Consider the following 68357-nt stretch of genomic DNA (forward strand, 5'->3'; position numbering starts at 1 on the left):
GGCTGTCTGTCTTCAGCTTGGGCAAACACCAGGTGGCAGCTTGGCTGATGACGGTGGGACAAGACCGGAGAGTAGGAGTATGTCTTGGATCAGCTTAGGTCAAGTCTGATGAGATGAAGTTTGGCAGGAAGTCAAGGAAGATCCTCTCAGTGAGAGGAGTCAGAGTGCTGTAGAAGCTACTGTGACCTCGGTCCATGTTAGTAGGGAAGTAACCATCTAGACTGAGGCAAGTGCTGGGTTGGCTCTACTTACTGAAGTTGTAAACTCGAAGGGAACCCCACAGCAGCAGCACCTTTGATAAAGTGACAGTCGCCCAGTTGTGCCTGACCTTTGCAACCCCATGGACTGTAGCCCGCTAGGCATTTCTGTCCATGGGATTCTCCAGGCAAGAATACTGGAGTGGGTTGCCAGGCCCTCCTCCAGGGAATCTTCCCAACCTAGGGACTGAACCCAGGTCTCCTGCCTTACAGGCAGATTCTTTACTGTCCGAGCCACCAGTGAAGCCCACCTTTGGAGTAACAATAATGAGAAAAAAAGGACTGGGACTGAGTCCCTTGCAGAAGAGCTGCTTCACATAGAGCCAGAGGTCAGAGTCAAGACCAGTGGGTGGAGACCACAGGGAGCCAGATTTTGGCTCAGGATGAGGCTCTAGAGCCACGGCTGCTACTAGAGGTAGGCGGTCCCTGTTCCTAAAGCTTTCTGAGCAGCACCTGAGTGACTGCTTGATGGGATCTTGTGTTTTAATAATTTTGTTTTTTTTTTTTTTTCCCTTGGCTACACGGTGCAGCTCCTGGAATCTTAGTTCCCTGACCATGGATTGAAACCAGGTGCCCAGCAGTGGAAGTGTACAGTCCTAACCACTGGACTGCCAGGGAATTCCTCTGACGGGATCTTTAGAAATGTAGGCAATAGTTAGAGGGACTGGCCCATTTGAGCTTCTGACAGCCCGTCAAGTCCAGTCAGATCCCTCCCAGCGGGGGCCAAAGCACTGCCAGTGCCCACTCGAGAGCCTCACACCCCATGGCGGCCTCGGCGCTCCTGCTCCTCCCTGCTAGCACTTGAGCTGCTGGAGGTGAGGGACGCCAAGATGACACGCAGTGCCTGCCTGAGACAGCAGACAGAAGACTGAGCAGCCTTGGAACTGCATCCTCAGCATGGCCTGGCCAAGCTGGGCCCCTCTCACCCTGGCCTCCCATTCCTGGTCCCTGCTTCCAGGGTGTTTTTCCAGGTTTGTAACCACAGGAAGAAGGGCTAAGGATGGGGATGCCATAGCCTTCCTCCACTATTGTGAGCTGGGCAGAGACTAATGTCCACAGTCTGGTTCAGCCTCCCCTCCCCGGGGCAGGTCAGAGGAAGTAATGACCAGGCAAGGGTGGGACTAGAAAGGGAGAAGAGTGTTACCATGGGAACCAGGTGGGGGTCCCTCAAAAGGCCTTCCACACCCCTCCCCTTCCCCCAAGAGCTCAGTTTTAGAGGGCACAGGGAGGGACGCCCCTCAGGATTCAGCTTCAGCATGAAAAAGACCAAAGACCTGAGGGAGGAGGGTACAGATGCCACCAGAGTGCCTGGCCCTAGTTCTGGGCCACAGGAAAGGCTTAGAGTTGGATGGTTAATAAGCTTTATTAGCCTCTCTGCTTGAAGGAAAATGGAATGTTCTGGAAAGTTCCAAGCAGGCTGGGCTCTCCTGCCAGATCACGTCTGGTACTGTCTAGGTTCTAGGGTACCAGGGAATGTTCTTGGCTATAATCTTCTGTGAGAGAGAATAAACTTGAGGGGCTACATCAAGGGGCCCACGAGAAAAGTTCTATTACAGACCACTGTGCATTTACAAACCAAACCCCCCAAATCGCCCCAGTAACAAAACTCCCATCCCTTTTCGATAAACAGAATGTGTTCCTGCCCCTCAGAAGTCTGTTATTTGCACTGCTTGCTTGGAAATCACTAGCTTCTGTGTCCCTTCTTAAGCCTCCTGCTTTGTCTTCCAAATAGGAAACACTACATGTAACTTCGTGTCTGTGCGTGAATCAAGGCTCACTGAGCTAAGAAGGCCTGAACCACAGTGAGCTCAGATCTCTTCCCCTGAATTGTGTGGTCACTGCAAAGCCATGTCTAAGAAACTGCCCTTGACCTCCAAGGCTAGAGAGAATCCAGTGCTTTCAGAGAGACCAAGCTGGACTAGCCGAGGGTTTATCCCAATTTATACAAGGATTTAACAAGTGCAGGAACAGCATTATTGTACCAAGGGACCTCTGGCTTTGGGACCTTGCCCCTGCCATAGGCCTCTCAAGAGATTCTTCCTGTTCCACAGAAAGTCAGATTTACACTCTGCCTCCCAGTCAAAGTGTGAGCTCTTACAACACAGGAGGTTATCTAGGGACCTGCGACCTCAAACGCCTGGCAGGGCCAGGAAGGCCACAGTGTCAAGCAGCGCCATTTCCACCAAGTACACCTGCCCCTATTCTCCTGGAAATGCGAGACCCCTTATGTCTGTCTGTTCTCCCTCCTTACAGACATGGGCTACAGAGATTCTTTACTAAGAGCGAAATGGTTTCAAGTGTGCGCATTATGGCTTCTGACACACCCCCTTTGCTGGTCAGAGTGCAGCAGCCTGGGGAGGAAGGGCTTTATCTCCAAGTCAGACCTGATAGCTGTTCCCACGTGGTCATGCAGGCATGGGAGGAAGCTTAATGGTGGCATTTTCTCATTTTCGGAGTGAAGTCAGAAATCTAGATTTTTATGCCAAGTCTCCCAAGTTCTTAATGTTGGCTGAAGTTACGACACCATGCTAGCCACAGCCTCACACTACGTGCAGGCTGGCTGTGGCCTGTGCACCACGAATCTGGGTCAGTTCTTGGTTCTCCGGAAACAGGCCTGGGAGGGCTGACCTCCCTCAATACTAGCGCCCGGGCCCCAGGCTGAGACAGCTTTAAGAGTCACTGGTGAGATGGCTGGATCCATTGATACCATAATCTTACGACCGATGGGGAAGCGGCGCCTCTGGGGGATGAGAGCACTGAGCACCCCCCCGCATACACAAGTTCATAAGGTCCAGACTCGGGTCTTGCTATCATCCTAAAACTAACAGACGGACCCTCAGCTGCTTTGCACAAACCCCATGGCTGCCAGGGCTCCGAGGCTGGCTGAGAGCCAGGCCACTGAAGGCAGGTGAGGCGGGCCTTCTACAGTCCTGCTCAGAGGCAGGTGATAACGTGACCACATCCATCACAGGGCCGAGGAACCAAAGGGGCAAAGGTCATGAGAGAATGCTGAACTCAGGGGACTGACGTAACCCTGCCACTTACCAGCTTCTCTTCTCTCAGCCTCTCTTCATGGGATCTGACGACCTCCCAGGAAGCCCAAAGGCCCGAGACAAGACCCCTCCTCCTCACCATTTTCCCAAAAGTAGGTGTGGTGGCCACTCACTTGGGCTCCACCCTTGGTGTCTCAGCTTCGGGCTGTGGCTATAAGGGATGGAGATATATACATGGTCAGTGATGACCAACAGACAACTCGCTGGCCTAAGGTAGGCTATTCTTCTTCATCTTGGCTCATGCTGGCACCATTACAGAGGGCAAGGTGCGCCCAGAGAAAGAAATGCCAGAACTTCAGACGGAAGCAAGAAACCTTACTCCTTTAGCACTGGGATGTGTAAAGGATCTTTTCACCCAGCAATTTAAAAAAAAAAGGACAACAGAGGGGAAAAGTTTGCCTCAGGGGGAATAAAGTCCTGATTAAGCTCAAAGGCAGTATCACAATTGCCTAGACATGCACACCTTTGATTTCGGTCTTCTCGTTCAGGTCTCTCCATTTAGGATTTGTGCATGCTTCTCACTGGGCCTGGTACTGAACTACACCCCCGGCCCACCCTAATGAGCACAGCCTGGAGCAAGCTGGACCCCTCTTGTCCCAGTCTCTCTTCCTCTTCCAAACTTCTACTTTTTAGTTTGTGACCAAAAGAAGAAAAGGGACTAAAGCTGACCATGTCTCAGGAACACGGGAGCAGCCCCCGAAAGGCAGTGGCTAATGTCCATGGCCTGGTTCAGCCTCTCCTCCTGAGGGCAGATAAGCTGGGAATGGACAGATGCAGGCAGTGGTAAGAAGAGAAATGATGTAACAGGAACCAGCGCAGGAGGGTCCTTCAGAAAGCCTCCCACACACCTCCTTGCCCATGATGAGCCCAGACTGTTTCAGGGATGGTAGGGAGTGCTGTCTCTGAGTTCAGCTCTGGCCTAAAAAAATCCCAACAGCAAGACGGCACTAGAGAGAATAAAGCGGGTAGGGGGTGGTTGGGGAGGGGGCTAGTTCTAGGCCTAAGAAGAGGCTTAGAGTTGGATGGTTAATAAATTTTATTGACTGCCCTGTTTGGAGTTGCATGGAATGTTCCAGAGGTTTCACAGAGTCTGGACCCATCACCCCAAACCTTCTGGACTCTTGTATCCACCTCCATGTTCTGGGGCCCCTAGGGAGTATTTTTGGCTGTGATCTTCACCGAGAGAAAACAAACTTGAGAGGTATATGTCAGAGTCAATGAGAAAGGCCTGAGATACCACAGACCATTAATGCTTTTACAAATAAAACCCCAAAGAACCCCAACCCCATTTGATGGAAATCTGGATGAAATCTTGCCTCACAGACTGTTCAGTCCCAGCTCTTTGGTTGAGAATTACCAGTCTCTGTACCTTCCACTAAGCTTCACTTGTTTGTGCTTTGAAAAGAACAGACTTTCCCCACCCTGTTTTCCAAATATGAAACATAATAACATTAAATGTTCTTTTTAAAAGAACACATGCCCCTCCCTTCAAACCAAGGCTTGCTGAGCCCAGCAGGTCTGAACCAGAGTGAACTTAAAGCCTTACCACTGATTTACATGGGTCACTGCAAAGCCACGCTGAAGAACTTGCCCCCAACCTCCAAGGCTAGAGAAAAGACCAAGTTGAACCACCTATGGGTTTATCCCCAACTTACACAAGAATTGCACACGCAAGACTGAGTGCAGGAATTGGTGTTAATATAGCAAAGCACCTCTGGCCTTGTTTAGAAGCTAGACTTAGGTCCTGACTCTTGTAGGTCTTCTGCACAGGTTTTCCTATCCCATGGCTTTCTGCTCAACAGTGCATACACACTTGAGTTCCTACTCTCTCACAGCTAATCCACACCCCGTGTGCAGAGATTCAGAGTTAAGAGGGCTGGATTACAACAGCTCTAGCAAGTGATCACCCATTTGTTTAGCACCAGTTAGGAGAAGGCGATGGCAGCCCACTCCAGTACTCTTGCCTGGAAAATCCCATGGACAGAGGGAGCCTGGTAGGCTGCAGTCCATGGGGTCGCTAGGAGTCAGACACGACTGAGCGACTTCACTTTCACTTTTCACTTTCATGCATTGGAGAAGGAAATGGCAACCCACTCCAGTGTTCTTGCCTGGAGAATCCCAGGGACGGGGGAGCCTGGTGGGCTGCCGTCTATGGGGTCGCAGAGTCAGACACGACTGAAGCGACTTAGCAGCAGCAGTAGCAGCAGGAACAGAAGAGGGGGGAAAACGGGGGGTGGGGGGGGACTTCTCTGGAGATCCAGGGGTTGAGATGGGAGCATAGGTTCGATCCCTGGTTGGGGAACTAAGATCACACATGCCTGAGCTGTGCAGCCATAAAAAGAAAAAAAGGCCTCAGTCAGCTCTGAATAAGGAAGTGCATTTCTACATGTCCCTTCTCTCCCTCAATAATCTTGTTTACTCAAACTCCCCCAGTTCCCACAGCCTCAAGTAGCCATGTTTCAAGGACTTGGCTTGTGGGGCCTCTGATAAGCACTACCAGCAGAATGGGAGGCGGGGCCACTCTCACCTCTGCTTTTGTGGCTCTATTTCTAGGAAGGAAGGAGCTGCACAGTTAGTAATGAGGCTGGCTGGTCAAGGAATGACCAGGTGCCAGGCACAGTGTCCCAAGGATAAATCTGGCTCTACCGACATCAATATTTTAATCACTGAGCCTACTAGAACATGGTTCATCAAGTATGACAGATCTCGAAAGAGCAAACAATTTGCTCCCCTGCCATCATGCCCACAGATGAATTTCTGCAAGGTCATACATTCAATAAATATGGGCACAGGAAGGCTCACGACCTTGCTTTCTTTTCCACTCCCAGAGGCCACCAACAGAAGGCCAAGTGGGATCTGACTACCCAAGAATGGCCAAGTTCCCACCGATCACATCTTTACCCTACATCAGGTCTCACCTGTGGCTGGGGGAACTCACAAAAAGGCAAGTTTTGTAAGACCCCAGATTTTTTTGTTTGGGCAGCCACAACTGGTCACATTGCACGTTTCAAGGTTACACAGGAGCCCCACGTTATACGCGTGGGGCAGGAGCAGGCAAGTCTTGCTCGGAGCTTTACAAGAAAGCCAGAACAAATGTTCCAGAAGTTGACATCTGGAAGCAGGCACCCCAGGGCCTCCAGAAAACCCCTCACTCTCAGGCTTTCAGGACTCTTCATTAGGGGCCTGTTTTCTGGAGCATCGAAAAGCCTCCTTTTCTGGAGCGGGGTGGGGGTAGGGACGTGCAGGTCACTGGCTAAGCTGGACAGGTGGGCAACAGAAGGAGGAGAGCAGTTCCTTTGGGCCCCAGCAGAGGTAGACAAATGGAGGCAAGGGGTTCAAGATGACACGCAAGGCCATTTTCTTGGGGGTGGGGTGGGGTGGGGCGGCGGGGTGTTGGCTGGGGGCTGCTCCCCTGCCCTCCACTCTCCGATTAAATACGAGAGCTCACGATGAGGAAGACGGCGAGCAGAACGAGGACGAAAGCCAAGTCTCGGGTCTCGTCCCAGCGTAAGCCCTTCTTGGCCCGGTCCTCCTGCATCTTGCGGAAGGCCTCCCGGCGCGCCCTGAGGCGCCGTTCGCGTTCCAGCTGCTCACCGTAGTGCGCCTGGTAGAAGGCGTCAAAGTCGAACATGGTGCGCTTGGCTCCCGGCGAGGCCGGACCGCGGCCGTGGGCCCGAGGGCCGGGCGGAGGGGTACGGGGCTTCTCGGGGTCGGCGGCGGGAGTCTTGGAAGGCCTGATGCCCGGACCGCGCAGGTCCTCGTCGCTCAGTAGGCCGCGGTCATACTTGCGACGTAAGGTGGTGCTGCCCAGCACCACGTAAGCCTGGGAGATGCGCGTGAAGCGCTCGGCAGCCTCAGCGCTCCCCGAGTTGCGGTCCGGGTGGTAGAGGAAGCTCTGCCGGTAGTAAGCCGCCTTGATTTGCGCCTGCGTGGCCGTGGAGGGGACGCCGAGCAGATCATAGAGCGCCGTGCGCGAGTACGGGCCGTCGCTCCGGGTATAAGTCCTCGCTTCTGGGCCCAGGCCCGATCTCGGGTTTGGGGGAACCCCCCGGGGCTGCCACAATCTCCACAGTAACAGTTGCGACCACCTCAGATCGCGCCGGGCTGCCATCTTGAGTGAATCTGGCGGGCAGTGCAAGATGAACTGGCCAATGGGAGACGTGCGTTTTTCGCAGCCGGTCGGCCCTGTAGCCAATCGAGTAAAAGAGAAGGCGGGAAGAGGGGGTGGAGCATGCGTGTTACGGGGCGGGCGCCCGGCCGATGACATAAAAGCCGGGCTCTGGAGCCGCTTGCACGAGTTCTGCTGTTGAGGCGTGGTGATGGCTTCTCGCGGGCGGAGACCTGAGCTCCAAGGGCCCCCGGAGCTGGTGAGGGCTGTGACCACCCCCGCCCCTCTCTTTTCTCTTAGGGCGTCCGCGTCTTGATATCTTACCCGACTCCCCCCAATTTTTTTCTCGTTCTTACAGTATTACGACAAGAATGAAGCCCGGAAATACGTGCGCAAGTAAGGGAAGCCTGGATGTTGCCGGGTGTCGGGGGTCGGGAACCGGCAAGTTGCCCTGAATGCAGAGGTGCTTGGAAAGCACGCAGAATTTGGGGGTGGCGGAAGGAAGAGACTTGAACTGATCCGTTGTTGACACCATCAAAGTCAACTCTTGAGTAAACCTCCTAATTCTCTGGTAATCTGAGACCTCCGGTCTCGGTAATCTTAGTATCAGAATGGGAGTGATCATACCTGCTTTGTTTAAGGTGACAGCTTATTTTAAGCGTGTGAAGAATTAGGTAGGACGGAGTGGTTATTTGTAAACCATCAGTGCTGTTTGTAGGTGGGGGAGAGAAATAATATCCGTAGAATGTTTATTGTATGTCCCAGTTTACAGTGTCTCAGTAAATCTCGGGGCTGCTGTTGGTAGAGTATCTGAATTTAAGAGAGGGTAGTTTTATGTGTAATTAATGAAGCCAGTTAACAGGTGAGGGCCAGGGCAAGTACTTCCAAACCTAGTCTTTTCCAATACAATATTCTAAAAAAGTTCTGCAGATACTAATTATCTGTTTTGTCTTTTTTGTTCCAATTAGAGTACTAGGGTCAGCAAAAATTTATGGCCAGTCGTCATTATTTTGCAAAGAGAAAGTTTTTTCCAATTGCAGAGCCCTGTGTTCGGCATTTTGGAAACTTGTTATGTGTGACTTTCTCTGTATCTTGGGAAAGCCAGATACAGTCTAGACTTTAATATGGTAACCAGTAGCCATCAGCCATCTCTTGAAACATATTTAATCTAAAGAAAATGAAATATTTATTAATTGTTTTTTTATGTTACATGTTAAAATGATGTTTTGAGCATACTGGATTAAATAAAGTATAATATTGAGTATATTGGGTTAGGTTAAGGATTACTGCAGTTAACTTTATGTATTTAGTTTCTTTTTAAATGGGGCCTCAAGAATGTCCTGAGTGGCTTGTTATGTTTCTCATGGAGAGCACTGTTATAATTTTTATTGTGCATTGTTGACCCTTCTACATGGGAGTAGCTACAGTGGATAATTCTTCTAGAAAATACGTTTTTAAGTAAGAGGATGTCAGAGCTTGGTAGAGTTGAAAATACCAAATGGTGGGTTATGGGGTAAATGATTTGTTCCCTTCATAATAGCCCTGCCGCTGGTACAGTTTAATCTGTGTCTCAGCAGAATAACACATATTACATGGTCTTTGGGGGTCACTTTTAAATAGTCATAGTCCAGTTTATTGGCTGGGAAAGAGTACCTCAGGATGATTGTTTCCTTTGACTTTTCTTGGTCTGGGTAAGGTTTTAGCCCAGAACCTCTTTACCACATTCTTGTGTTTTTTTAGCTCACGGATGATTGATGTCCAAATCAAGATGACTGGACGGGCATTGGAGCTTCTTTGTGTGCCCGAGGATAAGCCCTGTTACGTGTTGGATATTGGGTGAGATCCTGGGGCCCAGTTCAGACAGTCCAGGTGAGGGGATGTCCTTGCTTCTCACACTGCTGAGTCTCTGATTGTCTTCCAGCTGTGGTACTGGCCTGAGCGGTGATTACCTCTCAGATGAGGGGCACTACTGGGTGGGCATTGACATCAGCCCCGCCATGCTGGGTAAGTATGCCCTGTTTAGCACTGGGGTGGACACCGTTCCATGGGTTTGGAGTGGTGATGCAGAGTGTCCTGATTCCTCACCCACTCTTTTCCAATGTAGATGAGGCCTTGGACCGTGAAACGCAAGGAGATGTGATTCTGGGGGACATGGGTCAGGGCATCCCCTTCAAACCGGGCACCTTTGATGCTTGTATCAGGTAAGGGTCTTCATTTCCTGCTTTTAGTCCTGCAGGTCAGTGCTTCCCAAAGCAGAGTTGTTCAGAATACATAAATATACGTATTCCCCAGGATTTTCAGGTCTGTTAGATCAGAGCAAGGCCCCCCAGATGCATCTTTTTTGTGTTACAGAACTACTTCTGTGCTTAACTTGGCCTGCCAGGTTTAGGTACCCTGGTGTACAGATTTCTCTGCTTTGTGTGTGTGACAAGGTGAGGGCTTCTAAACCCTCTGGGAGCCATCTTGTGGGTCTCACCAGCCATCTTGTGGGCCCCAGCAGCCATCTTGTTGACTTCTTTTCAAGGAGTTTTATAGTGGAGAGTGGTCCTCAGGCTTCAGTCTTTTCAGTGGCTTAGGAGTCTTTTCTGAGGAGTCAGGGTCAGGCTTTGAAGGTGTTGTACGTAGTACTTCGATAACATATTTTAGAACATCGGGCCCACAAGATGGTGCTGGGACCCACGAGATAGCTCCCAGAGGCTCAGAAGCCCCCACCCTGCTACACACACAAAGCAGAGAAATCTGTATACCCTGGTGCCTGAACCTGGCAGGACAAGTTAGTCATAGGAGTAGTTGTGTAACACAAAAGAGAGGCATTTGGGGGCCTTGTTCTCATTACTGTTAGAAACATGAAGTTGCTCTTGTCTTCTGTGGTAAGCTCTGTGGAGTATTTGGTTTAGTGTTTTGTTGCTGGGGTGGAAGTAGGGGCTAGGAGAGGATGTCAAAGCTGAATCATTATCTGGGAGAGCGAAGACCTCCTATGATAATAGATTGAGCTGTAGGGATACACAGTAAGAATCTGGATGAGGAGTACAAATCTGCATTTAAATGTTTTTTTTAAGGTAAGTGATTAACATATATGTGGAAACAAGATTGGAGGAGAAAAAACGTTTCAAAGATAGTGACTGTGTTTTAGTAATGATCAGATGAGATGTTCTAAGCTGCAGAGAGTCAAAGAGCATGCAGCAATATGATCTTGGGTGTTTCAGTAGTAAGCAGTCATTTTTAGTTTGTTTTTAAAAGGAGAAGGTGGTTTGGCCAGCATTTTTGTCTCAGCATTTGTTATGTGTAAGAAATTGTATGACGTGCTATGGGGTTTATGGAAATAAAAGTCTCTGTCTTTAAGACTCTCCATAGTTTTTTCGGTGCTATAAGATGTGGACCGGGGGATTTCCCTGGTAGTCCAGTGGTTTAGACTCTGCACTTGCATTGCAGGGGTTGCAGGTTAGGTCCATGGTCGGGAAGCTAAGATCCCACATGATGTGCGGTGTGGCCAAAAAATGAAAGATGTATAACAGGTTATTAAACGTGACCCCCAGGGTGAGGTGTACGCTAGGAAGTCTGGGGACTCACCACAGTTATGAAGAGAAATAAGAGCACAGAGAAACTTTGAGCAGGAGGGGCCGGGGCTGGGCCTTGAAGGCTGGAAGGGCTTTGGAGAGCCAAGGGAGAGGGTTTCAGAGTGAAGAAGTAGTGTGAACACAGGCATAGAAGTGGGTGGGGAAAAGGCATCTCATTGATGTAGCGATGAATGAGAAATTCCCTGGAAGCTGAGATCATGTGGGTTTGGTTCCTAGAAAGCTTTTTACTCTATCCTAAGAAGTTGGGTCTTTATTCAGTAGCTGTTGATGGGGCACTGGTGAGTGATGAGACTTGGTCTGTGTTGTTGGAATATTACTTAAAGGAGAAGATGCAAAAGAAAAGTTAGGTTGTTGAAACAATCGAAGTGATACTAAACGCTGACCCAGGAGAGTGGTGGAAGGAAGTAAAAGCTGGGAGAGGCAGTTGGGCACACCAACTGGCTTTGGGGTTCTGTGTTGTGTGTGTGGTCAGCAGTGAGGAGGGGAATACCGGAAAAGAGGGCATATTAGTTGCTTGAAGTTTTACTTTTTTAAATATTTATTTGCGGCGTTGGGTCTTAGTTGCAGCATGCAGGATATTTACCTGTGACTCGCAGGCTTAGTTGCCCCGTGGCATATGGACTCTTAGTTCCTGGAACAGGGATTGAACCCACTTCCCCTGCACTGGCAGGCGGAATCTTAACCACTGGACCTCCAGGGAAGTCCCTGCTTGAGGTTTTAAATCTGGGGATTCTGGAGACCCCTAGCAGGTACAGTTGAAGGAAATGATTTAGGAGGAGAGTGAATGGCTTTGTGGAAGCTGGAAACATATTTCTGTTGAATGGAGGAACGGTATGAAGGCATAGGTGGCAGGGAGAGCCTTGACCTGCTGAGTGATGCTGAACCAAACTTGAGATGGTGTGAGAAAGAAGGTTGAGGATGAGTTTCCTCGGACTGGAGGCAAGGAAACCTTTCATGCTCCCCTTCTGGAGACCCTGTTTGGTCCAGTGTTGTAAGATAATGACCCGAGGTGAACCTGCATGTGCCGACAGAGTTGTGGGCAGGAGGGTTTCACCTGGAGATGGAGGGGTGTGGCATCGGTCGCGAAGAGGCAGGGGTGGGCCGTGTGTGTGGCTCCCTTTCCTGACTCGGTCTCCTCCTCTTGCAGCATTTCTGCAGTGCAGTGGCTCTGTAATGCTAACAAGAAGTCTGATATCCCGGCCAAGCGCCTGTACTGCTTCTTCTCTTCTCTTTACTCTGTTCTGGTGAGTTACGAGATCTCCTCCCCGTCCCTCCCTCGTCCTACAGGTAGCGTGATGAGGCAGAGGCGCCCCATGGGAAGGACACTGAGAATGGCAGGACCTTTCTGTGGCTGCTTCTGTCCACGTGGGCAGCCTTAAAAGAAGAAGGGGGTGGGGTGGGGAGCCGACACGCCAGTGAAAAATGCAAAGACACTGATGACCGAATCTGAGACTGATCACAACTGCTGTGTCTATGCTGCTGAATTTTAATCCCACGTTGGCTTGGGGGCCTGGACTCCCCAGATCGAGTCCAGGGATGGCATACCGAGGCCACACACAACACCTTCCAGAGCTCACATCCTCCAGCTCCCACCTTCCTTCCCCCTCCCACCAGTGCTCAGAGAGGAAAGCAGGGTGGTTATTTACTAGTGAGAGAGCCTCTTATTAGCTTTATCTTATCTTTAGAAATGATGGCATTGATTTCCATTGTTTACTAGGATTAGATGAGAGTGAGATTCTAAGTCCTAAAAATCTGTCTTTTATTTTTTGGATCCAAGTGTTTCTTTTCTTTTATCAAAAATTTGGCTGTGCTGGGTCTCAGTTGCAGCACTCAAGATCTTCGGGCTTAGTTGCATCATGTGGGATCTTCCAGACCAGGGGTGGAAGCTGGGCCCTCTGCATTGGGAGCACAGAGTCTTAGTCCCTGGACCGCTGGGGAGGTCCCAGATCCAGGTGTTTCTTGGTGCCCTTAAGTTGCCTCCCCTCACCCCTGACTTTTGTAGAATGGGTCTGGCAGATAGCTTACTAGTCTTGTGCATTATATAGTCTTTCTCTGCTCAGACTCTGGGGTTAATCCTGAAGTTCTGAGGACGTCGGTGTTCACTTTTCCCTCTGCTGAAAGGCTCTCCCCTCAGACATTTCCGTGGCCACCTCCATCCTGTAGTCAGGTCTCGGCTCCAGTGTCCCTTAGAGAGAGGCCTGCCTTGAAAACCAAAAGTAAGCTGGGTAGTTTCTGTCACTTGCCATCCCTTGTTCTAAGTTATTTTTCTTTTTGGCACTTAATCTGCTGTGAATTAGCTGCCTTGCCCACTGAAGTGTGAGCTGCGGACACTGGGGACTGGCTCTTTGGTTCATGGCTCTTTCCCACCCCTCAAGGACCGTGTGCCTTGCACACAGTGGAAATTCAACACATATTTTGTGAAGAAGAAAAGGGAAGCACCTGGGTCTGGACCCCACGGATTATTTGAGAGACCGCCGTGTTTCTTTTGCAGGTGCGTGGAGGCAGAGCTGTCCTGCAGCTGTACCCCGAGAATTCAGAGCAGGTAAGCGCCTGGGCTAGCGGGGGTGCATGCAAGTCGGGGGAGCCCAGAAAAGGTCACCTGTCTTGCTTCTCACTCTCCTGTCCTCCTGCTGTTGGGAAGTGACAGGACAAGCCACCTTAGGCTGCTTGGTGGGAAGGGAGGAGCTGAGAGTGGTCCTCCTCGCTGGTGCATTTTGTGGCCTAAGTGCTAAGGAGGGAGGGGTACCTGGGGCAGGTGGGGGATAGGGTGTTTGTCTTCTCTTGACAGACAGACCCTCTGGTATTACTGATTTCCATAACGGAAGAAATAAATGGGGGTGGAGGAGAGGATGTTAACAGTTGTGTGCTGTGAAGTGTGATGCATGAGCAGAGAGGGGGTCGGAGGTACCAACTCCGATGGACAAGTACCGAGCTGTCCCTGACCAGTAACACGAATGAGTCTGGCTCTCAGCTGGTGGTCATTCATTTCCCAAGATTTAAGTGGGGAGGTGGGTCCCTGGATAGAAAGTGAGAAAAACGGAGGTGGGGGGTGGCAGTTGGTGGTGCTGTGATCCCCGAGGGAGGTGTCTGCCATGGCTGGCTCCAGCCTGCACATTCCCTGCATGTTTTTTGGGGACTCAGAGTTGGGAACAGTCAATAAAGAAGACCTTTAGGTCTCCCAGGCGAGGTCCATCCTGGGACCAGATGAGGGCCCGGAGGGTGGGCAGGAAGCCGCCGTTAGCCAGCTGCCCTGCCTGACTCCCTGCCGTTCTCTCCTCAGTTGGAGCTGATCACCACCCAGGCCACCAGGGCCGGCTTCACTGGTGGTGTGGTGGTGGACTACCCCAACAGCGCCAAAGCCAAGAAGTGAGTGCCGAGGGGCAGGGTCTGCCCGTGCAGCAGGGGAGAGGGTGGCGGGTTGGCCCTCACAGGCCAGTGGCGCGTGGGCCAGACAGTGCTGGGTTGGGCCTCTGGGGCCCAGGTGTGTCTGCATCTGTTTGTGGCGGGGTAGGGTGAGGGTTTCACTTGTCCAAGGCTTTCTGAGCCCAGCCCTCACTCTTCGTTTTCTCATTTCAGGTTCTACCTGTGTTTGTTTTCTGGACCTTCAGCCTCTCTACCGGAGGTGAGGGCCCTTGAGTTTGTAGGCCCATGTGTCTGGGGCTCCCTTCCTGTGGGGCTGGGCCGTGGACCTGCTGGAAAGACTCAGAGGCCTGCGTGCTAGGCCTTCTGAGTGGGGCAGGGAGGTTGAGAGATCTCCAGGTCACCAGAAAGCGCCTTGGTCTCTGCAGGGCCTGAGCGAAGATACTGAGGAGGAGAAGCCCGCCGAGTCCACGTTCACGGCTGGGAGGTGAGAGGCTCTCAGTCAGCGCTGACTCAGGGCAGATGGTCGCCGTCCCCAGGTTCCGGCAGCAACTCTTGGTGTCTCTGCTTTTGCTAAGTCTCTCAGGGTCTGATGTGGCAGTGACAGCAGGTGGAGAAGGGACTGGGGAGCCCTTTGGGATGGCGTTTGCACCTGCCTCGGCTGAGAGAGTCGAGCCCTGCTGGACGTCCGTGGGCAGCAGGTGGCCCCCTCCTCCTCAGGCTGCCTCTGTGCCCTGGATCCCAGGCCCCCTCCCTGTGGCTCCTGCAGCTCCCGGTCCCCCTGCACCCTCATCTTTACCCACTCGAGTCATGGCTCTCAGCACGGCAGTGCTGCGCAGTCTATCCCGACTTTGAAAAAGATCCTCCCTGTCTCCGAAACGGCTCCTGACTGCCACTGCGTATCCACGCCTGCTTATTGGCTCCTGCTCCGGCAGAACTTCTCGCACCGGCCCCCTGCCTTTCTCAGTCCTCTCCTGGCTCAGGCTTGTCTCATCACAAATTGCTGTTGCCGCCACAAGGCTGTCTTAGCAAACCCATGAGCCTTTTTTCCTTCTCCATCTTCATTGTAACTTGCTTGGTAAGTAGGAGCTAAGGCAGCCAATTGCTCCCTTAACGCTTTCTTCACTTGGCTTCCTACCTACCTCTCTGGCTGGTCCTTCTCCGTTCACTCTGCAGCTCCGCCTGGACCCCCTTTCTCTCTGTGCTGCTGCCTTAAACACCAGCTCCAGGTTGAGAACATCCAGGCGTATAGCACTGGGCTCAATCCCACCTCTGATTTCCAAACCACCTCCCCTCCTGAGTGTCCAGACCTGGACTTCCCGCAGGTCTCCAGAGCAAAACAGAGCCCTCGGTTTCACCCCCAAACTTCCTTCCTCCATCCTTCCTGTTGTCTACCCTTCCCGTCTCCCTTGCATCTCACATCCAGTCAATCCACCCCTTTCCCCCATACCTATGTTGTCTCCATCCCCACTGCCCAGGTTTCTGAAAGCTGCTTCGCTGGTCTCCCTGCTTCGGACTTTGCGTCTGAATTCCCTGGCCATGCAGCCAGACAGATCCTTCTCTTTTGCTTTTTAAAAGTGTACATTTAAAAGTGTGCAATTTTCCTGTTCAGTATCTTCAGTTGAGTTCTCCTTAGTTTTATATCCCTAACACTGTTCACAGCTTGCTCTGAATCAGAAATACTTGTTTACATGACATTATTTCTACCCCCAACTACAATGAAAACTTGGTGGGGACTTGTATACCTGACACCAGAAGAATGTGTTGTTAGCGAAAGGTGTGCAGTATTTGTTGAAGGAGCAAATGATTATAAGAGAGTAAAGGAGGAGGTTATTTATTCATTCTGATTAGAGTGAAAGGTCTTCAGACTTTAAGAGATTGAAGAGGAAAAATGGGCAGAGAAAGGATGAGTTAAGAAAGCCCAGGGATGGTGAAGAATCATGAGTCCAGTCCTCGTGTCTGCCACGCATTGATGCCTCCTGACCCCCTGGCCCTTCAGGCTCATCTCCCTTAGTTTCCTCAGCCCATTCCCCATGGGGACTTGGGGGATACTCTCCTTGCTGTTTCTCCTCCAAGGTGCCCAGCACTTGCTCCCAACAAGCGGTCCCATCTCCTGCTTCACAGGGAAATTCAAGTGGTTTAACTCCCTCTGTCCACCTTAGGCTCCCTCTTGTCCTCACAGCGGTGTCTACAGACAACATGTCCTAGCTGTAAACTTAGGTAAGTTGTGGGGCCTCAGCAGCCAATTCTCATCTCTTATTTAAAAGTCTGGTGAGGGGGACTGTGCCCCCTGCTCAGGCAGCGTGTTGAGGAGTCGAGGGCATGTCTGTGCAGGACTCAGCGCGGTGCCTGGCTCGGACCCTGTCTCCCTACAGACTCTTCCTCTTGAAATCCTCCAATTTGGGAAGGGTCGGGAGAAGGCTGTGGGCTGATAGGGCTTTGCTCCTGGTGCTGTCACGTCGGTCTGATCACATTTGAGCCTCTTAGAAATATTGTTTTGGCCAAAAAGTTCATTGAGGTTTTTCCATAACATCTTGCAGAAGTGAAAATTTTGGCCAATCCAATAAATAGATAAATTAAGAAAAGGTATTCTAAACCTTTACCAAACTCGTTTCTAATTTCTTCCCCCAACCCCATCAACTTTGCTTGACCAATGTATCCCTCACCCCTCGCCACCCAGCCTCCACCCTGCCGCTCGTCGTCACCTGGGCTCCGTAGGCGCCGTGCTCTCTGGCATTTGCACTGTGGACGCCCCTCACCTCTCCTGTGGTCCTCACCGCTCTCTGTCTTTGCTGCTCCTGCGTCTCTCCTGATGACTTTCCCATCCCCCCTCCTGCAGCTCACATCTTGCCCCTGTCACTGTGCTACCCCAGAGCTTGTCCTTCCTTACGGACTCCTGGGGTTTAGTCCTGCCTCTTTAGCTGCCTCCTGCTTTGCATCTAATACACTGGACTCCTGCCCCCTCATTGTGAGCCTGTTAACTTCTGTGAACTGCTGTCTCTACACCCTGAAGTCTAGAATCTGTCGTTCCTTTGGTCGAAGGCCTTGCTGCTTCTGGTGTTGACAGCTCCATGAACTGGTTCAGACAAGTGGGAATCTGAGTTGGGGTGTTTTTTTTTTAATCTGACTTTTATTACTGAGAACAGATGAGACGTAGCAGCAGGAAGGATGTGTCACGCAGTCTGGCTTGGAGTAGACTTCCGAGGATGACTCGATCCTCAGCAGACGCTCAGATTCTCCCTGGGACCCTCCCCTTCTTAGAGCCATGACTCCAGGCACTGAGACTTCCACTCCCTAACCTTCCCCTTCAGTCAGCTCAGAGCCTCGCTTTCCCGCTTTCCCGTATTGCTTCCTGTCTGGACTCTGCCCCACCTCCTGCATGAAGAAATACCAATAGCAGCTTAACCTCGGTGGCGCGCTCGTTTCCCCCCTCACTCCCTCAGCTGCTCCTGGCCTCTCTGCGCTTGGCCAGGTGTAGGTGGTCACTGCCCCAGCCCAGCCGTGGACTTCACGGCAGGGCTGGTTCATACCTGCTGTAGAATATCCACGGGCTGGGCACACCCAGGTACCTCAGGAGATGGTTGCTCACATGGCAGACAGCCTCCATGGTGTGTCATCGCTGAAAACAGTTTGATTCCGGCTGCCAGGTGGGGAATGTGCTTTGAGGACCCGGCCTCTGCCCTTTCTCAGGGCCTCTCTCCCTTAGAGCTGAAGAGAAAAGTTCTCCTCAGCCGGGACTGGAGCCCAAGATGAACTCTTGAGGGTTGTTTTCGGGGCTGCCGTGAGCTGGGCAGCCGTGTTTTCCTACCTCAGACATTCACAGTTGCTGGAAGCCCCAGCTTGCTTTGGATAGGCCGTGTTTAAAAAAATTTTTTTTTATTTTTGGCTGCACTGGGTCCTGCAGGGTCTCCCTTGCTGCAGCGAGCGGGGGGCTACTCTCTCGTAGTGGTGCAGAGGCCTCTCATTGTGGCAGTTTCTCTTGTTGCAGAGTGTGGGCTCGAGAGCGGGCTCAGCAGTTGTGGCACCATGACATGTGGGATCTTCCCAGACTAGGGGTCGAACTTGTGTGCATGGCCAGGCCGATTTTTAACAACTGGATCACCGTGGAAGCCCTGGAGTCTTCTTTTTTAAATTGCTTTTATTTTTGGCTGTGCTGCACAACATGTGGTGCCTTAGTTCCCTGACCATGGGGATCGAACCCACGTCCCTGCAGTGGAAGTGAGGATTCTCAACCCCTGGACCGCCAGGAGAGGCCCTCCTTGGATGGGCTCTTATGAGCTGATCCTGGCCCCAGAGGAATTTGGCCCCTGCCTGCCCCTCAGGCACTTGTATGTAGGCCTAACACACAGTTCCCAATCTTGATATCTGCAAATGAGGGGGACCCTCACCTCCTGCTGAACAGCTGCTCTGGCCCCAGCAGGTGTCACCAGGAAGGGGCTGTCCAGAAAGGGGGCCGCAGAGGCCCCTGCCTTGGGGGAGACTTGCCACGTTTCTCTCCCAGCCTCACCCGGGTGCCAGCTTAGGCCGCTCCGTCCCCTTGCTGACAACTGTGTCCCCCACAGGATCCCATACAGGATAGCGAGACGCGGGGTGGTGAGGAAGAGCCGAGAATGGGTCCTGGAGAAGAAGGCACGCCGCCGCCGGCAGGGCAAGTGAGTGCTGGGGGGTAGGGTTGTGGGCTGGAGGTGGGGCTTGGCCACCCAGGGCCTGGGGCTCTCTTGCCTCCAGGGTCCCAGGGGTTCGTAGTTCACTTTCCTGAGTCTGTTCTGTTCTTCCCGCCCGTTATCTCTTGGCACAGGGAGGTCCGCCCTGACACCCAGTACACCGGCCGCAAGCGCAAGCCCCGCTTCTGAGCAGGTGACTGTGTCCACTGGGACCGCCCGGGGACTACACGGGCAGAAGCTGCGCAATCCAGCACAGGTGCTTGCCTCTGCAGAGTTCTCGCTATTGAAGTGCCTACTTCAGCCGCTGACAAAGTGTTTTTCTTAGAAAAAGTTTGAAAAAATTTTAATGTTCTAAAAGCATTTTCTTGACTTAAAAAAATGTTAAGAGTTTCTTTGTTCGGAAAGCAATAAACCACTTTCTGTGGAGCCCTGGCTCTGGCATTTTCCCTCCCTGACAAATTTCAGAAGTTCCTCTGTTGGGGGTGGGGCTTTATTCCCAGGTGTGAGTTAGGTTTAAAGAACTTAAATGTATGAAAGCTTTCTTCTAACCTACAAGGAACAAGGTAGATTCCTTTAACTTCAGTTCAGTCGCTCAGTCGTGTCCAACTCTTTGCGACCCCGTGAATTGCAGCACGCCAGGCCTCCCTGTCCATCACCAACTCCCAGAGTTCACCCAAACTCAGGTCCATCGAGTTGGTAATGCCATCTCATCCTCTGTCGTCCCCTTCTCCTCCTGCCCCCAATCCCTTCCAGCATCAGAGTCTTTTCCAATGAGTCAACTGTTCGCATGAGGTGGCCAAAGTACAGGAGTTTCAGCTTCAGCATCAGTCCTTCCAATGAACACCCAGGACTGATCTTTAGAATGAACTGGTTGGATCTCCTTGCAGTCCAAGGGACTCAAGAGTTCTCCAACACCACAGTGCAAAAACATCAATCCTTAAGAGTGCTTCTGTGTTAACTTTGGTGAGACTATTCTGTTTTACATCATCAGGCAAAGTTGGGAAACAAGGGCAGCAAGGACATGTATCCATGGTACCCTGGGTCTGAGGCCACTGCCCAGTCATGGTTTCCTTGTGGTCCGGAGGTGGCATCCAGCCCAGTGGCCTGGGCTGACCTTTGACCCTGAGCTGCTGCCTCAGATGCTGACCGGCCAGCACTGGGCTCTTGCAGTCTGTCTTCTCGCCAGTTACTGGTGGTCAGAGGGCAGGTTCTGCCATGGGATTGGGTGGGGACTGTCTAGCGGGCTGAGTAGGGGATGCAGTGGTGGTTTGTGATTTCTGGGAAAGTGTGAAAAGGGGGTCAGTCTGGGCCCACGGTACAGAATGCATCAGGCTGGAGCTAAGAGGTTCAAGCTGCTGGGGGGCCCGGAGAGAAGGCCTGGAGGTTGCAGGTGGAGGGAGGCAGCTGGGATCCTTGGCCTCCTGAGCCCCGTGGTGCCACTCACATTCACCCCCAAGATCTAAGGCCATGACAGAAATCTGGAGCAGAGGCGTGGTACAGATACAAATGTTTATTCTACATAAAAACTTCACAAAATGGGCAGCTGGTTGTACCAAGACCTTTGGTGAGGGGTGGGGGTGGGGTGGGGAGTCGCTGTTCAAGAAGGCAACACGGACAGTGGTCACAGTCACTAGGCAGGAGCGAAGCGGAGGGCGGGTGGGGCACAGGCCTGGCCCGTCCCTCACTGCGTGCGCACGCATGCACACTCCTTGCCTGTCGACGAGGAAGAGGGCTTCTGGGCGGGGAGCACGTTTCAGACTTGAGAAGTCCCGAGCCGGTGGGGAGGAGGGAGGTGCCCCCTCCCTGGCTGAATACTGCATCCGAGACAGCCAACACCCACGTGGTGGGGATGGGGGGCAGGCAGCAAGGGTGGGACAAGATTGCAGGCCTGAAGTGACACTGACTTCTCGAGCACAGGAGAGCTGGGACCACTGTCCCACACGTGCAACACACAATGGCTTGAGGACCCAACCCGGGGAGAGCTGATGGCCCGGGCGTGGGCTGTGCCAGTGCAGAGGCCCAACTAGGGCCTGCCCTGCTGCCCTCGCTCCAAGGGCAGGAGACCAGGCCCCTGGTCAGCCTCTTCCAGAATGTTCCCTGGGGTCAGGTATAGCCCTAAGGGGTTGCTCCGGGGGCTGGAGGAACTAGGGAAGGAAGGAGGCCGAGGCAGCCCAAGACCTGTTGGGACTCTGCCCCCAGGTAGGGAAGGAAGCCGGGTCTTGACTTGGCCAGAAGCCATCCAGCCATGGCCCCTGGCAGTGATCGGCTGTTAGAGGCTTAGAGCTGGGCTGTCTCTTAGGGCCACCCCTCCCCTAAACCAAAAAGCAGCACCATGTGGCCAGCTGGTCCCCAGCCCACAGAGGGGGGTGCCCATTCAGGGGGACAGCTGGAGAGGACACAGGACGGGGCAGGCAGGGTGGTCAGGAAGAGGCAAGGTTGGGGTCCAGAGAGAGCCTTGATCCAGGAGAGGGCAGACCCCGGGAAGGAGTGGAACTGCTGAAGGTTGGGGGACAGGAGCATGGGTAACTGCCCCAGGGCAGCCCTCCTCGAAGCGGAGGGGCCTGGGTTCGAGTCTGTCCCTTGCTGGCCCGTCCCCACCCAGCCCTGGCTCTTTCCCAGCCTGGGCCCCCTCTGCCTCTTCGGTACAGACGCACACTGTCACAAAGATCATGCACACAACGGCTCAGGGCGGGGTGGGAGCAGGGGGCCCTGTGGCAGAGAAGGAGCAGTCTGGGGTGGCGGGGAGAGAGCCCTGAGCCAGAGGCGGGTCAGCAGCCAGGGGTCTCCTGGGGGTAGACCGTCCAGAGAGGAGTGGTAGGCGGGGTGGTTTCTATCCAAAGATGCCCCCGAAGGTGGAGGCGATCACGATGCCCAGGACCACACAGCAGATGACGATCATGATCTTCTTCTGCACGGGGAGGCACGGAGAGGCCTCAGAGAGCGCGGAAGGGGGTGCCGGGAGGGAGGCTGAGCCTCCTCCAGGCAGAGCTTTGAGGGGTGGGGGGCCGCTAGGGAGCAGGCTCTGGTCAGGGCTGAGGGTTGGAGAGTCTGGGGGACTGGATGAGAGAGAAAGTGATGGCCTGGAATATGCCTGGGTGGGATTTTAATGGGGCGCTGAAGGTCTGGGACTCCAGTATGGACAGAGGAGCCTGGTGAGCTGCAAGTCCATGGAGTCACAGAGTTGGACATGACTTAGCAACTAGACAACAACGACGAAGGTCTGGGAGAGCCAGATGGAGGCTCTGGTCGGAGTAGAGGGCCGAGGGAAGGCAAAACGGGGAGGGACTTGTGATGCTTGGGGGCGGGGGACTCTATGGGTACATGAGCATGTGGGCTCTGGCAGGACGGGACTACTCACCCGGCGAGCCTTGCTCTGGTACTTGACAGCCTTTTTGGTGTCAGACACGGCCCTCTCCACGTAGTCCACTGAATGTTCCACGTTGTACTCAATCCTGTCAATCATCTCCCCCTGCAGGGCCAGGGGCACCCCAGCTCCAGAGGGCCCCCCTCTGGGCAGTGAGGGGGCCCGAGGCAGGATTTTGGGAAAGCAGTGCCTGGGGTTAGAAAAGGGGAAGGTGAGGAGGAGGGGGATCCAGGCACCCCAAGCAGCTCCCCAAAATCCAGCCATCCAGGGGCAGGCACTGGCCATGCAGCCTCAGCCAAGGGGGAGGGGACCATGCAGAGGATGCTCGTCTGAGGCTCTGACCCCAGGGCCGAACAGAGGACAGCGCCAGGGAGAGCAAGGCGGGGGCGCGAGTGGCGGTGGGCGGGAGTCCAGCCATGGTGAGCCCTCCACAGGCATGATGGTTCCGTCCAGTCCTGACAGCGTTTGATGCCCCCGCCCAGTCCCACAGCCCTTGTGGGCCTGGTAGTAGCCCTCAGAGGCCAGTCGACCATGGCAGCTGACCGCTCCCTCCAACTCCACGGCCCCCACTGGTGGCCTCAGCACCTCTCACCCCAATGGAAGCAGCAGCTTCCTAAGGTCTCCCTGCTTCCCCACATGGACCACGTCCCACCCACACTAAGATCCTCCATCTAGAAGGGACTCCAGGGCCCAGCACCGCCTGCCAAGACCCCCCTCCCACCCCCGTCTCCATCATCTCCAACTCTCCCTGGGCTCTAACCGCCCGGAATGCCTTCCTGCTTTTCAGGGTCAGGCTTTTGCTGGTCCTGATCAGGACTGTGGTGTTTCTAGTCCCTCTACCTGGGCCAGCTCTTTGCTCTTCCCCTGGGGAGTCTTTGGAGTTCAAATGCCACCTCCTCAGAGAGGGCCTTCCCTGACCACCCCATCCAAAGTGGTCACTGCAAGCATGGCCCAGGGACTAGTAGCATCGGGATCAACCTTGAACTTTAAGACATATAAATGTATGAATCCCTACCCACAAGTTAATCCTAAAGGAAATCAACCCTGAATATTCAATGGAAGGACTGATGCTGAAGCTGAAGCTCCAGAACTCTGGCCACCTGATGCAAAGAGCTGACTCACTGGAGAAGACCCTGATGCTGGAAAAAATTGAAGGCAGGAGGAGAAAGGGGTGACAGAGGATGAGATAGTTGGATGGCATCACTGACTCAAGGGACGTGAATTTGAGCAAACTCTGGGAGATGCTGAAGGACAGGGGAGCCTGGTGTGCTGCAGTCCACGGAGTCGCAGAGTTGGACACGACTGAGCAACAAACCCCCACCTGTGAATCTCTGGGAATGGGGGCCAGCCCAGGGAAAGGTAGAACAAGGCCTGTGAGCGTGGCTCTTGATCACTTTCAAGGCTGAGAACCACTGCTGTCAGGCTGCCCCCTTCTAACACCTGGCACTGGTGGGGACCAGGCCATTTGTCGTTAACTGATGCTGCCCTATCACCCAACAGACATCCGCTCTGGGAAGCAGGCCCTCAGTGGTCTTGCTCATTGCTATTCCTCTGGCTCCTAGCAAAATGCCCTTCCACGTGCCCACGTGACAAACAGCTGGTGAACAAGACAGGACAAGGCCGAGTGAAGGTGGGCAGGGCCATGCAAGGCCTGGGGTCCTGGAGAGCCAAGCAGAGCCATGCAGAGAGGATCCTTCAGGTGGGCAGTTTCAACCGCACACAGTGAGTTACCTGAAGACTGGGTCCCTCCCAGGCAGGGCAGCGTGGCGGGCGGAAAGGGGAGGGTTAGTGCAGCCCTGGGTGCTGCTGGGGGTGGGGTGGCGGGGGGGGCCCGGGCACCCACCTGGCTCTCCACGAGCATGGCCATGTCCATGAACATGTCATGCAGCTCCCGGATGCTGTTCTCCAGCTTGATGATCTCGCTGTGGCGTGTCTCAATCTCACTCAGGGCCTGCTTCGAGATGCTGGAGTCCATGATGATCTAGGGGGTACGAGCCGTGGGCTGGGACCCGGGGACACATCGAAGGGGGAGGGGTGGGCCAGGACAGCAAGAGGCCAAGGGCAGAGGCCTGAGCAGAATGTTCTGGAAGCAGGGCCTGCTGGAGGCTTTGTCCTTAGCCACAGCCCTCCCCTCACTTTCTGTTAGGCTCCCACCATTGTTGTTGTTTAGTCACTAAGTAGTGTCTGAATCTTTTGTGACCCCATGGACTGTAGCCCACCAGGTTCCTCTGTCCATGGGATTTCCCAGGCAAGAATATTGGAGTGGGGGGCCATGTCCTCCTCCAGGGGGATCTTCTCCACCCAGGGATCGAACCCAAGTCTCCCGCACTGGCAGGCAGACTCTTTACCACTGAGCCACCAGCGAAACACAGGCTCTTACTAGCTGTTACCGAATTCCTCTGAGACCTGATTTCCTACCAGTAGATTCCTTCCTGTAACGTAGGGCTAGTAACAGTCCCCACCTGCGTCTGCAAACTGTTAACGGCTGAGTGGTAGTTCTCACCACCGCTGCTGTAGGAGCCCAAAATGACTGCGCCAAGGACCCAAGGCCTTGAATGGCCTTTCTCCTGAAACCTCTCCTGTTCTTCCTCCCACACTGAACGTAGCTGACCCCTCCTCCTAGAGCCACATGCCCACACTGCATCCCCTACCTATGTGCCACCTCCTTCAGGTCGCTCCCCTGCTTGGCAGCACATGGAGCTTCACTTGAATGTAGAGAGGCCGAGGGCACCGTGTCCTCCCGGGGGGTAAGGATCCTCAGGATGGTGGAGGGAGCCCCTGGCTGGTGGCAAGTGAGCACGGGGCACAAGAAGTCAACTGGGAGGAACCAGGAGACGGGTCTTACTTTCACCTTTGCCACTAACGTGGGACCTCTGCCTGTCCCCTGCCCTCTCCCGGACTCAGCCTTCTCTTCTCTAAAACCTGCCTCACGGTTGACGGTGTCCAAACACTGCCCAGACATACAGCACTTTGCACACACACCCGGGACTCCGGTGGGAGGGGTCCACACTCACCCCGGAGGCAAAGATGGCGGGGTTCCCACTCTCCAGCATGTCCTCCAGCTCCTCGCTGGTCGTGGTCCGGCCGGCTGCAAGCAGGGGTCAAACTGAGCCAGGCCCTTTCGCAGAGGGGTCAGTGGCAGTCTGGCCCCGCCCCTCCCCGCCCCTTCAGCTTACTGATTTCCAGCTGCCTCTGGATGCGGCCCTTGCAGCGCTCGCGGTAGTCAGACTGCGTGGCGTTGTACTCGGACATCACCTCCACGAACTTCCGGGACAGCGTGGAGTGCTGGGGGCCCGAAACGGGGGTACAGGTGTCAGGCCCAGCCCACCGGGGCCCCAGAGCCTCAGGCGCCCGGCTACACGCCCCGGAGACCCCGCCCACACCTGTGTCTTTCGGATCCTCAGGTCTGCGGAGGAGCGGTTCAGGCCTTCCTCCTGCTCGATGCTCTGCTCGATGCCTGGGGAACAGCCGGCTGCTGATAACCTGCCCCGTTCGCCGCTGCCCCGCGGCCCACACACCCGGGATCGGGATCGGGATCGGGATTGGGATCGGAACCTCCCCTGGAGGGACTCGTGTTGTCTGTTGAGTGGGGTCACACAGGAAGCAGAGGAAGGGGCCACGCCACGCACTGATGCAGGAGGGGCCGGCAAAGGTTATTCCAGGCAAGATGTGTGGGTGTGTGCATGTACACTCACCTGTGAGGCCCCAGGCACACACTAAGCTGTGTAAGTGTGTGAGTGTGAGCATCTACTATGTGCTAAGCCTGGTGGGGCAGGCCCACCCCTTTCTGATTAGGAAGGTTATGTACGGAACAAGGGGCGGGGCATGTCATGGGGGTGGGGCAGGTGGCCACAACCACAGGACACAGACGTGACCCGGCATTCCAGGGGCATGTATGCCTGTGCTCCCAGGAGTGCAGGGGGGCTCCTGCGTGGGACCAAGCAGTACCAGCTACTCCTCTAAGCCTCTTTAGCCTAAGTGGGGGACAGTGTCCAGAGCGGAACACTCCCTAGAGAAGCCACATCCTGAGGCCCAGCCCAGTGCCTGGCACGAACAGGCCTTGCCAGGTAGCTGCTGAGTGAATGGCATGTGGTGGCACCCTCACAAGGACAGCAAGGAAGACCCAGTATACCCCTCTGAGTCAGGGAAACCCCCTAGGCAGTGTGGGGGAAGCAGGCCCAGAGTGCCCCCCACACCCCAGATGAGGCCTGGAGCCCAGACTCACTCTTTAACTTGGAGCGGACTTTGTTTGCAGTCTTCTTTATGTCGGACATGAGTTCCTCCAGCTCCTCCTTTGTCTCTAGGGAGGTAGAAGGGGTGTAGGTAGACACCCTGGGCTCCCCCATGGAGGCCTGAGGGGCTCTGGGCAGACCCTGAGTCTTCTTGTCCCCTGGCTAAGGCCCTGCCTGCCCCTCCAATCCCGGGCTGGCCCACACCAGCTGCAGCCTCACCCCTTCTCGTGTTGTCTTCCAAGGAGCCTCCCTTCCTCCTTCGCTGGCTCCCCCCACCACCCCCTGTAGATAACAGATGGGTCTAAATTTAAGGCAGAAATAATTGTGGAGCAGCTGGCGATGCTGGAGTTGGCACTGGGGAACATTTAGTTGATACTTGCTGGAATCGAGGGTGGGGGGAGTGGGCTTACCTAGCGCTACCTGGTGGCTCAGGGCACTAAGCACCCAGCTGAAGGGCTGATGGGCCAAGGGCCAAGGAGGCAGGAGCCAGACCCATCGAGCACCCTGGGCAGGGCAGACCCTGTTCTACTCACAAAGCCCTGCTCCCCAGGTCTGAGCTCAGCAAAGGCCAACTGCTGAGGGCCCAGTAGGTGGGTGGCACCTGGCCTGGGTGGGAGCTGAGAGAAGTGCTGAAGAGAGGGGGCTCCTGGGATACGGTCAGCTCTGGAGGTGGCATGCGGCTGGGCCTAAGAGAGGGTGGAGCTGGGGGAGGGCAGTGGCATAGTTTCTGGCCCTTGTTCCAACTGGTACCATCTCCCTAAACCTGGCAGAGGCCATGGGAGTGCCCAGCTTGCCCTGTTCCCTGGGAGGGGTTCACTGGCAAAGTGGGGCAAGAAGGCTGCTTCCCTCTGGGGCACTGGGTGGAGCTCAGCCTCAGGGCACACCCCCCCAGGATTCCACCCCTTGGAGGAACCAGGACTGAATGGCTGAATTCAACCTTTCACAACCACCCTGTGCTTGCTTCTGGGGCTGGGGCTTCTCAGAAGGGGCATTGACAGTGGCCAATTAAGTGTGGGCAGGGCACTTCCCAAGTGGCATGTGAGTGAGGGGGAGTGGGGGCTTCCAGGAGCGGGGGTGCGGGCGCCTTATTCTCAGGAACAAAGGAAAACTCGGTTACCAGCTGCTCTGACGTCTCAGCCTCTTTTGCTCAGACCCAAAATAGCCCAGCCCGGATGGCAGTCCCTAGAGAACGCAGAGCAAGCCTTGGCCCGGGAAAGCCCCCCACTTCCTGCCAACTTTCCTTGTGATGCCTCGCCGACCCTGCTCTGCCTCTGCCCCAGAACCCTTCATGGGGAGCCCCTCCCCCCTTGGAAAGTGCCAGGTCCTGACTGCTCAGCTCACAGGTGGCAAATTCTGAAGTGGTCACTGCTGATATCTGACGAAGGCAACACAACACAGCCAAGGTTGGGGAGCAGGGCAACTCTATCTCCCCATCCTACCCCTCCCTCCCCCTCCTCCCGCCTGCTCTGTCTTCCGGCAGGTGAGAGGCCAAATCCACCTCTTTACAGTCTCACCCTACAGTCAGCCCCACTCCTGAGCCTCACCAGGAGTGACCCACCAGGGACATGCGCTGACCCAGATACATGTGGGCTTGCAGACAAACCATGTCACATGACACTGTTCCTGACACATCTCTAGGTGGGGCGGGAGGGCAGCCAGGACGACCTGAGGACCGCATCAGAGGGATGCCCTGCTCTGGGGGGTCCCTGTCTCCTCTCTAACCCTTCCTGGTTCAGTCTCCCTGGCTCCCAGCTGACTCGTTCTGCCTTCCAAGGGCCTGGCGCTGGGCTTGGTTGGTGTGGCACTGGGCTCAGGTCCAAACACACTGTGGGGCAGTAGAGAGATTTATTCTGGGTGCTTGAGGATGCCTGTGGGCCTGGGGTTGAGAGGCCACAGATAGAGAGGCAATGCTGGAACTGAGAACGGAATCAAGCCTTGGGTGCCTGGGTGGGGGGCTATGGGCCCTAGGCCCTTCCTCCTGAACACCTGGGCAGCAGCTGGACCCTGCCTCGTGCTCTGCCCTGGGGCCCCAAGGGCTGGGGCCTTCCAAAGGAGCTGGAGAAGAGAGAGGGGAGGTGAGCAAGCTTCGAGAACAGGCAGGCGGCAAACACATCCAATATGATGAGTCCAGGCGGCTGGCCTGAGCCCTGGCCCCATCACTGCCTCCCTGGGCTGAAGGTGAACCCCCTCTAGGGGAGGGGATCCCAGGCCAGCATGCTGTCAGCCTGGCCCATTATTAGTGTAGTAGTAATCAATGCCTCCACCGGTCAGGGGGACCTGCCTGGGGACAGAGTAAAACAGACACACACATGTTCCCTGTGCAGAGGGAGAGAGAGGTGACTTCCTGGAGCCCTGAGAATGCCCGCTCCGAGGCACCAATGGCCCAGTGCCAGGGCCGCCAGCTTTTTCCGGAAACTGCCTGCTTGGCCGGCTTGCCCTCCCACAGCGCTGATGCCTCAGAGGAGCCATCTGCTCCCCCCGGGAGGCGATGGAAAGGGAGGGGCTGGGCTGGGACGCCTCCTATTGATCACAGGCAGCTCCTCCCTCCATCCCTCCCTCCCAGAATCCAGGGCTGTCTTAGAAAGCAGCCAAGTTACCTGGAGAGGGCCGGCCAGCCACCTGGCTCCGCCCCTCCCACCAGGCATCCCACGGTGATTAAGGGCAGCGAACTGCCCCTCAACCCAGGCCTGGGAGAGCCTGTGTTTCCTGACCCTCCCCAACCTGGCTAGGCCCCTCAGCCAGCCAGCAAGGCAGGGTGTTCCTTCCCTGACTGCAGCACCTTTCTGGAGGCCTGGGGGTGCCCCCAACCCCGCACACCCACACACTCACTCTCGTCAGGGTTGGGGGAGGCCAGGATGGCGCTGTGTTTCCGCTTCACCTCCTCCACGTTCTCTGAGATCTTGTCAATGAAGCCGCGGATCTCCTCCACCTGTGGGCCAAGGTCAGGTGCTCTGGGGGCGGTAATCCAGGGAGGGGCCTTCTGGGGCCCAGAGTAGGGCCGGAGGAGGTCAGGGCCAGGCTGGGCAAGGTTCAGGTGTGTGTATGTGGTGAAAGGGTGGGCAGTGCTGATCCAAAGATTCTTCTAGATTGGGTTGGGGGTGGGAAGGAGTGGGCAATCCCCACTTTTGCTCCCCGCTGAGCCTCAGTCTATTTACCCTCAAAATGGGCTCACTACTTGGTGCCCGTGGGCTGCTGAGCTCAGGTTCGGGTATGTAAGAGCCCCGGGCTGGCTGAGAGGGGAGATGTGGCTGTCCCAGGTCTGTCGGTGTTTGGGGAGAGGCAGGGGTGCGGCTCCCACCTGCTCGAAGAACTCATCCATGAAGCGGTCTCGGTCCACAGTGACAGTGACGTCGTCATCATCGTCGCTGTCCTTGGCCTGCAGGGGGGTGGACACACAAGCCCCTGTGGTAGGACCACTGGGTCCCGTGGGACCTGGGACCCCAAGCTGCCCAGGATCCCTCTACAGCAGGCTCTTCGGTTGGAGCTCTGAGGCCCGGCCATCCTTGTCCGTCCCCTTGGCAGGGACAAGGCCTGGCTGTGCCCTCAGCTCCTCGCCCCAGTGAGACCTGCAACATCCCTGGGGTTGTTCAGTCCTGTCTGACTCTTTGTGACCCCATGGACTGCAGCCCACCAGGCTTCTGTCCATGGAATTCTCCAGGCAAGAATATTGGAGTGGGTTGCCATTCCCTTCTGCAAAGGATCTTCCTGACCCAGGGATCGAACCTGAGTCTCCCACATTGCAAGCAGTCTTTGACCTATCGAGCCACCAGAGAAGACCCTAGGCCTAGGCACCACCAACACCTCCCTGCTAAAAAGTAGGATGGCTCAGACACAAGTCATGCCCAGAGCACCCAAGCTGGTCGGACAGCTACTGCCCACAGAGAGCTCTGGGAACCTCCAGGCCTGCTCCCTCAGACTGCCTGGAGACCTCTCTTGTTAGTCTTTTTTCTTTTTTAATATTTATTTATCTATTTCGTTGTGCTGGGTCTTCGTTGTGGCACATAGGACCTTCGATCTTCATTGCAACATGAGGGATTTTTAGTTGCGGCATGTAGGATCTAGAACCCTGAGCAGGGATGGAACCCAGGTCCCCTGCATTGGGAGCATGGAGTCTCAGCCACTGGACTATCAGGAAGTCCCTCTCCCTGTCTGTCTTGGCACTGACCTTGATTCTCTTTCCTTCCAGGTGCGGAGTTGGGTCTGGCAGGCACCAGAGGCCAGTCATATTGTCACCTGGCTCGGGGCCTGCCTTGGGTCTCAGCCGCAGGTGTCAGCTCTGCCCCTCAGCCCCAGGAGCCGCCACACAAAAGCCAGCCCTTCACAGGGTTGGAGGTAATTACATCTCTGACTTCCCAGCATGCCGGCCACGCTCATTACTGACTGTCTCACACCTGGAGTTAGCCAGGGTCGGCCCGCTCTGCAGGCAAGGCCAAGGCCCCTCACAGCCAAGGCCAGGCTACTCAGGGCAGGACGGGCACCTGGGGTTCTCAGGCTGGGTCCTGCCCCCTCATCCTCAGTGCCCCATGGGGAGGAGGCACTGGTCCTCGGCTTAATGCTCTCTTGTGAGGATGCAGGCAGGCAGAGGGAGAGGGGAGGGGGTGCTGGGTCCCCGCCAGCACCGGGGCCGGGTTCTGTGCCCAGACAGACACTGACGGGCTGAGGGACTTCCCTCGGGGTCTGTCTGCTCCTCTATGAAATGGGGACAGCGATGCTCTGCTAGGGGAGGGCGGGCCCAGGAATGATGGGGAACCGCAGCACGTTCTGCAAAGGACTGGGGCTCTCGGGGTCCCACCACCCCACCCAAGTGGGGCCAACCAAGAGAAGGGGCCAGTTGGGAGCTTTATGGAGGCGGCCCCTCTCATCAACAGATCACACCTCCTCCCCCAGCTGCTAAAATAAGTCCTCGTTCCCACAAGTGCCTGTGGCTGCTACCAGGTGGTCCCCATCCCCCACAAAGCCCACCCTTAGCCACAGAGAATCTAGAAGCCGAGCTGGAGGAGGAGCGCTCCCTAGGGAAACCGAGGCAGGGTGCGGTGGGGGCACCCAGGGCCCCCTCCACGGCAGCTGGCCAGCTTGGGAGGTGTCCCCGGGAGCTCCTGCCATTCAGCATCCTGGCCTCTCTGTCCTTCCGGTACCCGGAGGATAGGGGTGAGCGGAAAGAGGTGGAAGGACAATTTTCCAGCTCCATTCCCTCTGGGAGTAATGACCAGCTGGAGCCCAAGACAAGTCACCAGAGATGAGACTCATCTCTGAGTCACCAGACACGAGAGTCACGGCAGGGGCCCCAGGGCTGGTGCCCCTCTCTGGGCTTCAGCTTGCCCACCTGCAAAATGGACTTGTCTTCTCCAGGCATCCAGCCAGCTCTGACCTGCTCCCTGCATGGCCTCCGTGCACAGAGGCTGGACTCGGGGAGTTTCTCCAACAGAAGGGTGGCAGGGAGATGCCACATCCTCCTCCACAATCTCCATCAATTAGGTGGCACTAGCGGTAAAGAACCTGCTTGCCAATGCAGGAGGCATGGGAGACTGGAGGTTCGATCCCTGGGTCGGGAAGATCCCCTGGAGGAGGAAATGGCAGCCCATGCCAGTATTCTTGCCTGGAAAATCCCATAGACAGAGGAACCCGCAGGCTACAGTCCATGGGGTGGCGAAGAGTCGGACACAACTGAGAATGCACACATGCACACATACACATGAGGGCCTGACCTCACAGCCCGCGTCAACCGACCGTGGCTCTGAGCAAAAGTGGGACTGGATGCTCCCGGGACATCCCTTCCAAATGCTACAACTTCTTCCTCCTCAGGCTCTTTTCACTCTCACCCCTCCACCCACCCCCACTTCATCTCATTGCTCCAGTCTGAAATCTGATCCCAGCACGCCCCACCTATAACCATCTCCTGCCCCTAGAATCTGCCCACTGTCCTCCCTGCGGACCCCAGGCGGCTTCCCCCTGCCTGCAGTGCTGATTCCGTGAAACTGACATTCCCTTCCTCATCAGATGGCAGCTCTTTCGGAAGCCTTCCTCATCTCCCCAAGGATGGGACCTCGCTCCTCTCGTTCCCCACACCCTATTCACATCCCCACTGGAGCCACTGCGACACACTCTTAAGCCCTGGGAGACCTGAAAAGTCACCCTGGGCACAGCTTCTAGTCTCAGCTTTCACACCTCCAGTGGTGGAGAGCTCACTAGCTCCCCCAGGCTCTTCTGCCTATCTAGGGCAGCCCCAACTGTTAGAAAGCCCTTCCCTTTCCTACAAGTTGGCCCCAGGCCATAGAGAACCTGTTGGTGCCCTCTCCCTGGGCTGGCCCCGCCAGAAATCGGAGGGCCAGAGATCTGAGGGTAGCATCTGCATCCTCCCTGGTTTTTTCTTCTCAAGTTGACCAAGTTCCCTCCGCTTTAGATCCTTCCCGGAGGCCTTAAGTCGAAACCCCCGCCCCAGATCTATTCCACTTACTCTCTGTCTTCTCCACCAGGACAAGACGGAAACTGAATCTGCTGCTGACTGTGGTCGGAGCAGGGCCAAAGCTCTGACCCACCACCTCCCTCTTCCTACAAAGTCGACCTCTGTTAATGCAGCCAGAGATCATAGAAGTCATCACACAGTTCTTCCTGCCAAGGAAGAAGCCCTTCCCCTCCCTGTGTACTTGGTTGGCTTTTGGGCTCAAATGAAGGATCTTCATCTGTTCTGATCCTTGTCCCAGTCTGCGAGAATCTGATGGCTTATGCCTTTGTCACCCCCTCCTACTTTATCCCCATCTATGCCAAGGCCCTGATTGATTAGGGCCCCAGCTCCCTTGGGAATCGGCCAACCCTCTCAAAGTGGCAGTCACAGCTCCGGAAAGACGGCTGGACTAGAGTGGGGGACCGGAGAGGCTGTGGTGCAGAGGCGGCAGCTGGAGTCGTGAGGCAGTTACAAGCTCCGAGGTACAACCGTCTTCCGACAAACTCCCCCAGACATCACATGGGCACCTTGCCAACCACCTGGCCAGAACTAAGTTCCACTTCTTCCTCCTGAGCCCCCGTTCTTAAAGAGTCTCCCAAGCCAGAAACTGGGGGGCATCCACACTCTTCCTCCTCCTCTCATATCCAACCAACATCCAATTGGCTCTGGTGTTTGTTTTTTGATCCTGTTGTTTTTAATTCGTGGCATCTCAGGTGGCTCAGTGATAAAGAATCTTCCTTCCCCTTGCAGGAGATGTGGGTTTGATCCCTGGATTGGGAAGATCCCCTGGAGGAGGAAACGGCAACCCATTCCAGCATTCTTGCCTGGAAGATCCCATGGACAGAGGAGCCTGGTGGGCTACAATCCACGGGGTCACAAAGAGTCAGACATGACTGAGCATGCATGCACATTTCTAAGTATCTTTCAGGGGTTCTCAACCTTGGACCAGCAACAGAGTCCCTTGAGGGTAGTTTAAAAAAAAAAAAAAAACCAGCTTCCAGACCAAATGAGAATCTATGGGGGTGGCGCTGGTGAGGTTGTTTTTTTTTCCTTAAAGCCCCCCAGGATTGGGAACCCCTGGCCTGTTCTCTGGCCAGCTGGCTATCTTGGCTCTGGTCTCATCGCCTCCAGCCTGAGCAATCAGGAAAGGAAGTCAGGGTGCGTGTGAGCACTGCCCCCACCACAGGGACCTGTTGAGACAGGGGAGGGGATCCCACTAGAAGCCCCCACTGTGCAGCCCTGGTGGTCTCTCTGGGCAGAGGCACCAGGATTCCACGATCCCTTCCTGGAAATAAGAGTGTGATTCCTCCAAGAGGTGCGGAGGCCAGGCAGCCTCCAGGCCTGTCCTGGGAGATGGCAGCCGGCCAGCAGGCACGGTTGATTCATTGCTGCTGGAGCAGGAGTTGCTGTTGTCTGTCTTGAGGGCTATTTTTTTTTCTCTTCTTTTTAATGACTAATCAAAGCCTATCTCACTAAGGCAGAGAGGCCCAGAGCTAAGTCAGGGGTGTGCGAGAGACTGAGCTAGGTCTCCAGAAAGAAAGGACTCTCCCTGACCCCTTCCTCTTTTCCCCAGCCTGCAAACCACCCCCCAACCCGCCCACCAGATCACCTCTGCCAGTCTACCCCGTAGCAGGGCCCCAGCACAACTCAGGGAAGCAGCTTCAGGGTGTGGGGAGGGGCTGGGCTCTGCCTCCCTCCAGGTGCTGTGTGACCTGAGATGAACTCCTGGCCCTTTCTGGACCTCAGTTTTCCACTTTGTAGAATAGGAAGTGGCACTAGACAGTCCCTGGATGCCATCTGCACCTCAGATGAACATGTGCCCAAATTCATTATTATTAATAATGTTTTTAAAGAAGGAGATGATGGGAAGGAAGGAAGGGCCCCTAGCCTGGGTCTATTCTTACACCCCCTTTCTTCTACTCTGCAGGGCGAAGTGGGCAGGCTCCATTATGCAGACAAATGAGCATAAGGTTAAGGCACCCACCTGACTGTTCTTGCTCCGAGACCCTCAGTCCCTTCAGTCGGCAGAGGGGTCACTGGGCTTCACCACTCAGGCCCGCCTGCTGTCCCATTGAGCGAGCGGGGACCCTGGGTGTCAGGCCCAGGCATCGCCAGCCCCTCTCCCTTTTCTCACATGGGTCCCTTATATTGGCCCATCCTCCCTCCTCCCAGTCAAATCCAGCTCCTCCCCAGGGCGATCCCAGTCCTCTTCTTCCAGGAAGGTTCCTGCTCTGCCCCACGCTCCCTCCTCTCTCTGGCTTCTGGCTCCTGCCACAGGCCCCCGCTGTGTCTCATGGCCCAGGAGGCGCATACACACTGTTCTGGGCCCAGGGAGGGGTGTCAGCTCCAAGCAGTCCTCGGAAAGAACTCTGGGGAGACCTCTGAACAGGGGGATGGAGGTAGCTGCTGGCCAGGCTGCGGCTGCCTGGGGACACCTGTCCCCAAAGTCACCCTGGTTTTATACACTCTGGTCGCACACGTCCGCACCCCTCCTTGGGCTCCAGGTTGCCCTTTTGATCTCCGAGGGCTGTTGGACGCTTTCAGGCCCCCACACTGACCCTGGATGACCCCTTCCTTCTCTCTCTGCAGGAGAGGATCAGCCCCCGTGAGAGATGAGGAGGGATGGAGAAGGCTGGAGGGCTGGGCCCGGCCTGCAGTGCGGAGGAAACATGCCAGCTCCTTCCCCAAGTGTGACTTTTATAAATAAGCTCCCTTCGCTTGCTTTCCTTCTTCCAAATGTGGTGGCGTGGGGTGAGGAAGGAGGAGGGGGGGAGGGGGGGGGATGAAGGGTGGGGATGGTGCAAGCAGCTGTCTCAAGCACCACCCTCTGTCCAGCCCAGCCAGCACTGGCCTCTCAGTTCCTTAGGGATTCTGGTTCCTGGGGGTCAAGGTCTCCCCCAGATATGGAATCGGAGTCTGGAGACCTGTGACCGCTTGCCCTGAGAAGCTGGGTTCTCAGTTTTCCTATCCCTACTTCCTAGATGGGAATCTGTGCAGCCCAAAGGAAGACTTGTGGGAACGGCCGCCCCTCTTAGACTAACGGTTGCACCCCACTCAGTGTGGGCTCCTTCCAGCCGATCCTCAAGGGTGCTAGCAGCCCCTGAGGGACAGGGCCACCCAGCCACGAGTACGGCAGCCTGTGTGGGGAGTGAATGCCTGGAGTAGGGGAACGTCTGCAGAGGAAGCCTCAGATTCCTTAAGAGAAGCCAGGCCTCATCACCTAAGGACGGGTCTGGCTAGTGTGTGTGCATGTATATGTGCTGGGGTGGGGGAGGGATTCACCAGAGCAAAGACCAGGCTTCAAGCTCCTACAGTCCAATGTCTCTTAGGCCTTAGGTCTCAGCCACGTCTAAGTCTGACTGTTTTCAGGCCTAGGTAAAGCCCCTTTCCCTCATCCCACTTGATCTGCCAGGCTAGCCACATCTCTCTCTCGTGCCTCTGTTTTCCCTTCAGTGAAGGGGATGAAGGTGATGAGTCAGAAGACGTCAGATGTCAAGGGCTCTGTTCCCCCTGAGCACTGGTTCCCACAGACACTCTGGTCTGACCCACCAGGCACCCAAACACCAGGAAATGCACTACACGCCCTTCATCCCCAAGATAACAACACTCCTTCTGATTCAACCAAGCACAGGAAACTTGAGGGCAACCGCAAAGCTGGCGGGGGAAGTGTTTATAGACACCATATTCGACATGAGGGACCATCTTCTTCCTTTGAAACCTCCAGGGGTTTACCCTGGTGGGGGGGGGGGGTGCTGGGCACTCAGCCAGGAATAATACAGGTCTAACGGGAGAGTGGGGGCTGGCAGCCAGAGCAAGGGGGTGATGGAGGCTGGAGAGCACAGGTGCCAGCCCCAGGCTGCCCAGGAGACAAGACTGGTACGATGGGGGAGAGCCAGGCACAAGTGCAGGGAAGCTGTGTGCAGAGAGGACCAGCCATGGGATCACAAACCCAGAGGATACTTGGGACTTTCCATATAAGGGGACCAGGTCTCCGGCTCTAAGCTGGGTAGCAGGGGAAGGGTTCTAGGGAGACTCTGCCCCCACCCCTTACCCCTGCAAGAAGTCAGCAGGGTGGTCAGCCAGGGCCTCAGAGGAGCCTCAACCTGGTTTAGAGCCCTGATGTCCGGGGTCCCCACAGGCAGGCTTCACTTCCTTCTCTGCACGGTCCCGGCCCTGTAGCCCCTCCCAAGATTGCCATCTTTAAGGGCAGAGGTGCGAACACCCTGGTTAAGAGCAGAGGCCAGGGGAGAGGGGCTTTGATGATAAGGAGCAGGCGCAGGGGTCTCTGTCTAGGCTGGCAGAGGGCGGGCTCTGACTCGAAACCTTTGCGCATCCTTCTGCTCCCCCCACCGGAACCACGCCCCAAAAGCCACACCCCAGTGGCCTCCGAAACACAGGTGGAAAAAAATAGGTTCAAGCCGGAATCCGATCTGGAAACCCAGGAAGGGTCTGGAAACGCCGGCTCCCGGCTGCCCGGAAGCCAAGAAGAGGGAACGAGAGCGGGCCTGACCCCTCCCGGATCGGGCAGGGCAGCAGCTGCCGATCAGCACCGGCTGGGGAGCCACAGGTGATGGGAGCTACAGGTGACGGAAGGTGATGGGGGCGGCGGCCGTCCCGCGAGACAGCGCCCGCCCGAGGAGCCCGGCCCCACCCGAGCGGCCGGGTTCTGCAGCGCGCCCCGCAGCCGGGCTCTGGACAGGGGACCGCCCCTGGCCCCTTCCCTTCCCACAGGTCCCGCCGTCGGTCTAAACCAGAGGGAGGGCAGGCGGGTCAGTGAGGAGGCACGGCGGGGAGACAAGGGTCGGGACCTGCTCCGCCGGGCGACGGGGAGCCCAAGCTTCGGTCCCGCCACCGATATTCCACAATATCCCTCCGAAAACAAGGGGGGCGCCGAAAAGTTTATCTAGGACGACAGGTTCCAGCCGCCAGCCCGCGGGCCATCGCAGCCGAGCTCACGCGAGCTCGTGACCCCAGTGGGTCCGAGGGGCGGGACCCGGACTGCGGTGGGGTCGCCGGCTCGGCACCGCTCGCTCCCGCCCTGGCCGGGGACGCAGGGGCGACCGCCCCAGGGGCCGCCAGAGTCGGTCGGGAAGCGGACCGGGCCCTGGGCGCCGGCGGCCAGCGGCGCCGCGCAGGGGCTGGACTCACCGTGCGGAGCTCCTGGGTTCGGTCCTTCATGCTCCCGGGAGTGGCAGCGGCGCCGGCTGCAGCCCGGTGAGCCCCGCATGCGCGGCGGCCGCCCCGCGGCTGCGCAGCGCCAGCCCGGCCCCGCCCCGGCCCCCGGGACCCCGGCCCAGCCCCCAGCCCGGCCCCGCCCCGCGCCTGCCCCGCCCCAGTGGGTCCCAGCCGAGAGCCCAGCTCTGGGGCTCTTGGCACCCAGGCTCCCACGCCATCCCGCTTAAGGTGCTCCGAAGGGGCTGAAGGGTCACAGACCCCGGGACCTCGTTCCCTTGCGTTCCCAACATCCGTTCGATCCCTCCCGGAGGTCGCTCCCCAAAGCCGCTGCTCCGTCCCATCGCAATCCTCCCTCGACTCAACCACTCAGCATCCCTCCTTCTGGAGGCAGACTGTTTCTGGATCTTCACCTCCGGAGCGCCTCACATCTCTGCTAGAGGCCAGACACTACCTCCCTCCTTAGTTTTATTGCCTTGGGGTCTGCAGCATCACCCCCTCCCCAAACCTCCAGAGTTCCAGGCTTTGTGGCTCCCACCCCTCCGGCCTTCCCCCCAGAATCTCATCCAGACTCAGGCTCAGGCCCCCTCTTTCCCCAAGATTTCTCAGTTCACAGTCTGATGCTGAGTGACCACCTCGTTTAGTTTCTACTCTCAGCAAGATTTCAGGAACCCCTCCATTTGGGGGGAAGGAGATCTAGGTTATTGCCCCATCTCGTTCTCCTTCCCCTATATTCCCAACCCTGCATCCCAGCCCCAAGCCTGAGAGCTTATTTCCTATCTAGAAGCTGAGGGTAGCTAAGCAGGGGCCCAGCTCCGCTGGACTAATGGGATGGTCTTTGCAGCGCTGGAGAGGGATGGTGGCTGGGGGTTAGTCAGTAGCAGAGGCTCCTTTCCGGGTTTCTGCCAGCCTCTTGTTGAGCAGCAGCCACTCGCACACCCCCAGCTGCCCCCTCCGTGCCCTGGCCTAGACGCTCTTGACCTGGAGCCAAGCATTCCCCTTTCCCCTCCCCGGGGGCTGCCAAAGGTGTTGCTCTGGAGTTGAGCCAGCCTCCTGCTGTGCAATGTGTCAGAGCCTGGCACTTCTCCCAGACTGTGGGCTCAGGTTAGCTGGCTACAGACGGGCTGGAGGCACTGTTCCAGCCATCCCTTCTTCCCTGGAAAGTCCGGCCCAAAGCTAGCTCAGATGTAGCCTGGCCTGAGAGACAGCCACACCCCTTCCACTTGTCCAGACCTCAATCTTGAGTGACCCACACAGCAAGTGCTGGTTGCTCTGTTTGACAGATGCGAGACCGGGACTCATCTACTAGGGGGCTTGCCCAGGGTTACAGGGGACAGGTGGCAGGGAGAGTGCTGATTCCTGGTCCAGGGTGCTTTCCTGTGTGCAGGGTGACTCAGCGGGGTGAGTCATGGGTGCAGACCAGGAGCCCATTGTCTGGCCCTGTGGGGGAGAGGACAGAAAGGGAGACACAGCTCCTGCCCTCACAGAGTCCTGGTATCATGCCAAGCATCCCTAATTGAGATGCATATTAAATGGTAGCGTGGAAAATTAATAAAGAATGAATGTGTGCCCTTTCCCTTAAACTACCTTTCTGATACAGGTCTTACTCTCATTCATTCATTCATCAAACATTAGCTGGGAATGCATGTTCTAGGGCCACTGTTCTGCACTTGAAGTGCTCCTGGGTGGTGGGAGGGACATGATTTCAATGTGTGAGGGATTCAGGGTGGCTTCCCAGAGACAGTGAAGTTTGAGCTGGATGTTGAAGGAGTGGCGTGGAGCAGACAGTAGTGCAGGCTTTCTGGACAGAAGGAGTGTGCCCAGACACTGGGTGTGGGAGTGGGGAGCAGCCAGAGAACCTCAGGAACCTTCTGTAATGCTCAGGCACAGGGGTAAGCATGGGTGGGAGATAAGGCCGGTGAGAGAGGCCTTGAATGTTACAATTCACCATGCAGACAATCAAAGGTCTAACTTTCACTCCCTTAATCAAAAAGTATTCATTGAGCATATACTGTGCTGTGCTAAGTTGCTTCAGTCGTGTCCAACTCTTTCCAACTCTATGGACTGAAGCCCGTCGGCCGCCTCTGTCCCTGGGATTCTCCAGGCAAGAATACTGGAGTGGGTTGCCATGCCCTCCTCCAGGGGATCTTCTCTAGCCAAGGATCAAACCTGTGTCTCTTAACATCTCCTGCATTGACAGGTAGATTCTTTACCACTAGCGCCATCTGGGAAGCCCTGAGCGACTGACACTTTCACTGAGAGTCTACTATGTGCTGGTTATTCTAGATGTTGGACATGTGACAGTCAAAAGTCCTTGTGCTAATGGGGTTCTGGGAGAGGAAAGAGATGATAAGCAAATAACATATATAATGGTGATAATATGCTATGGAGAAGATAAAGTAAGACAGAGGGTTAGGGTGCTGGCTTTGAGGGAGTGAGCCACATGAGTCTCTGGGGGAAGAGCATTCTGGCAGAGGAAGCCTCAGGTGCAATGACCAGGAGCAGGGAGTATGCCTGGCATATGAGAGAGACAGCAAGGAGGTGAGGATGCCCGGAGCGTGGTAGGTGAGGAAGAGCTCCTAGGAGGTGGAGTCAGAGTAGAAGGAGGGGCCTTGGAAGGAACTATGTTCCTTGACTTTGCCTCTGAGAGGGATGGGAGCCCCCAGAGGGTTTTGAGCAGAGGACCTGATCCATCTTGGATGTCAGCAGGATTGCTCTGATTGCTGGGTGGAGAATGGACGGAAGAGGACGTAGGAGGAAGCAGGGATGCATTTAGGAAGTGATTGTTATTGTGTGTGTGTGGCTGGGACAAAGGGGATGGCAGTGGTGGTGATGAGAAGTGGTCACATCCTGGAAACATTTTCTTTTTATTTATTTAACTTTACTTGTTGGCTGCATCTCGTGGCTTGTGGGACTTCAGATCCCTGACCAGGAACTGAAACCAGGCTATGGTAGTGAAAGGGTTGAGTCCTAACCACTGGACCTCCAGGGAATTCTCCTGGATACTTTTTTTTTTTTTTTGCCTGCACCACGAAGCTTGTGGGATCTTAGTATTTATCCTGACTACAGCACTTATTGTACTGTGTGGATATAGTGTGTGTTAGGTGTCTGTCCCTTCGTTGGATGGGGACACCTAAAGGAAAGGAGGGGCGCTAGTGGTAAAGAACCTGCCTGTCAATGCAGGAGATATGAGACTCGGGTTTGATCCCTGGGTTGGAAAGATCCCCTGGAGGAGGGTATGGCAACCCACTCCAGGATTCTTACCTGGAGAATCCCATGGACAGAGGAGCCTGGTCGGCTACAGTCCATGGGGTCACAAAGAGTGGGACACGACTGAGCAACTCAGCAGCACAAAGGAAGGAACTGGATTATGCGCTTGTTGATTCCCCAGGGGTGGCATAGAAAGTGTGTTTGCAGAGTCAGCGATAAGCATTGGCACACGTGGATGAGCCGTGTTCCCGTAAAGGAGGACTGAGAGACAGGTTGAGCATCTGGAAGACCCCTAAGCCCAGGCACGGTTTGGGGTTTCCGTTTTAGGGGCTGGGAGGGTGCAGGTGGTGGTCCTTGTCCACCAGATAGCTGATATTGGCAACTGCTGCCACCTGCTGGGAAAAGCCGGTGTTGCCTCGGCCATGCCCTTGCCTTGGAGCACCTGTGTGCCCAGGTTGGGATGATGACAATCATTACCTGTCCTCCAAACTGGTGGGAGAGACACCCTGACCATCACAAGACAATGATGGGGAAGTCCAGGGGCTGTGGGGTCAGGAGGAGGAATGGAAGGCAGCTTATATAGGATTTGGGAACAGAGCTGTCCTTGGGGCCGATTTGTGGGGGCTGCAGAGCAGGAAGGGGCAGCTGACCCAGGCTCCATGGCTGGGGGAAGTGTGTGTGTGTGTGTTTGTGTGGTCAGTGTTCTTCCATTGTGGCTTTTCTGCTGCTTTCTGGCAGGATTTCTCCTTTCTCCTCTCCTGGGTAGTCTGGCCCCAGCCCATTGTTGTACAAAGTGCTGGCCATTGTGTAAGCCTCACCCTTACTGTGACCCTATCAGGGATGCCCTCCTTAGTTTCAATTCACAGATAAGACGATGAGGCTCAGAGAGGTAAACACACAACAGGCATTGAGGGTTAGGTGACATGGTTTCTAAGCCACCTAGCCCTTGCAACGGAGAAGGCAATGGCAACCCACTCCAGGACTCTTGCCTGGAAAATCCCATGGACGGAGGAGCCTGGTAGGCTGCAGTCCATGGGGTCGCTAAGAGTCGGACACGACTGAGTGACTTCACTTTCGCTTTTCACTTTCATGCATTGGAGAAGGAAATGGCAACCCGTTCCAGTGTTCTTGCCTGGAGAATCCCAAGGACGGGGGAGCCTGGTGGGCTGCCGTCTCTGGGGTCGCACAGAGTCAGACATGACTGAAGCGACTTAGCAGGAGCAGCAGTAGCCCTTGCAAACCCAAGCTGTTTTGACCACCAAGCCTGGCCCTGCCCAGCAGGCAGCTCTCCTTCTTCCAGGCTCCAGACTCCCAGCTCACCGTCAACCTGTAACCATCTTCCAGTTCAGTCTTGAGGCTTGGGCTCAGCCATGCTGGGGGTGCAGTGGAGGAGGGAGACTCAGTGAGCAGGCAGCTGGGGAAGGAGTCTCACTGCTCAGCACGTGATAGTGGAGGTAGGGTGGGTGATGGAATTGACAATATGCTTGAATACATTGCCCTCCTTTTCCCAATGAGATATTTTTAAAAAAGGAATTTGGCCCACTATTCTAATTAAAACATTTAGGGATGCAGATGAAACATGCAACTCCCTGGTTATGATATTTAGTGAAAACATTTCATATCAAAAGTTATTTTTTTTCTAATTGTAAGATTTTAAAGCACATATTTTTAAGAATCACTTTATTTCAAAGGCAATTCTTTTCCATGCTCACGGTTTGTGAAAGTTGATTCAAACCCTTCACTTGCATTTATGCTTCTCATTGGCATCTGCCATGCGCCATACCTAGTCCCTCGTTTGACTTCCCCCATAGTTTTCTCGAATGTGTCATCTTCACTTGTGTTTGGAAATACAGACCTTTTGAATCCATAGATGATGCTGTTGCTGGAAAAATTATTCCAAGTCATGAGAATGGCTATTTTTCATCTAAGTGGTGGGTTAATATTTGCGGTCTCCCTAGGGTAGCACAGAATTACATAAACTAGCAGTCTCCTGGTCTTTTCTTATTCTCCTTCTCTTTCTTCACAGAACTTCTTACCATCTGGTGTATTTTTCTGTTTATTGTCTGTCTCCCTTCCCTAGAACGTTAGCTCGGGAGGCCAGGGGACTTTGTCTTCCTGCTTTCCATCACCTGGAAATATGCCTGAAGCAATAGTAGGTGCTCAGTAAATACCTGCGGAATGAATGAATGTAAGGCTCTTAGAGGGACTTCCCTGGTGGTCCAGTGGTTAGGTCTTGTCTTCCAGTGCGGGGGTTGTGGGTTTTATCCCTGATTAGGGAACTAAGATCCCACATATAGTGAAGCACCATCCACCGGGGAAAAAAAATCTCTTACAAATGTCTGCTAGCCCAGTGGCAGCCAGGGCCACATATGCAGATAGGATTGCAGTCTGGAGAGAAGGCAGCCCGGCTGGACCCTAACCCCTTGTAAGGAGGGCATTTAAGTCAGGGGAAGCCTGTTGTCTCAGGGGATTAGCTACATACATTGAACAAATTACAAGACTATATTGAAGACAACTGGGGAAAAGGGAGTAATCTGGAAAGGGGGAAAGCTACGATGAACCCAGTGCCGCTGGACTGGAAGGTAATGTCTGAATGACAACTGTCTTTCAATACATGGAAGTTGTATTCGTTTGGGTTTTCAGAGAACCAAAACCAGTAGGATAAATATAGAGAAAGAGATTTTATTATGAGGAATTGACTCACGCCATTATGGAGGCTGAGAAGTCTCACAGTCTGCTGTCTGCAAGCTGAAGACTTGGAAAGCGGGCTGGAGCTCCAGACTGAGAAAAAAGGCCTGAGAAGGGGCAGTGCCCTGGTGGGGGCAAGTGCCAGTCCAAGGGCAGGAGAAGACCAAGATCTCAGCTCAACAGGCTGGAAGAGAGAATTCAGCCTTCCCTCTGGCTCTTTGTTCTATTCAGGCCCTCAATGGATTGGATGATTCCTGTCCATCTTGGGGAGGGCCACCCGTTTTATTCAGGCCACCAAGTCAAAGGCTAATCTCTTCTGGAAACACCCTTACAGACACACCCAGAAGTAATGTTTAACCAGATAACTGGGCATCCAGTGACTCAGTCCTAAGTTGACATACAAAATTAAGTCTCACACAGATGAAGGAATAGACAGAGGTATAAATGTGTATGTTTACGCGTGTATAGAGAATGTGTGTCTACTGAGTGGGCCTGGCAGGAGACGTTACCTTAACTGCATTGAGCACAACTAACACCCACATCTTGGTTTCTAAATATTATTCACCACCAAAAATAAATAGGTATTCTTGCCCAAATGGACAATTCTAGGGCTGGGGGCAGAGAAAAACAAGGTGAGCCTGGAATATCTTTTTGAGCCAGAAAGAATGGAAGGTTCCAAAGAAGGAAGCGACACATTAAAATGAAGAGGTCAGTAAGGGGCACCCACTGACCAGCTCTGGGACAATCTGAGCATCAAAATAAAGGGTAGGAATGTGTTATAACCTACTGAATAAAATAGAATATCACAAGTCCACCTGACATAAGTAAGATGAATAAATAGAGGTGAAGAAAAAGTTCTTCTTTATAATAGAAGGCCAACTAATAAATGCAGAGGAAATGATAAAATTGGAAAACACCATTTGCAAGCCATTGTATAATTCAGACAAGATACATCAATGGATGCTGAAACCTATGGTCATAAAATATCTCGTTTTCTCAATACTGACTAATTATGATCAAGTGATCAACATTACCAGCACCACCAGTCATGGTTCCAAATGATACTGGATGTAAGAACACAGCATTGGGAATTCCCTGGTGGTCCAGTGGTTAGGACTTGGCACTTTGGGGCTTTTACTGCCATGGCTTGGATCTAATCCCTGTTTGGGGAACTAAGATCCCAAAGGCTCCGCGGCGCAGCAAAACAAAACAAAAAAACCCCACAGCATCTTTTTTTGTGATATTTCTGCCCAAAATGTGTAACAGTTGTTTAATCATGCGGGAGGAATGAACAAACCCATATCGAAGGACAGGCCAGTCTGCAAAATAACTTCCCTGTAATCTCCAAACACGTCAAGGTCAAAATTCAAAGAAAGGCTGCAAAGTTGTTCTAGATTGAGGGAGGCCAGAGAGATGTGACAACTGGGAGCAATGTTTTACATTACATTAGATTTTTTTTTTTTTTACCCTAAAAGGAACTTTTTTGGTGGGGGGGACATTGCAGTTTAAAATTGTTTCGAAGTAAAAAGTTAAAATAAATGGCACGAATGTTAGCCCTTCTGGCTGACTCCGGCTGGCCTTCGGGACTCATTTTCAGACAAGCTCCTGTGGAACCCCCATGACTGGATGTGAGGGCCCTCTGTGCTCCCCCTGTCCCTGGGCTCCCTGACACCCTTCTCTGATTATACCCAGAGTTCCGAGAGCAGGGGTCCTGTCTGGATCATGACAGAGTGGCCTCCTTTGGAAACACACTGAATGCAAACTTCCACAAAAGGGGTGTTTAGGGGTACAGCTCAGTTCTACCTCTTCACTGGGGGTCAAAGAAACTGGGATGTCTGGCTGTTGGAGGTGCACCTGGCTGAGTGGGACCCATGGACCATCAGCAGTCATGTCTGCAGGGAGCTTCCTGGGGGGGATCTTGGAAGGATATACTGTTTAGAGCAGGACTGAGGGTCTAATGCCCAAGATGGAGCTGTGCTGCAGAGGTCTCTGAAAGGGGAAGCTCTTTTATATCTTTGATGTCACCTGGGCACTCAGTGATTGCATCTAGGGAGGTGTGGGATACCGAGATTCTGAGACCCCCATCCCCACCCACACTCCAGGATCAGAATGTGGGGAGTGTTGGGGGGATAATGAGCAATAATGTGGGAATACTGGAGGATATTGCTAGGGAGGATGGATGTTCAAGATGTTAGGAGAATTTTTTGCTTTATTTTTTTTTTGCTGTGCAACTTGTGGGATTTTGGTTCTCTGACAAGAGATTGAACCTAAGCCCTAGGCAGTGAGAGCATGGAGTCCTAACCACTAGACTGCCTGGGAATCCCCAAATGGGAACTGTTTTTGCTATTAGGAGAAATGTGCTGGGAACACCTATTTCCCTTCTGGTTATGGTTATACGGGTGATGCCGTTCATTCAGGGTTCCAAGATGCCAGCTCTTCAGGATAGGGGGGTGGGGCACCAGTCTCAGCACTGGAGCCAGCTGGGCTCTGCCACTGCTTTCTCATCTGGCTTCCCAGGTGGCTCAGTGGTGAAGAATCTGCCTGTCATTGCAGGAGCTGCAGGAGACGTGAGTTGGATCCCCGGGTCAGGAAGATCCCCTGGAGGAGGAAATGGCAACCCACTCCAGTATTCGTGCCTGGAGAATCCCACGGACAGAGGAGCCTGCATGCTGCAGGAGGGGCACAGAGTCTGACAGGACTTAGTCACTGAACACAGGCGCTCACGCTCCTTTCTCATCTCCTGACGTGAGTGGAGCGCCCCCTTGCGGTGCAGGGCATGGATGACTGGGCAAGGAAGGGGCTGAGAAAGCTGGGTCTGGCCAGAGGGTTCCAGGAGGGGAGACAAGGGCATGGCCAGCGGGCTGGGGGTGGGGCCTGACAGGGAGTGCCTGGACAGGAAGGAAGGGCAAAGGGCCATGTCCTCCGCCTGCTCCACCCCGCTGACAAGAGTCCCAGTCGCCAGGCCACCCTCTCAGTCTGGGGCCCTCGAGGGGTAAGTTGTCCTTCTGAAGCCACTTCGTCCCTTTCCTGGGGATCGGGTAAGAATGCCTTTCCTCCCTGGGGGTCCAAACACCCTGCCTCCTCTGCTCCCCATAAGGTGAGAAGGGGGCCACACCTACTATCCCCTCAGCAGGAAGCAGAGACTGAGGCACTGGTGGGCAGGTGCAGAGTGTCTCAGACCCCTCCCCTCCTGACACTGGTATCAGGATCAAGGTTGGGATGGAAGGGCCAAATGGGGCACCTCATCCAGGCAAGACCCAGAAACCCCTGCTCCCTCCTCTGTCACCCGACTGCAGAGCCCGGAATCCCAAGCGCCTGGAGCACTGGGGGACACCCAGACAGAGCCTTCGCTGGACCAGATCCTCCGGGAGCGAGATGACGCTATCGCCAAGTGAGAGACAGCTGCTTGTGGGGATTGGGAGGGTGGTGGATGGCTCCCCATCGAGGCTCTGTCCTGCCAGGAGGAAGCGGGGAAGTCGGGCATTCCTGGGAGGAAAGCTGCATAGATACTTGTAGGAATACTGTCCCAAGGCAGGGGGCTGTGGCCACACTGGTCCACCCCCAGGGCCCAGAATCACGTCTGCAGGGCCTGAGCCTCAGGCTGCTCTCTGCCCCGCTTAGGAAGCGGGCCGTGGAGGCTGAGCTGGACACATGCAGAGCCAAGCTGCGTGCTGTGGAGGCCCAGCTGCTGGAAGTTCTGGAGGAGAAGCTGAGACTGAGGCAGGAGGTGGAAGCCTGGGAGGTAAGGTGGGCGTGCCAGCCGGGCCTGGGAGGCAGGGCCAGACAAGCACAAGCCTGGCCCCTGACCCTGCTCTCCTGGCCCCTAGGAGGACATGCAACGGCTGGTGAGGCAGCAGGTTGAGAGTCAGCTGCAGAGAGAGTCCCGGGGTGTTCCGGGAGCCCCCGTGGACCCTGGAACTGTCAGGACCCCCTGGATCCGATTCCCCCTGAGTCGGTGGGGACGCTGGCGGTGAGAAAGCTCAGCCCATGACCTTGGGAGGAGTGTCTTTATTCATTAAAGTTTGAGGTCTGACCCCTTCTGCACCCACGTGCCCTTGGAGTGCCCACCTGAGTGCTTCTGTACAGAAACAGGGAGCAGGACGCAGAGCCTTGACGCCTGGGGTTTCACATCCCCTCTGGCCAGCAACCCTTAGGCCAGGAAGCCTTGGACTGCCGCCATGAAGTCCTGCGGGCGGTCGCTGTGGACCCAGTGGCTAGCGTTCGGCACGGTCTGCATCTGGGCCCGAGGGAACAGCCGCCTAATCTCAGGGTAGTGGCTGGGACTGAACACCAGAGAGAAGGCAGCCAAGAAGGGATGACAGGAGGAAAGTGGAGCGAGAAGGAGGGACACAGAAGCCAAGCGGGGAGAGAGGGAGAGCCACGTGAGTCTGTGTGCCCAGTGGTGTTTCCAGTTTTCAGGCACCCCTTACTCACACCCCAGCCCTCCCCAAGGCAGGGTGAGGGGCTGGGTGAGTCGAGTATGCCCGTCTCTATCTACCACCCAGCCTGACTTACGGCAGGAACTGAGAGTTTCCACCCCGGAGGAAGAGGGTTGGCCCAGAGTAGGTTTCTTGTCGTGCGGGGAAGTCCAAGATCTTGTCCAAGTGCTGGGCCAAGGCATCCAAGTTCAGCCTCCACACGAAGCGCCCATCCACCTCCACCAGATTGGTGAGCAGGAACTGCCGCATGCTTGCGCTCTGTGGGGGTCCCGCGGTTGCGGGGTGGGGGGCTCTGTGTGAGGCCTGGGGCTGCCACTCTTCCTCTGCCCACAACACCACACAGCGGCTTGCGTGCATTACCTGGATAACAGAGCGGAGCCTTTCATCGGCCAGTTTTCTGGCGCTGGAAAGGGACGCCTCATTCGCCATGTCCACGGCCCTCATGGCTGCGACGTAGTTTGGGAAGTTCGAGCTGGACGTAGTCTCCACTGGGCTGATGTCCACGGCAATCAGGCGCTCCACCAGCTCTGGCTGCAGGAGAGAAGCAGACTGGGCACCTCAGGGCAGGTTCCTGGATCCGGAACTCAGCCATCCAAGGCTCGCTGGAGTTCCAGGCTGCCTGCTGGGCGCTCAGGGTTGACAACAGATAGGAGGAAGCCCTGGAGAGGTCCAGCTCACCCTCTGAAGTGCCAGCAGCATGGCGGTCCTGCCTCCCATGCTGTGGCCAATGAGAACGCAGGGCACCAGGCCCAGCTTGGGCAGTAGGTCTTGCAGATCCTTGCTCATGGCCTCGTAGCTCATGTCTGGGCTGTGGGGGCTCTCACCATGGTTCCGAGCATCCACTGTCAGCACCTGGGGAAGTGGGAGGTGGGGGGCAGCGCTGGCACCCACAGTCAGGGCAGAGCCAAAAGCCTGGCAGATCTGCAGGCTGAGGGAGGTGGAGAGCCTGGGGAAGGGGAGATCCAGAAGGGGGAAAGGGCCCAGATGCTGAGAAGACCCCCCTTCTCAGACCTTGGAGGCCCAGATGAAGAACCAGAGCCACTGTGCCAGAAGGCCCAAGGAGTGTGACCATGTCTCCAGACATTTGGCCTAGCTGGCTGGCAGCTACAGAGAAAGCAGACAGCAAGAACTGGCAACAGCTGGAGCACAGCAGGGCGGGCGGCTGCAGGAGGTGGAAAGCCCCTGTCATCCCTGGTGAACAAGCAGGGTCTGGCCCCCTTAGTGGGCAGGATGTTGGTGCCTAGGTGTTTGAGAGCAGAGGCTAAGTCAGGGTGGAGCACACAGATGGAGATCTATATTACGAATGAAGGACTGGGTGGGTGAAAGCACCAGGGAATGAACGGGGTTCGTCGTGGGCCTGGGTCCTCCATCCTCAGAAGGTCAAACTCTTCTTTGATTTCTTATCAGAGAGACCCGCCTCTCCCAAGCGTTAGGGACAGAGAAGCTGGCCACACCTCGGCCTCCTCGAGGGCCCCGCCCACCCAGACCCCACCTCCCTCAGGGCCCCGCCGACTCCAGAAGCTCACCCTCCGGCCTGTCTGCTGAGCCAGGGCCTTGGCGATGGAGTTGAAGTTGGTTTTGCTGCCGAAGAGCCCATGCAGAAAGACAAGGGGCGGGCTAGCTGCCTCGCCGTCCAGAAGCTCGTAGGAAAGCGGCACCGGTCTGACGGGAGGATCGAGGGTGGGGGAAGGGTCTGAGCCGGCAGGGGAAGTGAGCGGCCTGGGAGAGGGAGGGCCCAAGCGGAGGAAACGGAGCCAACTGGGACAAACTGGGGGGGTAGGGGGAGGCGAGGGGGGGAGGAGCGAGGGACGGCCTCCCAGCGGACGCCCTTGACTGACCTCGGCTCGGTGCCGCCTTGACTGCTGCTGGGTGCGATAGGCAGTCTGGAGAAGCTGGAACTGGAGGGGCCGATCCCCCTATAGGGGAGCGTCCAAGCGCGCGTCCAGCGGAGCATCTCCAGGATCTGCCACCTGGCGCGCACCTCGTGCTGTCCCCTAGGCTCCGCCTCGCTCAGGGCCCCGCCCAATTCCGGCCGGAGCTCCGGCTTCTCCCCGCCCCCTAGCACAGAGCGCCCCGCCTTCGCTCACGTCTCCTTACGTACTCCCGGAAACCTGTCTCCCTTCTAGGCTCCGCCCCTTGCGTCCGTACGTAACCCTGAGGCTGCCACGCCCACAGGCTAGAGCCCCGCCCCTGGCCACGCTCCGGGCGGAGCCACCCAACACCCTGACCCTGCCCGGCTAAGCTCCCGCCGGCTCCTCCCAAGTGGAGAACCTCTGCCGAGAATTGGAGCTTTCGTTTCGGAGTCTGGTCTCGGTCGCTCAGGATGTAGTCACGGGGCAGATCCTTGGCAAGCCACTGAAGTCCCTGCCTGGCCCATCTGCGGCCTGCTCCTCTGCCCCCTAGCGCCGCCTTGGGTAGGTGCGGTGTTTTCTGTGCGGCGGGGGCCGGCAGGAGTGGCTCCCCTCGCCGAGACGCCAGCTTGGAGGCGCCGTGCTCCACTGCCGCGGGCCCAGGCAGGCCAGAAGGAGCAGAACACCCCTCACTAATCTAGAAGTCGACTCTAGAAGGAGCTTGGAGAGACTGTAGAGGTCGTCTCCAACCTGCCCGCCTCCCCGCCCTTTACAGATGGGGAAACCGAGGCAAATAACTTTCACAGGCTGTGGAACCGGACTCTCTGGTCTGCGAGTCAAGGTGGGAGGCCAGTTGTTTGTACTAGAGAGGGCATTTGCTTAGTGCACTGAGCTGTATTGGGTTCAGCTGTGCTCACCACGCCCCCCATTTATCAGCAGAGAAATATTAAATATTAAAAAATAATCCTCCCACCCGCTCAGCACATCGTGAAGGGATGTCATCCCGTTTTTGGAACCCTGACGGGCTGCCATGTTCTCTTCCTTGTCTGGGCTAATGGTGGCAGTGGCGACGTCTCAAGTCTCAGCTGGCTTCCGCAGCAGTCGAGCCTTCAGCAGTTACAAGAGTAGCTGCTCTTTCTAAAGCATTCTGCTCAGAAACCATCAGGGGAGGGACTTCCTTGGTGGTCCAGTGGCTAAGGCTCCGTGCTCCCGATGCAGGGGCCTGGGTTTGGCACCTGGTCAGGGAACTAGATCCCACATGCTGCAACAAAGATTCTGCATGGGCTTCCCTAGTGGCTCAGTGGTGGAGAATCTCTGCCTGCAATGCAAGAGATGCCGGTCTTATCCCTGGTCTGGGAAGATCCCACATTTTACGGAGTAACTGGTCCCCTGCGCTGTAACTATTGAGCCTGTGTCCTAGAGCCCAGGAGCTGCAACACGAGAAGCCACCACAATGAGAGGCCCTTGAGCTGCCACAAAGTGTAGCCCCTGCTCGCCGCGACTAGAGAAAAGCTCGCGCAGCAACGAAGACCCAGCACAGCCAAAAACAAGCAAATGAAATTTTATATATATATATATGATCCTGCATGCTGAAACGAGGATTGAAGATCCTGCATGCTACAACTAAGACCAAAGACAGCCAAATAAATAAATAGCTTATCTGTTTAAAAACAAACAAACATCAAGGGGAATTCCCTGGTTGTCCAGTGGTTAGGACTCTGCGTTCTCACTGCTGAGGATCCTGAGTCAATTTCTGTTGAGGAACCAAGCTCCTATAAGGCACGCGGTGTGGACCAACCAGGCACCCCCAAAGACTACACTACACACCTCCCTTCAGGTCCTTACCCTGAAGGAGGAAACAGAACAGGCTTCATCTTGAAAGCAGGACTCCATCTTGGGCCTGACTGTGGACTTTAAGCTCTATGCCCAGTATCAATGGAAACGACATACCAACTGGAAAACCAGGGCCCCCCTCCCCCCCCCCCCCACCGCAGGATGGAAGAACCCCAGGGCTCATACCTAGACTCTCCATTGCCTAAAAGAATACCCTAATTATCTGTGTAACCAAATAGAATCATAAATTTTATTATGCTTATTGGGATATGACCACAGGTCTATTGATAAGTGTCCACTGTTAAGTACCTAGGCTTAAGGCATATGAATCACGGGTTAGCTTTGTATCTTTCTCTTCCTTTGTTCAGACTAGTTTCAGGGAATTTGGGGAGGTGGGTTTGGGCACGCACACTTAGGGTATATAAGGTTTTCACAAAAACTGGTTGGGGTCCTTGATTAAGAGGTGACTCTGCCTTGAGCCCGCCGGTGTAATAAGCTGCACTCCACCATCTGCATTGTCCTGAGTGAGCTTGTTTCCCGGAACATGTGGCTACAACAACCCCTACTACTTCCCACTGGGATGCTGTGTCGTTTTTCAGTCGCTCAGTCGTGTCTGACTCTTTGCGACCCTGTGGACTGCAGCACACCAGGCTTCTCTGTCCTTCACCGTCTCCCGGAACTTGCTCAAACTCATGTCCATTGGGTCGGTGATGCCATCCAACCACCTCGTCCTCTGTCATCCCCTTCTCCTCCCATGTTCAGTGCTGTGCCACCATCCAAATAGCCAGTTGGCCATCCTACACATCTTTTAAGGTCCAGGATAACTGCCACCTCTTTCTCAAACCTCTCCAGATTTCCCCAGTTGAAACTAATCTCTTCCACCCCATGTTCTCAAAGCATTTGTCAAGAGTCCGGCCTTCTATATGTCTACCATAGGCTGGGGGTTCCTGGAAGCCCCAGGTCATGTTTTGTTCATCTGGTGCAAAGAGCAATAGTAATTTTACTTAATGATCATGGAGAGAGTCAGTTACTCTAGCTGAGGCTTAGGTGTCAGTTCAGCTGGTGGCTAGGTCACCCCTTCCAGGACATGGTACCTAGGTCAGCCAGGGTTACACTGGCTTCTCCCCTACCTCCTTAGGACAAGCCTGTTGGAGTCAGTACAGTTACGAGCATCCTAATTACATGGCCTCATCAATGCCTTGCCTAATAAAGTGGCCCCCATCTTGAGCCAGCTGATGACAGGCAGGTGTTTTGTTCTAATCCGAGGAGGGCTCTGAGGTCACTGGGGACTCTAAACACACCAGGTGATGTAATCATTTGTTGCCAGCATAGTCATTAGGGGAGTGAGGAGAACATCTGAGCCCTAGAGAGGGGGTTGGCCTAAGGTCTGGGAGGGGTCCTTGGAGGAGAACAGGAAGAATGTTTTTCTAGAATTAGTGGGTAAATGGGAAGGGGGTTGACGTCATGTTGTTGATTCAGAAGCTTAACATTTCAAAGGTGGTTTCAAGGGAGTCTCCACCCCACCCCAGCCTGCTGTCTAACTGGGTAACCTGAGCCTGGCCCTCAGCCCTTGACCATCTGCCTCCGGGCAGGGCCCTGGGCCCTGGGTCTAGGGGCAGAAGCAGTCTTGAGATGTTTCTGAGTCTTCGGCCCCAGCTGTATCATGTGGCTGGTTAGGGCCTGGCTGTCTGGCAAGCAGAAAAACCAGTTGGCTTGAGGTTTTCACTTGAACACTCCAGAAAAAGCTGTGGGGCCAGGAGAGGGGTTTTTGCTACCTCGGAGGGACTCTGCTGATGGGGTGTTGGGGAGGGGTCCACCTGAGGGCTGCCCACCGCTCCCTCCCAGCATGTTGGGAATGGGCCAGTGGACTAGCTGGTGGTTGGTGAGGGTCTCCCTCTTGGGGAAATGGCAAGCCCCTGATATACTGAGGCTGATGTAAGGGAAGAAGCGGGGTACAGAACGAGGATGCTCTGTGTCTGCGATGGCTCTCCACTTCCGCATCTCTGTTCCCAGTGGTCCAACCTCCCTGGGAAGGGAGAGGGTGTTAGCATCCTCATTTTACTGCTGAGAGAACGGAGACGCGGGTGGATGAAGTGACCCAGCTGCAGTCACGCAGCCCCTGCGTGGCCCAGCCTGAAGTCCTTCCCGGGCTGTGTGACTCCCAGTCAGTTCTCCGGGTATTTCGTCACCACCCATCTGGCTGGGGACAGAGAGCCAAGGGGGTGGGGCCTGCAGCGACAGGGACACTGAGGTGTTGAATGGGTTAAGACAGGGAGGCGGCGGGTGTCCCTTAACCGCACCTGGCCCAGTATCGGTCACGTGGCCGGGGTTTCACCTGCCCCGCTGAGCAGGGACAATCAAGCTGCTTGTTTTGCGATTGATCGCCATGGTGACAGGAGTGCTCCTGGGGAGGTCACCAGGGCAAATTCCTGCCCCCCCACAACTGCCCCATAGGGTAGGGGTGTCAGTCAGTCAGGCTGGGGTCGCTGAGGCTCCTGAGAGACCCCTTACGGTTTCCCCTGGGTCTGTCCCTGTGGGTGCCCCCACTCACCCTATGACACCCGTCCTGCCTCTTCCCACAACACTCCTCATCCTCAACCCAGCTTCTCTCTTCCTGGATTTTGAGCCCGAGGGTATTAAACTGCCAAGACTTTGTCTGGTTTAATCCACCCAGGAGCAGTAGTAATCCCCTGTGCCTCCGCCCCACCACACACACACTCAGGAAACACTTCGAGAACATTTGCTCCTGCGTGCCTTCATTCAACAATAACAGATATTCCTGGAGCCTCACGCCTTTATAGACACAGGCACTGTTCTAGAGACGGGGGAGGGTGTTTCCTCAGTGGCTCAGGCAGTCAAAAAAGATCTGCCTGCAATGCAGGAGAACCGAGTTCGATCCCTGGGTTGCGAAGATCCCCTGGAGAAGGGCATGGCAACCCACTCCAGTATTCTGGCCTGGAGAATTCCATGGACAGAGGAGCCTGGCGGGTTACAGTCCGTGGGGTCACAAAGAGCTGGACACGACTGAGCATCTAACACCTTTCTGAAGACAGCCAGTGAACTGAACAACAGACTGAGCAACCACACCACAGTGGATGTGTGTTAGTGAGAGCTTCCCTAGTGGCTCAGTGATAAAGAACCCACCTGCAATGCAGGAGACCCGGGTTCAATCCCAGGGTCGGGAAGATCCCCTGGAGAAGGAAATGGCAACCCACTCCAGTATTCTGGCCTGGGAAATCCTGTGGACAGAGGAGCCTGGCTGACTACAGTCCATGGGATCACAGAGTTGGACAGGACTGAGCGACTGACACACACGCCTGGTTTGTTGAGTATTTCTTTTCTTTGGAGCAGACGGCAGGGAGGCTCCTGGGGACCCATGTAGAGGAAAGAGACTGCATGTTATCCTCCAGTCCTGCTGTCCAGAACACCTCTGGGGACACTTTCTGCCACCTCCAGGCCTGACCTGTAATTCCTCCCCTCTAAGCTTCCCGCCGGGCCCCAGCTCCTGCTGTCACTCACTGGCTCCTTGCTCTAGAAGCCCCGACAGGCCCTGCTAACTCTTGTCAAAATTTTCCCTACCTCACGTGCAGTCACTGTACTCCCAATAACAGCCTCATCACACACACGGATTCTTAAAGTAGGTGGAGTGAGGACACCTCCTCTTTTGAGGGTGGAGGAGTCTGTTTTGAAATCCAGCAGCCTACACTCCCCTACACTCCCCGTGAGAAACAGCAGCCAGCATAATGCACAGGAGCCTCCTCTGCTTGCATTTTGGAGCTTTCATTTCATTGTGGAGCCTTTTGGGCCAGGCACTGGAGATGCAGGGGAGAGCTCGGATCCACTGACGCACCTGACAGTGGGGAAGTCATGAACGGATGTGTGATCACACGCCCAGTAAATATGCAAAGGAGAGGGAGCGCGTCAACCCGAAGAATGTGACTGGCCCTGCAGAAGTAACGCTTGGATGGAGATAAGAAGAAGGAGTGGGACTCAGTCAGGACTGCTCCAAGGACTCAGTAACCTCAGTGACGAGGTTACAGTGGAGGAGGATGTTCCAGAAGTGGGGACTCCATGTGCAATGGCAAAGACATCCTGTTTCTCAAGATTGAATCGGGACTCATTCCTGATGCCTCCTTCCTTACCTCCTCCACCCCAAAGCAGTCCCTCACCTACTTCTGCTGATCTTTATCTCCCAGATATCTCTGAGATCCATTGGCTTCTGTCCATTTCCAGGGCCCCATCACTCCCCTCCATCATTGTCACCTTCTCACTGGACTTGTCCATTTCAGTCTCCATAGTCATTTCCCTACACAGTAGCAAGCTTGATCTTTCCAAACACTTATTTCTATGTGAATCCAGTTTTTTCCCTCCCTATTTTTTTGTGCTCTGGGTTCTGTGTTCAATGCTCCTGGGGATACATGTAGCAAACATCGTTCAGTTGCCCAGTGGTGTCTGACTCTTTGTGACCCCATGAACCGCAGCATACAAGGCTTCACCATCTCCTGGAATTTGCTCAGACTTATGTGCATTGAGTCAGTGATACCATCCAACCATCTCATCCTCTGTTGCTCCCTTCTCCTCCTGCTTTCAATCTTTCCCAGCATCAGGATCTCGAAAGAATAGAAAAGCTGGTCTCTGTGTTTCAAAACCTGAAGTCCAGAGGGGAAGAAGATGCCTCAGTTGGGTTAAGTATCTTGGCTAAGAATGCCAAGGGGGGTCTGCCACTTACCTCTTGGCAGGGTCCCCAGAAAGAAGTGGCTCTGGGGTTTACTAGGCAGGCAAGACCATAGGCAGCTTGCAAAATCATTCTCAGCTTTGACCCCAAAGCAGACACAGTGCAAACCACAGGACCAAAAAGGTCCAGGGGACAAGGTGGTGATGTTTTAGCAGGGATCACGGTTGTCTGAGGGCTGGATACTGTCCACCCTGGCCCCCCTCCCAGCCTCCTCCCACATCTACCCGCTTCTCCACATGTGTGTGCTTGCTAAGCAGCTTCAGTCATGGCCAACTCTTTGTGATCCCATGAACTATAGCCCGCCAGGCTCCTCCATCCATGGGATTCTTCAGGCAAGGATACTGGAGTGGGTAGGCATGCCCTCCGCCAGGGGATCTTCCCAACTGAGGGACTGAAACTGCATCTCTATGTCTCCTGCATTGGCAGGCAGGTTCTTTACCACTACCGCCACCTGGGAAGCTCCCCCTCCCCGTCCACCATACCCCCAGCAAATCTGACCTTGCTGAATATCCTGGAATTGTAGCCCAGCCTCAGAAAGACTGAAGTTCAGCCTCTTTCTAACTGCCTCAGCAGAATGGAGCATCAAGGAAATGTTATTGCATGGCTCAGTTTATGGACTGACTTTCATAACTGCCACAACGCCATATTCACAGACTTCCTTTATGAATCAACAATCCAATAATTCATTCCACAAATATTTACCAAGCACCTGCAGTTACCAAATATGAATTTTAGAGCCAGGGATGTGGCAATTACATGGCCCTCTTCCTCAAGGAACACAAAAAGGCAACCCCAACTGCCAGCCTGTCTACTCTCAAGTGGGGAAGACAGGCCATCAACAAAGAAACAAGCAAATAAATATGTAAGTACAAATTAAGTTCAGCTGTGCTGTGTTCAGTAGTAACAGGGGTAGAGGATTTTAAGTAGGGTGATAAGGAAAGTTCTCAGGTAAGATCAAGTTTGGAGTTTAAGAAGAAGGCAGTCATACAAACATCAGGGAAAAGTGTTTTAGGCAGTGGGAATTGTATGTGCAAACGCCCTGAGGTGCACAAGACTGTGTCTTGTTAGAAGAACAGAGAAGAAGGCAGAGGAAGCTCAGGCAGAGAAAATAAGAGGAGAAAGGCATATATAGGAGGTAGGCTAGGGTGGGTCCATGTACGGGTCCATTATTAAAGAGAAATGAGAGCCAGTAATGGTTTAAGTAGGTGTCCCTGGTGGCTCAGAAGTAGTACCATTCTGGTATTCCCATGGACAGAGAAGCCTGGCAGGCTACAGTCCATGGGGGGCACAAAAGAGATGGACACAACTCAGCCACTAAACAGCAACAAGGGTTTAAGCAGGGAGAGACATATTTTCCATTTTCTTTTATTTCACTTGTATTCTAAGACTGTGCCCTGCAGCATGCGGGATCTTAGTTCTCCAGCCAAGGATGGAACCTGTGCCCTCTGCATTAGGAGCACAGAGTCTTAACTACTGGGCTGCCAGAGACTCCCCTGGATGAAGAATTAGATGGGGGGAAAAATGAATTAGATGGGTAGAGAGGAAGATGGTACGAAGGAAAAGGAAGAGATCAAGGACAACCCCGCTTCTGAGGGTAGTTGTGTCGTTCATAGAGATGAGGAAGGCTGGAGAGGAATTTTTTCTTTTTTTCCCTCTAAAGCATACCAATAGTAAGGGAGAATCAGAGTTCCACTTGAGGGATGTTAAGTTTGCGAAGCCCGGGAGATACCATGATAGTTAATATGTACTGAGTTTAACATGCCAAGCACTGTTCCCAGCGCTACATATTCACTGACGCATTTATCCCTCGTAATGACAGTGGGAGGCTATGTGTATTATTCAACCCCTCCTTTAAGAGCTGAAAGAACGGAGCCGCAGAAGGGTTAATTAATCGCCCATGGTCACACAGCTTGGAAATTGCAGGGCCAGGATCCAAACCCAAATAGTTGGGCCCCAAGGGCCACACTGTTAACCACTGCCCTTCCCTGTCGTTGCGGCATCTTGGGACACAGGTGATGCAGGTAGCGGGGGGCTTGGAGGAGAGGTGTAGGGGCTGGAGGATGTTAAAGGTGCGGGCGTGGGAGAGACACCCAGAGGGGATGATGGTGCACTGGAGGAAGAGAAGAGGACCGAAGACAGAGGATCTTGGGAAGGCGACAGGAAGGGGTAAGGACGAGATGTATAGAGGGAGGAGGAAGGCCAGGTGAGGCTGGAGTCACAAAGGCCAAGACAAGGGGGAGTTCAGAGGAGGAGAGAGAGCAATCAGCTGTGTCAAAAGTTTCTGAGAGCATTTAGGGTACACTCTGGATAGAAAAGGTAAGTGACCGTTGTCCATGGCAACCTGGAGGCCTCTGGGACCTTGCCAGGAGCAGCTTGGAGTGGAGAAAGGAAGGGTGGGGGCAGGAGCAGACAGGAGTGGCCGATTGGCAAGTGGGGAGGAAGCAAAAGCAGGGGTGAGATACCTCTTGACATGAACAGAGAAATGGGCGGCAGCTCTTTGGAGACGTGAAGGCAAGGAGACTTTTATTTTTTAAGATGGGAGATATTCAAATAAGTTTATATGTTGATGTGAAGGATATAGCAGAGAGTGGGTGGAGTTTGACAATGCAAGAGAAAGAAGGTATTTCAGAGGGAGATTTTTTTTTTCTGTCTACATTTTTTAATTAAAAAAATTTATTTTTATTATTTATTTATTTAATTTACTTTGTCGGATCTAGCTTTTAAAATTCTTCTAAATTTTATTTTGGCTGTGCTGCATAGCTTTTGAGATCTTAGTTCCCTGACCAGGGATCGAACCCAGGCCCATGGCAGTGAGAACCACTGGACCACCAGGGAATTCCCTGGCTCTACCTTTTTAAAAAAACAACACCTTTTTATAATGGAAAATTTTAAAGCATACCTGAAGGGAGGTAAGATCACCATCACCCATCACCCAGCTTCAACAATTGTGATGAATTCAACAATTCAACAACTCAAGGCCAATCTTGTTTCATTTGTCCCCATGTATCTCCTGTCCCATCTCCACATTATTTTGAAGTAAATATCACACATTATACTATTTCATCTGTAAATAGTTCTAATGTTTCTCTAAAAGCTAAGGACTTATCTGTTTTTAAAACATAAATCACTGTATCAGTTACATCAGGGATCCCCAACTGCTAGGCCATGGACCAGTATCAGCCTGCAGCCTGTTAGCCACCTGGCCATACAGCAGGAGGTAAACAGCTGGCCAGAAAGTGAAGTTTTATCTATATTTACAGCTGAGCTCTCCTTCCTTAATGCGCTTGAATCATTCTGAAACCAACCCCTCACCTGTCCATGGAAAAATTGTCTTCCACGAAACTGGTCCCTGGTGCCCAAAAGGTTGGGGATGACTGATTTGTGTTAGTCCTTCAGTCATGTCCAGCTCTTCGTGACCCCATGGACTATAGGACTATATAGCCCTGCCAGGCTGCCCTGTCTGTGGAATTCTCCAGGCAAAAATACTGGAGTGGGTTGCCATTCCCTCTCCAGGAAATCTTCCAGGGATCAAACTCAGGTTTCCTGCATTGGAGGTAGATTCTTTACTGTCTGAGCCATCAGGAACAGTAACTTATACACTTTAAAGAGTAATAATTCCTTAATGTTATCAATTATCCCCTCAATGTTCACTTTTCTAATTGTCTCACAAATGCCATACTTTATTTTAACAGGTTGAATCTGGAATCAGTTGAGACCCACATCTGTGGTTGGTTGATAAGTCTTTTGTTCTTTTTTGATCTATTGGTCTCTACACCTCATTTTCTTTTTTTTAAGTTTATTATTGTTGAAGAATCCATTTGTCTGATAGAGTTCTCCACATCTGGATTTTGCTGACTGTATTCTGTGTCTGTGTTCCTCTCTCTTTTGCATGTGCTGTAAATTTATCTTCTGATCAAGAAATTGACAAGATTTAGAGTTCATTTCAGAGAAAGCAATGGCACCCCACTCCAGTACTCTTGCCTGGAAAATCCAGCGGACGGAGGAGCCTGGTAGGCTGCAGTCCATGGGGTCGCTAAGAGTCAGACATGACTGAGCGACTTCACTTTCACTTTTCACTTTCATGCATTGGAGAAGGAAATGGCAACTCACTCCAGTGTTCTTGCCTGGAGAATCCCAGGGATGAGGGAGCCTGGTGGGCTGCCGTCCATGAGGTCACACAGAGTCGAACACGACTGAAGCAACTTAGCAGCAAAAGCAGAGTTCATTTATTTATTATTTTTATTTTTGTTTTTCTGCTAGACTATTTAACAAGAGATGTTGAACTTGATTCTTCTTTTATGGCAGCCAAGTCATACTGGTTAGGACACCTTTGGCTGGAAACCCCAGGTCAAACCAGCTTAACCAATAAGAAAACCCACATCTCCCACAACTAGAGATCTAGAGGAACTTGAGAGCCCCAGAGAGGAGGCAGTTACTGGGTAGAAAATGTTTCCAGGGCTCCAGGTTCCTCCTCTCCAGATAGAGGTCCTCCTCATTGGGCTCAATCCTCAGACTCGTTCTCTTTGGGGTTCAAGTTGGTGATAGAATTAGATGTCACCACCTGCCTGAAGAACGTCTGGGGAAAGAGGGGAGTGATGTCTTTCTTAGGCAAGTGGGGGCTGCCTGCTGCCTGGCAACAGACCTTCCCTTCTGTCTCATTGGCTGCAACTGTCACATGCCCACTCTGAGCCAATAACCATGGAAGGAAGAGACCAACCGCCACCGGTTTAGGCTAATCAGGAGTTATCATTGAAGCTGGAGGTGGGGGTCTGTTCCAGTTGTCTAAAAATGTATAAGATTAATATCCTATATCCTTGGACACTGAGTATTTCTGAACAACATTACTTAGAAGTGGAATTGCTAGATCTCAGACTTTTTATAAGGTCTTTATTTTTTATAGAAGTGGTCAAATTGCCCTCCAAAAAATCAGTTATTGTATCAATATATATAGTGCACCAACCAGGGAAAAGGAAAACAATAGTCAGAGGAGTGTAGTGGTTAACAACTTGAGTTCTAGCAAATCAGATACTTGGGTTCAAAGCCCAGCACCTCTGTGGGATATCTGTGTGAAATCTGGACAACTAGTATAACTTCTCTGTGCCTCAGTTTTCCTATCTGTAAAATGGGGATGATGATAATAATGCCACTTGCAAGTCAACACTTGCACTTAGAAATTGTTAGTTATTATTCTATCATGTGGGATATCATCAAAGTGCAGGTTACTGTCCCCCAATCCATTTTCTACTCTTGTCTGTGTTTCTGGGAGGGTCACCTTTGCAGGATGTATTAGCCTTGCCTTCTGGCTTCTGAAGGTGAGGAGAGAGGGAGATGCTGGCCTGTTTGTTTCCCCTGCTGCTCCCTGGTTTGCTGCGGTTCCAGCAGAAGCAGTGTCCTCCTACAGCTGTGGCTACTGTCCGGTAACCCACAGCTCCGTGTTCCAACCTGGCGCCTGTAACTCAGCTTCCTCCCATTGCTTCTTTAGGCTTAGGGGTGATAAAGGGTCCCCTCTATTGTTAGTTTCTTTCTTTTATTTTGTTAGTTTCTTAATACCTCAATATTCTTTACTAAATTCCCTAGCTCTACCCGTGCCTCTCTATACATAGCCCCTCAGTAAAGTCTCTTTAAAACACAGCATGTGAGACTTTCCTGGTGGTCCAGTGGTTAAGAATCCACCTTGCAATGCAGAGGACTCGACTCCGATCCCTGGTCGAGGAATTAAGATTCCACGTGCCACAGAGCGATTCAGCTGGCGCACGGCAGCTACTGAGCCTTTGTGCTGCAACTGCTGAAGCCCACAGGCCTAGAGACCTTGCTCTGCAACAAGAAGCCACTGCGATAAGAAGCCCGTGCACCACAACTAGAGAGCAGCCCTCCCTTGCTGCAACTAGAGAAAGCCTGAGCACAGCAAGGAAGCCCAGTGCAGCCAAAAATAAATACAAAATAAATAAAAATTAAAAATAAAAAAATAACAGGGAAAAATTAATTTCACTTAGAGAATTTAGAGAAATACCACTAAATAGGGAAGCTCTGTGTCCTTTCATACATTTATTAGGATAAATAGTTATTTTTGTAGTTGCTGCTTCTCCTTTGCATATTATTCTTTTGGATTGCTATACTTTCTCTTACTGTTTTGCAGGAACGCTTTTTTTCTCTAATGAAAAGTTTTTTTTAAATTAGAGGATAATTTCTTTACAATATCATGATGGTTTTTGCTGTGTATCAACATGAATTGACATTAGGTAAACATCTGTCCCCTTGCTCTTGAACCCCGCCCCCCAACTCCCTCCCCATCCCACCCTCTAGGCTGTCACAGAGCACTTACTTTGGGAGGAACTCTTCATATTAGATATTTTAAACATTTTTTTCTGTTACATATGATGTAAACATTTTCTCCCTGTTTCTTGCTTATCTTTGATATTTGTTTATTTTTCTCTGCTACATAATTTTTTTATTGTGGGAAAAATACCACACAATGTGGAATATACCACCTTCAGTTCAGTTCAGTTGCTCAGTCGAATCTGACTCTTTGCGACCACGTGGACTGCAGCATGTCAGGCTTCCCTGTCCATCGTCAACTCCCGGATCTTGCTCAAACTCATGTCCATCGAGTCTGTGATGCCATCCAACTATTTCATCCACTGTTTCCCCTTCTCCTTCTGCCCTCAATCTTTCCCAGCATCAGGGTCTTTTTCAATGAGTCAGTTCTTCGCATCAGGTGGCCAAAGTATTGGAGTTTCAGCTTCAGCATCAGTCCTTCCAGTAAACATTCAGGACTGACTTCCTTTAGGGTTGACTGGTTTGATCTCCTTGCAGTCCAAGGGACTCTCAGGGGTCTTCTCCAACACCACAGTTCAAAAGCATCAATATACCACCTTAATCATGGGGTATAGTTCAGTCATTTTAAATAAATTTATATTGGTGTGAAACATATATTCAGAACCTTTTCACCTGAAAATCTGAAACTATAATCATTAAAGGACAACACCCCTTTTCCTTCTCTTCCTGCCCTTGGGTGCTATCACTCTACTTTCAGATTTATCATTGAATTTGACTATTCTATGTATTTCATATAAGTGGAATCATACAGTATTTGCCTTTTCATGGCTGGATTATTTCAGTGTAGCATATGCCCTCGAGGCTCATCCATATTATAGCATATGTCAGAATTTTCTTTGTTAAGGGTGAATAATATTTCATTTTATGTTTATACCACATTTTGCTTATCCATTCATTCATAGGTGGACAATTGCATTCCATCTCTTGACTGTTGAACATAAGTGTGCAAATATATCTTCAAAACCCTGCTTTCAACTCTTTGGGGTATATACCCCGAAGTGGCAGTATTGGATCTTATGGTAGCTTGTGCCGCCTCTGGCCTCGGGCGTTGGGTAGCTCCTCTCGGCTGCTCACAATAAACTGTGGGAAATTCTGAAAGAGATGGGAACACTAGACCACCTGACCTGCCTCTTGAGAAATCTGTATGCAGCTCAGGAAGCAACAGTTAGAACTGGACATGGAACAACAGACTGGTTCCAAATAGGAAAAGGAGTACATCAAGGCTGTGTATTGTCACCCTGCTTATTTAACTTCTATGCAGAGTACACCATGAGAAACGCTGGACTGGAAGAAACACAAGCTGGAATCAAGATTGCCAGGAGAAATATCAATCACCTCAGATATGCAGATGACACCATCCTTATGGCAGAAAGTGAAGAGGAGCTAAACAGCCTCTTGATGAAAGTGAAAGTGGAGAGTGAAAAAGTTGGCTTAAAGGTCAACATTCAGAAAATGAAGATCATGGAATCTGGTCCCATCACTTCATGGGAAATAGATGGGGAAACAGTGGAAACAGTGGAAACAGTGTCAGACTTTATTTTTCTGGGCTCCAAAATCACTGCAGATGGTGACTGCAGCCATGAAATTAAAAGATGCTTGGAAGAAAAAGTTATGACCAACCTAGATAGCATGAAAATTTAAATTTTCGTCTCTGAAAAGCAGAGACGTTACTTTGCCAACAAAGGTCCGTCTAGTCAAGGCTATGGTTTTTCCAGTGGTCATGTATGGATGTGAGAGTTGGACTGTGAAGAAAGCTGAGCACCAAAGAAATGATGCTTTTGAACTGTGGTGTTGGAGAAGACTCTTGACTGCAAGGAGATCCAACCAGTCCATTCTGAAGGAGATCAGCCCTGGGATTTCTTTGGAAGGAATGATGCTAAAGCTGAAGCTCCAGTACTTCGGCCACCTCATGCGAAGAGCTGACTCATTGGAAAAGACTCTGACGCTGGGAGGGATTGGGGGCAGGAGGAGAAGGGGACAACAGAGGAGGAGATGGCTGGATGGCATCACTGCCTCGATGGTCATGAGACTGAGTGAACTCTGGGAGTTGGTGATGGACAGGGAGGCCTGGCGTGCTGCGATTCATGGGGTTGCAGAGTCTGACACGACTGAGCGACTGGACTGACTGACTGATGGTAGCTCCATTTAAAGTTTCTTCCTCCCACACTGTTTTCCCCAGTAGCTGTACCATTTTACATTCCCACCAGCAGTTCATAGAAGTTCCAATTTCTCCATATGCTTGCCAACAGTTGTTATTTTGTGGGTTGTTGGGTTTTTTTTTTTTTTTTTGAGTTTTAGGAATTCTCTATATAGTCTGGATATTAATCATATATCAGATATATGATTTGCAAATATATTCCAAATCCATCCGGTGGATTGCCTTTTCATTCTGTCCATAGTGCCTTTTGATGCATGAAATATACATTTTCATCAAGTCAAATTTGTCTATTCTTTTCTTTTGCTGCCTGTGCCTTTGATGTCACATTCAAGAAACTGTCACCAAATCCAATGATGCAAAGTTTTGCCCCACATTCCTCAAAAAGTTTTATTGTTTTACCTTTTATGTTTATGTCTTTGATCTAGCGTGAGTTAGTTTTTGCATATGGTGTTAGGCAAAGGTCCAACTTCATTCTTTCGCTTGCGGCGATCCAGGTGAAAAAATTGTTCTTTCCTTGTTGAGTGTTCTTGGCATCCTTATTGAAACTTATTTGAGGTTTTTTGTGTGTATATGAGTGAGTTTATTTCTGAGTTCTCTCGTCTATTTCATTTGTCTCTATGTCTGTCTTTATGCTGGTACCACACTGATCTGATTACTCTAATTTTGTAATATTTTGAAATCCAGAAGTACAGGTCCTTCAACTTTGTTCTTCTTTTTGGCTATTCAGTTCCCTTGAGATTCCATATGAATTTCAGGATGAACTTTTCTATTTCTGTAAAAAAAAAAAATTGGGATTTTTCATTGTATTGAAACTGTAGATCACTGGGTGACATGGATCTCTGAGCAATTATAAGTCTTTCAATTCATAAACATGAGATGTCTTTCCATCAATTTGTGCTTAATTTCTTTCAGTAGTATTTTGTAATTTTCAGTGTACAAGTCTTTCACCTCCTGGCTTAGGCTTTATTTCTAAGACTTTTATTCATTTTGATGCTATTGTAAGTGGCACTGTTCTCTTCATCTCCTCTTCGGACTGTTTATTTTATATTTTTTATGCACTCTGATCTGATCATCTTTTCTTTCACTTCTGGGGACTGTCTTGCTTAGGGAGGCTTTCCTCAGTGTGATATACAAACACTGCACTGCCTTCTAGTTCACTTTCATTCGTAGTTTGTCTTCTTGTGTTAAACCCTTAATCCATCCAGATTTCCAGTGAATTGCCAACTCCCTAGTGATGATTCGAATGTGGACAGAAGGCAGAGCGGAAGGATAGGGACTGCAAAACATGCTGGTACTTCCCTGGAGGTCCAGTGGTTAAGACTTCACACTTTCGTTGCAAGCGGCATGGGCTCGATTCCTGCACCCTGCACACTGAGACCCTGCACCCTGCTGCACTGTGTTCAAGCCCTGCAGCCCGCACACCAAAAAGTTACCCTAGAGACTGGATGGGGAGAGGGAAGGGAGGAGGAGCAATATAGGGGCAAAGGATTCAAAGGTACCAACTACTAAGTGTGAAATAAGCTCCAAGGCTATGCTGTACACCATGGGGAATATAGTCAATATTTTATAGTAATTACAAACGGAGTATAACCTTTAAAAACTGTGAATCACTATATTGTACACCTGTAACTTATGTCACGTTACTGTGCATCAGCTGTACTTCAATAGAAGAAAAAATGTGAGGGCTGGAACAACTCCAGGGGCTCCATTGTTGGGTCTGGGAAGGAGGCAGTGAAGGGCCTGGTATACAATACCAGCCAGAGAAATTTGGCTTGAATTGTAATTCCATGTCCCTATTCAATCTTTTCAATCTTTTCTCTTTCTGACCTGTATACAAATTTTCTACCTCAGCCAGGTTAGACTCCTGACTTCTGGCCTGACTCCATGCCTTCGTCCAGTCTGTGATTCCTGCCTGGAAAACCTTTTCCTCTTAGCTCTGCCCATCTAAGGCAGATGTGTTCAATTAAAGTCATAAGAGTTAGTATCTTTAACATGTAAAAGTGAAAGTTTCGCAGTTCCATATAAATATAATAAATATATCAAATGAAAAGCAGGCAAAGGCTATATCAAGGCAAGTCATAAAAAGAAATAGTCTATGTATCAGGCAGTCAATTTAGGTCTGCTTTGTAAACCAATTTGTATTTGTCAAGTTCCTGCTTCAGAAAGGAACTCTCCTTTATACTTTACGAAGAATGCAAGGATAAGCAAGTCTATTTCCATGATCAATAAATTCTACAATCTAGAGAAGAGATAGGACGGTACACAGATTGACCGTAACAGACAAGAGACAAAAGAAGTCTTGAAAAAGGAGTCCAAGAAGAGAGAGATTGTGCAGAGTTCAGTTAGAAGAATTAATAAAGGGACTTTCCTGGTGCTCCAGTGGTTAAGAATCTGCCTGTCAATGCAGGGGAGATGGGTTCGATCCCTGGTATGGGAAGATCCTACGTGCTGCCAGGCAACTAAGCTCATGCACCACAACTATGGGGCCTGTGTGCCCTGGAGCCTGGGCTCTGAAACAAGAGAAGCTACCGCAGTGAGAAGCCCGCATAACGCAACTAGAGAGAAGCCCCTGCTCGCTGCAACTAGAGAAAGCCTGCGCTCAGCAACTGTGACCCAGTGCAGCCAAAAATGAATAAATAAAAATTTGAAAAAGATGGGATATATATAAACATAGAGCTGTTCACTTTGCTGTACAGCAGAAACCAGCATAGCATCCAGTAAGATGTTAATAAATACACTCCAATATGGATTAATAAAAATTAATACGAAGTAATAAGAATTGATAAAATTACTGGACTGTGTTAGTCACTCAGTCATGTCCAACTCTTTGCAACCCCATGAACTGTAGCCAGCCAGGATCCTCTGTCCATGGAGTTCT

At 53.1% G+C, this 68357-nt stretch overlaps 4 protein-coding genes and 1 non-coding gene across 8 annotated transcripts; 2 read left to right on the top strand and 3 right to left on the bottom strand.

The window, feature by feature from the left end:
• Positions 1–6740: 6740 nt before the first annotated feature.
• On the bottom strand, positions 6741–7421 carry DNAJC30 (DnaJ heat shock protein family (Hsp40) member C30). The gene has a single exon (XM_068969417.1). The coding sequence runs from the start codon at positions 7419–7421 to the stop codon at positions 6741–6743; it is 681 nt and encodes a 226-aa protein (XP_068825518.1).
• Positions 7422–7576: 155 nt separating this feature from the next.
• BUD23 (BUD23 rRNA methyltransferase and ribosome maturation factor) lies at positions 7577–19421 on the top strand. The gene is made up of 12 exons (XM_068968592.1): positions 7577–7677; positions 7777–7814; positions 9159–9254; positions 9340–9422; positions 9523–9619; positions 12144–12240; positions 13488–13538; positions 14277–14362; positions 14573–14618; positions 14785–14843; positions 18919–19008; positions 19155–19421. Exons 1-12 carry the CDS (start codon positions 7630–7632, stop codon positions 19207–19209), a joined length of 846 nt encoding a protein of 281 aa, XP_068824693.1. The 5' UTR covers positions 7577–7629; the 3' UTR covers positions 19210–19421.
• Positions 18047–18175, top strand: LOC138077324 (small Cajal body-specific RNA 20). The gene has a single exon (XR_011144772.1). It is a non-coding gene; the product is annotated as a small Cajal body-specific RNA 20 (non-coding RNA).
• Positions 19422–21850: 2429 nt separating the features above from the next.
• STX1A (syntaxin 1A) lies at positions 21851–38236 on the bottom strand. Its single transcript, XM_068968721.1, has 10 exons — positions 38207–38236; positions 29915–29992; positions 29446–29545; positions 26610–26682; positions 25768–25963; positions 25561–25669; positions 25399–25472; positions 24228–24365; positions 22379–22489; positions 21851–21928 (listed from the first exon to the last, which is right to left on the bottom strand). Exons 1-10 carry the CDS (start codon positions 38234–38236, stop codon positions 21851–21853), a joined length of 987 nt encoding a protein of 328 aa, XP_068824822.1.
• A 9931-nt stretch (positions 38237–48167) lies between these two features.
• On the bottom strand, positions 48168–50541 carry ABHD11 (abhydrolase domain containing 11). Of its 4 annotated transcripts, none has more exons than XM_068969148.1 (6): positions 50406–50541; positions 50094–50229; positions 49246–49419; positions 48928–49098; positions 48644–48825; positions 48168–48411 (listed from the first exon to the last, which is right to left on the bottom strand). In XM_068969148.1, exons 1-6 carry the CDS (start codon positions 50519–50521, stop codon positions 48279–48281), a joined length of 912 nt encoding a protein of 303 aa, XP_068825249.1. In that variant the 5' UTR covers positions 50522–50541; the 3' UTR covers positions 48168–48278. The 4 variants fall into 4 exon arrangements, with proteins under 4 accessions (XP_068825249.1, XP_068825250.1, XP_068825251.1 ...); XM_068969149.1 differs by having other exon boundaries at positions 50094–50207; positions 50402–50541; XM_068969150.1 differs by lacking the exon at positions 49246–49419.
• Positions 50542–68357: the final 17816 nt, after the last annotated feature.

The sequence above is a fragment of the Capricornis sumatraensis genome, chromosome 3 (genome assembly GCF_032405125.1).
Source record: "Capricornis sumatraensis isolate serow.1 chromosome 3, serow.2, whole genome shotgun sequence".
NCBI classification, from domain to species: domain Eukaryota; kingdom Metazoa; phylum Chordata; class Mammalia; order Artiodactyla; family Bovidae; genus Capricornis; species Capricornis sumatraensis.

Coding starts and splice junctions, on each gene's coding strand:
- DNAJC30 (XM_068969417.1), bottom strand. CDS start 7,421: ATGGCAGCCCGGCGCGATCTGAGGTGGTCGCAACTGTTACTGTGGAGA.
- BUD23 (XM_068968592.1), top strand. CDS start 7,630: ATGGCTTCTCGCGGGCGGAGACCTGAGCTCCAAGGGCCCCCGGAGCTG. Junction 12,241..13,487: donor CTTCTCTTTACTCTGTTCTG/GTGAGTTACGAG, acceptor TTTCTTTTGCAG/GTGCGTGGAGGCAGAGCTGT. Junction 13,539..14,276: donor ACCCCGAGAATTCAGAGCAG/GTAAGCGCCTGG, acceptor TTCTCTCCTCAG/TTGGAGCTGATCACCACCCA.
- STX1A (XM_068968721.1), bottom strand. CDS start 38,236: ATGAAGGACCGAACCCAGGAGCTCCGCACG. Junction 25,473..25,560: donor CCAGAGGCAGCTGGAAATCA/GTAAGCTGAAGG, acceptor CCCTGCTTGCAG/CCGGCCGGACCACGACCAGC. Junction 22,490..24,227: donor CCATGCTCGTGGAGAGCCAG/GTGGGTGCCCGG, acceptor CTGGCCCTGCAG/GGGGAGATGATTGACAGGAT.
- ABHD11 (XM_068969148.1), bottom strand. CDS start 50,521: ATGCTCCGCTGGACGCGCGCTTGGACGCTCCCCTATAGGGGGATCGGC. Junction 49,420..50,093: donor CTCAGCAGACAGGCCGGAGG/GTGAGCTTCTGG, acceptor CCACTTCCCCAG/GTGCTGACAGTGGATGCTCG. Junction 49,099..49,245: donor TGCTGCTGGCACTTCAGAGG/GTGAGCTGGACC, acceptor TCTCTCCTGCAG/CCAGAGCTGGTGGAGCGCCT.